Source organism: Propithecus coquereli, unplaced genomic scaffold, assembly GCF_000956105.1.
Source record: "Propithecus coquereli isolate 6110/MARCELLA unplaced genomic scaffold, Pcoq_1.0 Scaffold1, whole genome shotgun sequence".
Classification (NCBI taxonomy): Eukaryota; Metazoa; Chordata; class Mammalia; order Primates; family Indriidae; genus Propithecus; species Propithecus coquereli.
In genome coordinates, this window is record NW_012133857.1 from 14,344,948 (window position 1) to 14,413,941 (window position 68,994).

Sequence of the window (68,994 nt, forward strand, 5' to 3'; positions counted from 1 at the left end):
TACCTTCATTTTCCTTTTTTTCCACCCTGATCACTGTCTCTTACCCTCAAAGTCTGACTAGTTTTAAGAATGATCTCTTAGTGTGTCGTATCCATTATCTCACAGAATTCACCTTGGTAGAGTAGAATCAGCTGGGGTATAGAAGAGTCACATGCCTTGTCATGGATAGATTCGTTTGGGGGATAAAAGAATTTCTTCGTGACTAGGAAAGGTTGACTGGGTGATGTTGTTTAGACATTGAATTATTAGAATTTTGGGGACCTCAGGACAGGGTTTTTTTTAAATGGAATTTTCCCTTTTACCCTTATTCTCTCCCTGGCCATTCTGGTTCTCAGTTACCTACATTTTGTCCCCAGGTTCCCAGGGGCCTTCTCGTGAGTCCACAAGCAACGGCAGACACAGTGCCTCATCACCCAAAGCCCCTGACCCTGAGGGGCTGGCCAGGCCCGTCTCTCCTGACAGCCCAGAGATCATCAGTGAGCTCCAGCAGTATGCAGATGTGGCTGCTGCCCGGGAATCCCGTCAAAGCTCCCCAAGCACCAATGCCGCCCTGCCTGGCCCCCCGGCCCAACTTACGGACAGCAGTGCTGTTCCTGGGACAGCTCTTGGGACTGAGCCTCGACTTGGGGGTCATTGCCTCAATAGTTCCCTCTTGGTGACTGGCCCGCCCTGTGGTGATAGGCACCCAGTGCTGGACTTAAGGGGCCACAAGCGAAAGTTGGCCACACCGCCTGCTGCCCAGGAGTCAGCCCGCCGGCGGTCCAGGAAGGGCCATCTGCCAGTCCCCGTGCAGCCGTATGAACACGGGTATCCAGTCTCTGGCGGGTTTGCCATGCCACCCGTCTCCTTAAATCATAACCTCACCCCCCCCTTCACCTCCCAGGCTGGGGAGAACTCCCTGTTTATGGGCAGTACCCCCTCCTACTACCAGCTGTCCAATTTGCTGGCAGATGCCCGCCTGGTGTTTCCAGTGACTACTGACCCTCTGGTGCCAGCAGGCCCCGTCAGTTCCTCTTCCACGGCTACCTCAGTCACTGCCAGCAATCCCTCCTTCATGCTCAACCCCTCTGTGCCAGGGATACTACCCAGCTATTCACTCCCATTCTCACAGCCACTCCTGTCCGAGCCAAGGATGTTTGCGCCTTTTCCTTCCCCTGTCTTGTCCAGCAATCTTTCTCGGGGCATGTCTATCTACCCAGGCTACATGTCCCCACATGGAGGCTACCAAGCTGGTGGCCTCCTACGGTCCCAGGTGCCTCCGTTTGACTCTCATGAGGTTGCCGAGGTGGGGTTCAGCTCCAATGAGGATGAAGATAAGGACGATGATGTGATAGAGGTCACTGGGAAATAGCTGGGGAGCCCCTCCCCCACCTCACTTGGGGGGCCCAGCAGGTTGCCCGCCAAGCTGGAAGGCAGTGATTTGGGCTTTCTGAGAATAGGGCACTTGGCAGGAGGGAAAAGGAAGAGTACAAAGAAGAGAGGTTGGCCATGGTGGCAGGGCTCTGTTGCTGTTGAACAAGAGGCAAAAAAAAAAAAAAAAATCCAACAGAGCAGCAATAGTGGGAAATCAGGGACCCAAAACAGGGATGGAGGGGCAGGGCAGCCTGTCTCTCTTCCTTCCTGCCTTGCTTATGCTGTCTGCTTGCTTGCTTGCCCATCTGAGTGTAGAAATTCACATCCCATTTCTGTCTTTGGGAACATTCTCTCCCAAGAGAGCTGCCTTACTGGGTGGGTGACTTAGCTTGGCCTGGGGAGGGGAGGGAAGGGAGGTAGGGTGAGTGAGAGATGGAGGGTGGGCAGGGGGAGCAGACTGAGATCCCATGTGAAGTGGGGTCTTTTTAGGGGGTGGGAAGGAAACAGACCAGGTATGTGTGTTTGTGAGTGTGTGTGTGTATGTTCATGTGTGTATGTATATGTATGTAGCAGAGCAGGGGTAAAGGTGGGAGGGAAGGGGCGGGAGGGAGGAACTAAGGGGGAATTGAAAAATGAATTTACCTTTTTAAAAATGGAAATCAAAGTGTAGTGGTTCATGGCAACTATTAGTGTGAACATCAGGGTGAGCCCAGGAGGAGAGCCATGGAAATCACAAGTTTCTTTCTAGTTGGGTGAAGAGAAGGCCCAGCTAACTCAAGTCCCTGGTTTTCAGAGCCACATTTGTTTTTAGAATCTGGGGGAAATCATGAAAGAAAATGGGCATTACCAACCTCTGTCTCTTACCCCAGTGGCTGTCTGTAAGCAGATCTCCCTTTCCAGGGTGGGAGTTGTCTGTGTGCAGAGGCTGGGAGGGAGAAGCACTGCAGTGTGTGAGTGAGAGCTCATGGAGTTGTGGCTGGAAAAGACATTTCACCAGGGTGGAACTGAGCCCCCAGCTGCCCATCCTGGTAGTCTTTCCTGTTCCTTTTCTTCCCTGTTGGAGAGCTCTATGTTAATTTATTTCTATGGGCAATTATTTATTATCTGGACTTTCCATGTGTCTTATTTTGTTTTGTTTTGAGGGGGAGGGGATGTTAGGGGTAAGGAGGGTAGGAGATAGAAAGGGACATTTTAAGATATCCCAGTCCCCATAGTTACTGGTTAAAAAAAAAAAAAAAAATCCTGGGTAGATGGTACATTGACCAGGGAAAGAGAATTAAGCTTGACTGAGGTTTAAACAACTAAGTTTTTGAGAGACGGCCTCTCGGGAAGATCAGGGTAGTTAGTGGGGAGTGAGATTCATTCCACAGAGATTGAAACTTGGGATCATGGAGTTTGCTATTGGGAAGTAAGGGGCCCCAAATTTAGAGCTGTGTCCACCTGGGATGACCTTAGAAATTGGCTCTCTATGCTGATTAGCTATGGATAGGTGGCTGCTGGGTTGAGGGAATGGACTATTGATTTTTTGTTAGGAAATGTCTTGGCTTCCTCAGCCTATCAGGTGATCAGTGTAGGCCTGTGTCTGCTGCCTCCATCTTTTTCAAAGGATCATGGAGGAGCTGTTCCTCTGTAGGAGCCTTAAGTCTGGCTTTTGTCTTAACACTGCAGTCATTCTGGGTCTCCCCTTTCTTGTTGCCAATGCCAGAGAAGGGGCATCTAGTCCTTTTAAGCATAAACATTGGCAGTCTTCCTATTGGCATGTCCTGCCCCCTCCCCCTGAGACTTTGCCAGGCAGTTCTTTATGATGAACAAATTCTGTCTGGCTTTAGAGCTTTACCACTACCCATGGCTCCCTCCTGGCTGGGCAGCTGCTGCACCTGTCTCTTCCCAGCCCAGAAGGCAGCTTAGTCAGGTCATCCCAGTAGTAGCTCCTATAGCTCTTCTGACTAGCCCATTTCCATTGTTGGAGGGCCTTTGTAGACCCTGGGGTATCATCCCCAGAGAAGAGACAAGGAGCTGTCTGATGGGGTGTGTGTGTGTGTACAAATGTGTTTCTGTGTTGTCCAGTAACACCAAAAGTGGAACTTAAGGAGCTTTCTTTCTCTGTTTTCATAAGCACCCTGCCAGACATTTAACTCTTCTACTCATAGAAGCCTTAGATCTACAATTTAGCTATGCAAATTATTTTAGTAATTTAAAAATAGCATTTCCAACCAGTACTTTCTCTTTCAGATGCATCCCAAGAATGGATGGTGGAGGCACTCAGTTGGAGTGGGCTCTTAGGCTGAGGCTGGTGCAGTAGGAGGGAGCTAGTCTGGATCTCCAATCTGCAGAACACACTCAGAACCTGGGTTTTACTGATTCCTCTCAGGCCCTGGAGCTGGGATCCCAGAGACGTGTGTGTGTGTGTGTGTGTGTGTGTGTGTGTGTGGGAGGAAAGAGATATTTCTGTATTCACTTCTAGGAAATCACTGTTGCAGGCTCTGAGAATCCAGAAACCATCCCAGCAGAAAACTGAAATCAGTCACTGGAGAGATGGGCCTTTGAAGTAAATGGGCATTCTGAGAGGCAACACATGCCTACTCTCTACCCTTGGTGGTTCCAGGAGCTGGGTCTTGCTTCAACTCGGCATAGGCCATAATTCTGGGAGGCCGACCTGAGTATAGAAGGCTTTCTCTGATACGTGCAGCTTCTATTGTGTAGAGGGATGGGGGTGGGAACATGGGAAATTGGAATGCTGCCAGTTCCATGGTTTTTTGCCCTTTTTTTTCTTTTTTTTAAGTGAACCTGAAAACACTTTGTGACCTTTCTGCTGTCTCTTTGTGTGCTGGTAGGCAAATGTGCATGCACACCAAATAAGAGCATGTGTGTGAGGGAAGCAGGAAATGTCTCAGAGCATAGGAACCATGTTTTACAGTTTCTTTGATCAGCAACACTTGGTGAACCAGGCCCAAGAGGGGGAGGGCTGATGATAAGAAGCTGGGCAGATCAGGCCTAGGCATTTTCTCTCATTGTCTTCCACAGAATGTTTTCAAGGGCTTCGCAAGCCCCATCCATCTGGTTTAGCCTAAGTTCTCAGCCTGGGAAACACAGTACTGCTTAGTGATTCAGGATTACCATTTGTAGTGATTCTTGATTTCCCTTACTTAATTTCTTTGTAGATAAAAATTGAACAGGGACAAAGTAGCTATTTAAGAAAGGAAATAAGTGAACTATGTTGGGTCCAATTATTTTCTGCAGATTGGATTACCTGCAAAGTCCTCACCTCTTTGAGTTGTGCTTCTTAAGCATGTATCTCTTCATCTCCTGACTTAAAGATAACTCTGATTCTTAGGAACTCTCTTCCATAGGAATTAGTGTGTGGAATCTCTTTATACTTCTGATTCACAACTAAATATGAAATTTCCCACTCCAGGAGCATGAAGCAAAGAGCTGGGATAAAGTTTGCTGATTGGTTGAAACACTTAAGCAAACCAGTCTGGGTGGGACTATCACTCCCAAAGCTGTCAGCAGAGAAAGGCCCTCTGTATCAGTCTATTCAAAACTGGCATTGCTCTGGAATTGAGTCCTCATCCCATGGGGAAGGTCTTCTGGGGGCTTTACATTCCTTGCTACTAGTGTTCCTGGATACCTCTTTTACTTCCCACTTCCTTTTGATTTCTCAGAAGACCAGTCTCTCTTCTGAGCCATTGCCTTCTGTGTACCCAGATAAGAGCTAAGTGGCTCTTCCCCCACCAAAACTCCTGAGGTAAGTTGTCCTTTCCCCCATAGGACCCCCAGGAGGCCTTCTGTCTCTCTGCTGACTGTTCCCAGGAAATCAGCACCTCAAGGCCTGAGAATGCTGCACTCTCCACTGATCACCTTCAAACTCCGTTCCTCTCCTACTGACTCTTTTGCCTTGTGTATTCTGCTCTGACCCCTTAATGTCTGTTCTGTGCTTACTAGCTGGCCTTTCATGAAACCCAAGTCTTATAACGATGAACTTCCTGAGCAGGCATTGTCCACCTTTGCTCTTCAGGGACCTGAGTCTGCACCTTTCCCCTCTTGCAGGTCTATTTGATACTGTAATCTAGTGCATTGGGGAGGGTAAGCCAGGCAGGCTGCAAAGTCTGTACTACAGAGGGCTGGGGGAGGTTTGGGTACTCTCTGCTACCACTACTGGGATGATATGTTCAGAAGAGAGGGGACCTCATACTGTGACCTGACCCAGGACCCTCCCTGGAAGAGAGCTCAGCCCAGCTGTGTGTGTGTGTGTGTGTGTGTGTGTGTGTGTGTGTGTGTGTGTGCACGTGCATATGTGAGAGAGAATGTGAGAGAGAGAGTGTGTACCTGTGTGTAAAATGACTGTTATCTGGTTGTGTTACTCAGGGTGGGCTGGGGACTCACCAGAAGAATCCCCCCCAGCCTGCCCAAGACAGGTTTTTTTCCTTGTACCCTCTTCAGAGAGGTCAGGGGAAGAGGGTCCAGGTGGGTTGAGGGGGTCGCAATGGATAACCACTAAGGCTACACTGCTGCCAGGAAGAGTAGGGGGAGATGAGGTGGGCACTTGGCTTTGGTTTTCCGTCTTCTTTCCTCAGGACGCCCTGAGGCCTGGGGCCTGCGCCTGGCTTTTAGGAGCATCTGTAGCTGGGTGATCCCACTGCTGGTGTGACCATGGGCTTCCCTCCTCTCTCAGCAGGGCAGGCACTCCTGCCCCAGAGACTGGGCAACTGGCTGTTTCTATGACGTATTTATTTTTACTTGTGTTTCATGTCACTTTTTTAAAAAAGCAAACAGAACAATTGTAAGTCAGTATAACTGCCTATCAGTTTTCTTTATTTCTCTTTTTGTAAAATAAAATTTAAACTCAAGAAGGAATGGTCTGGATAGCTGTGTGGCTGGGTAGTGGTGAAAGGACTATAACTTAGAGCATAGTGGGCACTGGGATAGCACTTGTGGGGTGAGACAGGCGGCAATAGAAGGAAGACTGCTGACAGGCTTTTTCTGCTTTTGCTCACCTGAAGAGGGCTGCATTTCCAGGTTCTAGGGGAAGCAGCAAAGCTAACTTAGAGTGGGTTGAGGCTAGTTGGTCCTCAGCCATGGCAAGTCCTGCAGGGGCAGCCCTGGCTAGACTGCGAGTGGCTGGGGATTGGACACAGCACCAGTGCCTTCAGAGGGTGGGATATGGTGTGTCTGTTAGTGGCCGGTGGCAGAGTATTCTTTTTTTGCAGAGTATTCTTACACTATATTTGTGTCCTCTGATTGTCATGTGAGGGGATCTAGCCACTGACTCACAGAGAGCTAACCAGGGCTTTGAAGTGTGAAGGGATGGGGGAAGGAGGGGACAATCCACTTCGGCTCCCCAAATTTAATTTCTTTAATGAGAGGAGGAGCCCTGGGGAAACATTCTCTGGAAATTTATAAAGGGAGAATTAAAAAGCCTCTATGGGATTCCTTGGACAGAGGAAGGTAGGAGGAGACAAAGGCCTAGTCTGGGCTCCTGGTAGGAGAATAGGTGCTATTGAGAGAACTGGGAGTGGAGTGTGGGTGGGGCAGATGTCTGCTGGGTGAGCAGATCTTCTCAGACCTGTTACAATAGGGATGGGGGGATGGGTGAAGAAAGTTCCTTGCAAAGTGGGCTGCTGCCTTCTGGTGGCCAGCTGAGGCCTTGCAGGGATCCTGCCAAGGGTGGTGCTTGCAATGCTGGAAGCAGCCCGAGATGAAGCCTGGCAGGCTGATGGTCTGCAGACCCAGTCCCAGTCTCCAGCAGTCTCTCCTTACACAACAGAGGTGTGGAAGGTCCTAAGGCACACTCTGAACTCTGACGTGGGGTGCTGGAGTTCCCCAATCAGACTAAAGGAAGTGAGCCGAGAGGACAAGATGAGGAATGGGCAACTCTAGACAACGGTTTCCTGGGAGAAGCTCATTAGCTTCTGAGAAGCGGAATTGACTGTTCAAACGCTGCAAGCAGAGATTGTCTGTCTCTGAGCCGGTGCCATAGCCCCTCCTTGTGTCATAGGAAATGCTTCCAACGGTGTAGCCCACCTGCCTGGGGCACCTGAGGGCTTGGTTACGTGCCTGACGTTCATAGGTAAAACAACTGCCACGACCTGCGCTGGCCCATCCCCGAATGCCTGTGGAGCCTGCTCCCCACTCTGCCAATCTGCCCAGAGGGCTGGGACAGGCCTGGCCTTGTGGATGAGGTTCAATCTTCCCTGCCTTTGGAAGGAAGAATGTGAAGCAGAGGGAAAGGAAGCCAGGGTTACGACGGTCTCTGTGTGCCCAGCCTGCCCTTTGCTAGTGCTGTAGTTGGATCTACAAGAAGATGTACCAACCGTGGCTGCTGATTTTTTTCACCACCACCTTCCTGGTGTCCCGGTCAGAATGATCTCCCTCCCAAACACCAATCCTTGTCAGGAGCACCAAGATAGCTCTCTGACCAGCCTGTCTTGTAGCTGAGTTTATGAGCATAGTTGTCACCTTTCTCACCTCCTCCACCAGAGTCTGGGACTCTCAGAAGGGCAGAGTTTTATCTTTGAACCCCTAGCAGGGTGCTTTACAGTTTGCAGGTCCTCAGAAATATGAGCTGAAGATGGCACCGATCATCAAGGATCTTACTCTTGACCTGGGAGTTACCTGATTATTGCTAAACCCAAAGGGTAGGCCAGCCTTCCCCAGCCACAGCTTGGGGCACTGAGGGAGGAGCTGGGAAGGGGACATTCCCGGGGAACTCGAGCTCCAGGAGGGCGGGGCCTTGATTTTTTTGTTCACTCAGTATCCCCACCTCCTAGAACTGTCCCGGCTGGGAGTGATACTTAATAAATGTTGGATGAATGATCACCCCTTTGTGGTGGGTGGAGGCAGGAAGCGCCATCCACAGGTAGAATCCACCATCTCCTTCCCTGAATCTGGATGGGGCTTCAGCTTCCTCAGCTATAAAACGGGAGCAAGTGGCTTTGTCTTGCTTGGTTCCCAGGTTTGCTGCCAAGCCTCAGTGAGAGGAAATGGCAGGACTAAAGGTGGCACAAATGCCAGAGGCTAATACTACTGTGCTGCGCTTCCTTAACCTGTACAAACGCTCCCTTTGGCCCTCTACTCCAGGCCACTGGGCTAACTTCTCCCCAGCGCCTGGGGCTGGGCTGTTACTGGGGTGCTCCCGCCAACCCAGATCCCCTGGGGTGTTGCTAAATCACCGGTAACCGGGCAGTTTGTTGGAGGCGGAAGGTACGCGGTAGGTCCAGTCCCAGCCAGTTCCAGGCGATCCGCGCACGCCCGTTGCCATGGAGATGGGGCGGGGCAGGCCTCCGCCCTCCGAGTCCCGCGCGCACGCGCCCACGGCCACGGCCACGTTCCGCCGCGAGAGGGGGCGGAGCGAGCGTGCGTGTTTGGCGCGCGCAGGCTCCACGACCCCGCCCGAGCCGCCTGCGCGGATCGGCGTCCGCGGCGGGCGGCTGCTGAGGTGAGGGCTGGGCTAGAGGGGAAGCGTCCCCGCCGGGGCGTGGGCCTGGGACCCCCCCCCGACCCCCGGCGTCCGTCCTGGCGCGACCTCAGGGCTCCCTGCGTCCCCTCCTTGAGCCTCTCTTTGCATCTTGTCTCTCCCACAGTTGGCCCGGGCCGAGACGCGACCTTGGGTCAGCCCCTACCATCCTGGGCGGCCCACTGCTTCGGCCGCCGGTGCAGGGCACGCCCCAGGGCAGTGGAGCTAGGGGGGAAAACAGAGGCTGGAGTCGCGTGTAAGTCCGCCTCCATTCCCCAAGGCCGCGCCTCGCAGCCCAGGCTGCAAACTTTAGCGTCCCTAAGTTACAGGCATCCGTGGGGTTCAGTGAGGTTGTGGGCGAAGAGAGAGGGGCTGAGTAAATAGGCGAGGCTCAGTGTGAGGAGGGGCCCCCTCCTCTCCGTGCGGGCCCCTCACAGTCCCCGTCTTCCCGCTCCCCGCTAGCGCCCAAGTTTTGTTCGCGGCGGGGCCCTTTAAGGGCCCGGCCCTCCGCCGCCACGCACGTGAGCGGCGCCAGGAAGCCCCACCCGACCGGAGGCGTCCTTACCGGGCCTCTGATTGGAGGGGAAACCGAGGCCTGAGAGATGGCACAGCCTGCCGGTGGTCGCAGAAGGGACTGTCAGCTTCATGTGTGGTGGCTGGAGCCCTCCAGGAAGAGGGACATGAGCAGAGCCTTAGTGAAGAGCCCTGACATTGTTAGGCAGAGTTTGGCTTCTGATTTCCCCAAGGGGTCAGAGAATGGGGTGGGGGTGCTTGTAGAAACCCCGGAGGGCATTCCCTGAAAAGGGGATAGTCAAGACATGGTACCTGGCTCAGTGATTATTTTGGGCTGGGGTGACTGTTCCTTTCAGCTCTCAGCACTGGAGCGCTTGGCCCCTGCCACACTGGATGCCATGAGTTGCTAAAAGTGAGCCTGGCTTTTCAGGTGAGCCTCCCCTAGCCCTTCTCCTTCCTGTCCTCTGATATATGGGGGAAATTCACATTGCTCCCCCTTCCCCTGCTGACCAAAGCTTTAAGGCCTGCAGGTGCATTTTTTCCACTTTCTGAGCATTTCGGAAGGTGAGAGAAAGAGAAAAGTGGGGACTAAATTCCCTTGAGGAGACTGGAAGTGTGCAGCTGAGAGGGTAGGTCACTCCCAAGGCAAGTGGTGGCCTAGATGATGAGAGTTTTCCAGCCAAGGGTTTAGAGGTGTCCAACGTGGATTAAGTGCTTGGGCCTTTCTGGAAGCCACATACCAGGGAGGAGAGAGAAAGCAGAAGTGGAAGCTTGGAGCCAGACCACCTGGGTTCCCATTGCGTGTGTTTTTGTCCGGGTGGTCTGTTTAATACCTGTGTGACCTTGGATGAGTCCCTTAATCTCCAACCACTTGTATACTGATCCATACCTCCCTTGTTGGATTGTTTTGAGGATTAGTAAAGTAGTCGTGTTTCAGCACTTAGACACTGCCTGGCACATAGTAAGTGCTCCATGGAAGATTTATCATCTTCATTATTATCAAAGAAAACAAGAATGAAACTAATGAGACAAGATGAGTAGGACAGGGAACACATGCAGAAAAGACAGTGATACTGATGCGTAGGAGCACAGATGGGTGAGAGGACCAGTAGGAGGCACCTCAAAAGTTTAGAAATTTACTTCACTTCTTTGTGAGGCAAATGCTATGTGCTCATTGACTCTAGTGACAATTTTTCAGTATAAAAACACCCAAAACCCATAAGGAACAAATAATTCCATAGAGCTAAGTTTTCCACAGGGCTTGCAGCGTTACCTTTTCAGCTTCAAAACCTTTTCAATTTTAAATATTAATTTTAAATAATTGGAGTGGGAATGCTTCCCCAATGGGTCGAATGTTTCCCTTTCTCTTTAAACAGTCTTTTCTAGGCTATGATTGTTTTTTCCCTGAGCAACTCAGATCAAGCCCTCTATGTAAGAGAGCTAGGCCTCTACCCCAGGCTGTCTAGAGGCCTAGGTGGTCTGCCTCGAATGGCTCACATACTGGCCTCTGTGTCATGTTCCTGGGCCTGCTCTTATATAGCTTCTCTGACTCTTATGGTAACTATTCTTCCTGTTGTGTGTTTCCACGTCTAGCAGCCTCCTACTCCTTGCTGTTTCTAGTCTTCTATGGGCTAGAAAAGTAGGATGAAGCTTGTTAACATTGTTGGTTCAAGTCTGGGAAGCTTAGTGCTGGACTTTATTCTGGCTACTCAGGCTGTTTTTCTCAGGTCTCTTCTGGTTCTGGATGGGTGAGCTTGCTGGATAGCAAGGTCCCTGCGGGCCAGATATACTTAGCAAAGGAGAGGCTTCTATGAAATTCTCTTCCTGAGGCATATTTTCCCCTGGGGTTTTGTTCCTCATGGTTTTCCTGTTTATTAGTAAGTGTTTGAACCTTGGTGTTTGCCCATCCTCCCCCTGGCAGTGGTCCATGAGGCTTGGAGAGGCTGGACTGGCAGTGTGGTTCAGCTGTGGGAAGGAAGAGGCAATGTGGAGGAAAAGCAGGCTGGCAGGTATCTGGCCCATCTTAGGGGAGACTGGTCAGGGCCAGGAGTATGTGCTGGTTGATTCACTCCTCTGCCCCTCTATGATTCAGTTTCCCCAGGTATGACCAGGGTTGCCAGCTGACATAGCTGCTCTGAGAGCTTCTACAACTGTGATTAAGAAATAAAGAGGCTTGTGGCTTCAGTCATCCTTTGTAGCTCCCTTCTAGGTCACTCTGTGTATAAACACCTCTGGCCCCTCCCCCTCCTGGTTAGAGTACCCAAGGCAGGGCTGAGGTCGGGCCAGAACTGGTTGGCGGGCAGCTGGGTACATTGGTCAGAGCAGTCTACCAGCCTCCTCTCCCTTCTCTCTCTTTTGCAGCTCCTTGGGGGTGTGGGGGACCCAGAGCCATGTCGGACCTGCTACTACTGGGCCTGATTGGGGGCCTGACTCTGTTACTGCTGCTGACTCTGCTGGCCTTTGCCGGGTACTCAGGGCTGCTGGCTGGGGTGGCAGTGAGTGCCGGCTCACCCCCCATCCTCAATGTCACTGTGGCCTACAAGTTCCACCTGGGGCCCTATGGCGAAACTGGACGGCTTTTCACGGAGAGCTGCAGCATCTCCCCAAAACTCCGCTCCATCGCCGTCTACTATGACAACCCCCACATGGTAAGGAGCCTCCATGGAGTTCCACCCATGGATGGACCTGGGCCAGGGCTTATTGAGGGAAGGGAGATTTGGTTTCTGAGGAAAGGGTAGGAAAATCTTTGGGCTGGCCCTGCAGACCCCTTCTCTGTGAGCTTGAAGACCCTTCCATGTTTAGCCTGGGCTTTTGCTCCAGGCACCTGTTTGCTGGCTTTCTACTTGCCCAGGCCTGTTTCCTCTTGCTCTTGGCTACTCATCGATTTCTGAATGCAGTGGACCACACCACTGAGTCCTTAGCTTCTGCCAGTTCTTTAGTCTCCTGTCTCTTCTTCTTGCCGTCCCTCCCTCTTCCATCTCCATTTGGGGCCAGCACTCTAAGGCCAGACCATTGAGATTCTGCCCACTCTGAGGTTACATCTTGTTGTTTCTGTGCTTTTTTCCCCCCTCAGCTCTCCTGCTGTGGATATAGGCCTTCAAGGGCTAAGAGGGCAGCCCCTGGGAATAGGGTTTGGAATCCCACCTCTTCAGCCATTTTGGTGCCCTCTGACCCAGTCATATGGTGTTTCCTTAGATCTCAAGCTGCCTGGTTGGTAGAGGGCCGGGGGTAGGGGGGCACATAGAGCTGGATGAGCTGCTTAGAGGGTGCCGGTGTCAGAGACTAACCCCGCATTGCTAGCACCCTGTGGGTGTCTGGCTGTAGTTACGGCATCTGATGAGTCAAGGCTTGCCAATGTAGTCTCCTGCCATGCTATGGGGTGGTGCTGCCCACAGCTGGATAGGCTGACAGCTTTGTCAAGGGTTCTTCAGCCTCTGATACTGAGCCATGCCAAACCAAGCATTTGGAATCCCCAGCTCTGATTTCCTTGCCTGGAGAGATCAAGTGTACAAGCCTTACAGCCTACCCACTGTCTGCTGACCAGACCTCACTGGGGAACTTAGTTGAAACAAGGGTGTGCTGATTCCCTCTCTGTGCCAGGTTCTGCTCCACACCTGCACTCTGGAGATGAATCAGACCTGACTTTGCCCTCAGGAAACTCTGTGTGGTTGGCACATCAGCCCCACACAAATGATTTTTCAACAAGACACTGTGCTCAGTGTCCATAGAACTTTGAGCTGTGGGTTCAGGGAGGGTTGTCACAAGTCTGCTGGGAGGCTCAGAAAGGAGATGGATTTTAGCTGGGCCTTCTCATGTGATTAGAATTTTGCTCCATCAGTAAGGCCTGCAAGAGCAGGGCCTGGAGATATGGGGTGACAGAAGTGTGGCCAGTGGACATGTGGTAGGTTGAGAAAGGTGGAAGGGTTTGCTGAGCCAGGTGGTAGGGAGGTACAGTAGGTTGGGAGGGTGGGAGGAATGGTGCAGCACAATTTGCCCTCTTTGGGTGTTTTCTTTTCTTTCTTTTCTTTTCTTTTTTTTTTTTTTTTTGAGACAGAGCCTCTCTTTGTTGCCCAGACTAGGGTGCTGTGGTATCAGCCTAGCTCACAGCAACCTCAAACTCCTGGGCGCAAGCAATCCTCCTGCCTCAGCCTCCTGAGTAGCTGGGACTACAGGTGCACGCCACCACTCCTGGCTAGTCTTTTCTATTTTTAGTTACCCATCTAATTTTTTTCTATTTTTAGTAGAGACGGGGTCTTGCTCTTGCTCAGGCTAGTCTTGAACTCCTGAGCTCAAAGAATCCTCCCGCCTCAGCCTCCCAGAGTGCTAGGATTACAGACGTGAGACACCCACCGTGTGGGCTTCCCCTCTTTGTTTTAGGAAGCTAACTGAAGGTTAGGTGGAGGAGGGAAGGAGAGGAGAAAGGGAGGCCATTGAAGAGACTGGGTTGGGCCCAGCCAGGTGAGTGGTGATATCAGCTGGTTGAGGAATGAGGAGACATTGTCTGAGGTTTTGCAGTCACATGACTGGCAGATGGCACTAACTGAAGTTAGGAGCACTGGGGCCTGAGTGGAATGAGGCAGGCAGTGGGCTTTAGGAAGCCCCTAGACCAGATGCCTGACCCCCACCCCTGCAAGGGTCTGTTGTGTAAGTCCCTCCTCCTCCTGTGCCCTCCCCTGATCCCTGTCCCTCCTTCCACACCTGGCCCAGGTGGATCCCTGTGCAAAACCCCAGTGGGAGGGAGGAGAGTCCTTATGGCTGCTTCTCTTCATCAGCATGTCTGCCTGTTCTGGAGTCAGCACATTGCCTCTTGGGTCGAAGGTGCTAATTCCAGGGTGGGAAGGGGCCAAGGCAGCAGGGTACCCCGGGGTCAGTGCTGGAGGCAGGTCCAGGGAAGAATGAGATAGAAGAACCCTGGCATGGGTTACCCTCCCCGTGGTCTGGCCTAGCCACTGCCTCCAGGCAGCCCACCATATAGCTTTCCAAGAGATGTGGTGGACCCCATGGGGTAGGCCCTCAGTGTCCAGGGTTGGCCGGATCTAGTCTGTATTGGGTGCTGGTCTGGGAGAACCATGGTCAGAGAACACAGCCATGATGCTGGCGGTCCTGGGTTCTGATTCTGTCCCATCATTGTCCTGCTCTGTGATCTTAGGCATGTCACATACCTTTTTAAGTGTCTATTTCTTCATCTGCAGAGTAGTGATAAACTACCTGCTTCATAGATAGGCTGGTAAGAGTTAAGTGATATAGGTGAGGCAATTCACACCAGCACCTAGCCCTCAACAGATACTTAACAACAACAAAGAAAAGGGTGGGAAAAACACTCATACTATACTAGCATGTGCTGAGGGGTCAGGCTGAGCAAGCCTAGGCCCTTGGCCTGGCTGTGGACATCTGGCTGGCACAGAGGATGACTGAAGAGGTCAAGGTGGTGCCTCGGACCCTGCCCCTCCCAGTCCTGGGTCATTCCAAAAGACACCTGTATCCCCATTGAGAGCTAGGTCACACTGGCACCTGGGATGGTTCAGGGACACTTGGGTCCCCACCTACTCTGGGAGTTGGGTAATACATTCTCTGCCTGGCAATGATTATAACAGGTTCAGAGGACCATGGACCCCCCCCAGGCTGTAGGTGCTTATGGTTATCATAGACTCTCTGGTCTGTAAAGCCCTGAGGCCGCCTGGTCCGCACTCCTGATATTATGGAGGGGGAAACTAAGGTTCTCATAGCAGGAGTGAGGTATGGATCTCACACTTTCTGTTTTCATTCAGCAAATGCTTGAGTACCTGATCTGTGCCAGGCTCTGTACTGGGCCTGGGGTACCATGGGGACCAAGGGTCCCAACCCTCAGAACTTCTTAGTGTGGGGATGTCAGATGGGAGCCTAGAGGAGAGGCCTCATCCTGGTCCTGGGGTAGGCTGAGAACCCAAGCTTTCCGCTCCCTAGGCTGCCTTCACCAGCAGTGTGCAGCATGGGGCCCTGCATGTTCTGGTCCTCAGAGAAAGACAGGATATAGGCTGACTTGTTGCGTGTCCCATCCGCACTGCTCCTGGCACAACAGGAGCCAGAATCTGCTTCTCTGTGAGTGTGGGGAGGAAGTGAGGCTATTTCAGGCTGTGTGAGTGGGGCAGTGAATAACCAGGTTAGAAGTGCGACCTGGCTCTGGATGCTGCCCACCTCCATGAGGTGTGTAGACTGACAGCTCCCTAGCATACCCCTTCCTGACCTCAGCTGGGCATAGGAGAGGCCTTAGAAAGGCTTGAGGAAGCCACACCTAGGCTGGGTGTGGGTCCAGAAAGTGGCACAAGAAAGGATACCACCAGTGCAGAATAGTGGCAGTTGCTGTGGACCCTTTCATATTAGATGCTGCTTGAGCTATTAGTCCTATGTGGAAAGAGGCTACAAGATCTGGGAAAGTGCTTCCTGTAAGGCAGGAGGAAGCATTTCATTCCTCATCCCTGAAGGCCTTGGGATGATTGGGAGTAGGGAGGGTAGAAGGAGGGAGCATGTGTTGGGAAGTGGACAGACCCTGGCAGTGGCTTATAGGTGCCCTGTGCCCCAGGGTTCAGCATTCATGCAGTGCAGGCTGTTTTCTCTTCAGAAAGAGGAACCTGAGAGGGGGAGGTGGATATCAGTCACAGATCTGTGCTTGCACCCCTAATTCACACATATACTCTGTCCGCACTGCCCTTGCATAGCTGAGGAAGGGTCCTGGTTAGAAAAATTCTAAACTAAATTCATCCCTGCCTTTGAAGTGGGTGCTAGGGGTTTGGAAAGTGACTTTCGCCTCCCCTCCTGGGCCTGGTCCCTCTGGGAACCTTCAGTGTTAGAGGGGAAGGAAGGAGCTGGGAGGGCCCTGAGTGCCTTGCCTGATTCTAGCCACCTCTAGCCTGATCCTCGCCAGCTTTAACCTGTGAATAGGGAACCTGGTGACTGGGCTGCTGTCACCATGCCAGTGGATCCATCCTGCTTGCCAACCTGGCCCTCTGCCTCCAGCCTGACCCTCTGCTGCCACCCCCACCGCTACTGTTGTGTTTGGGGCTTAAGCAGCCCGCCTGCTTGCCCTTGTGGGGAGCCTGGCTGAAACAAGAGGGACATGGCAGCCAGTTCGGTTTACCTGGCCAAGGTGGACCTGTATTTGCTGCTTACATCTACCACCTAGTAGCGAGCGGGTGCTTGCCCCAGGCATGGAGTGGGAGGGGCAACTGGTGGCACTCTGGGTTCTGCCTTTAGTAAGCTAGACTGCCATTGAAGCCCCCTCTTCTCCTTAGTCCACTGAGAATCAAGGCCTGGGGCCAGCAAGTCTGTAGGGGCTGAGGCTGGTGAGAGTTCTGGGGTAGGCCTCTGCCATTCTCTGCCTTCCCCCTCAGTGTGTGTGGGGATGGGGCCCTTCAGCCCTCCCTGAAGACACTTCCTGGAGGTCCGGGAAAGGGTGAGGGAGTAGAATTTCCCAGGATCCTCCACAAGAACAATGGGAATATGGGCTGGGCTGATGTTTTCTGAGGGCCCAGGCTCTCCCCTATGCCATTACCACATGGTTATTTTTCTGCCAGGTGGAGTCCAGGCTTTGCCCTGCAGCAGGTTAACTGTGTGGGATAGGTCTGGAAGGGCGAGCGCCTCTAGAACCACCTTTGGAAGGGAGGTGAGATGAGGGTAAGGGCTTTGGATTTGCCCTTCTGGGTTTGAATCGCGGCTCCACTGCTTGCCAGCATGTGACTCTGGGTGAGTCACTTGGCCTCTCTGAGTCTGTCTCCTCATCTGTCAAATGGGGATAAAAGAATCCTTACCTCAGGGTTTTTGTCCTTGTAGGGACTAAATGATAAGGATAAGGCCCAGTACCTGCCTCCTAATAGCTGCGTAGCACACTTGACATCCATCCCTGCCTGAGGGCTTTATGCCACTGGGACTTCGTATGGCTAAGAACCCTGCCTGCCCCTGGCCTGGTCCCAGCCTCCTGCAGGTTGCCTGGACCATGTGAGGAGGTGCAGTGCAAGGAAAAGCCATTGTGCACCTAGTCCTAGCTAGGGCCTATTTCTCGGGCTCCCAGGTGGCCTTGGTTGTGCGGTACAACTCTGGAGCTGGTCTGCTTGGGTTCAAATTCTGACTCCAGCACTGCTTTGCTGTGACCTTTGCTGAGTGGCTTGGTTCTCTGAGCCTCAGGAACAGGGTTGATATCAGTACCTACTGCACAAGGCTGTTTAGATTTTATGAGCTTATGCATGGAAGACAGCGATGACGGGGGCAAGTGATGAGTGCCTTGTTAGATGCCAGCTGATAGGATTGTGCTTGGGAGTGGGGGTGGAGAGGAAGATTCCTGAAAGACTTCTAAGTGGGAACTCTCAGTCCCTGAACCCACCTTTGACGGTTAGCATCTTGCTGGCTCTTCAAATGTAGGTCCTGTCCTCTAGCTTGGCTGTCTCCATCAGCCCATGTCCTGACTGGTGCCTGCCCCAATGTGCTTTGGGCACTGGCTGCTCAGGGAATTTGGACACACGGGGTGTGTTGACAACTGCAGGACAGTGAACAAGGCCCAGTGCCCAACCACTAGTAATGGGCAGGTGCAGATGCTCTGTTCTCCTGGGAATACCAGTGCATATAAAGGGCACTGCCTCTACTTTTCCCCTTATTTTGGGCAGCTCTGGGTTGAGTGGGCTGGCATGGGAGGGAAAAGGGCATCCCTCTGGGTCTGGGATTGGCAGATGGTGCAGCTGTCTCTGTCAGGTCGTGCAGCTTGTGGGCTTGGGGTTGGCCCTTTCTACTGAACCCAGTGACCGGGTTCGGTGTGGGCCATCTGACGGCATTTCTTTTTCCTAGATTCTGGAAGATATCAATCTTGTCCAGTTCCCAGACTCAGTGAGGTCTTGGCAGGGTCCCTGAAGTGGCTTTCTTTACTATGACCTCACACAAGACGGTCAACAGCACTGTGAGACCTCTCTGGTAGGGGCAGTGGGGCCAGCCTTGGGACCAACTCATACCTGGAAGCTTTAGGCTCCAAACAGGCTGCCCTCTTCTCATAATGCTGGGACTCAGGAGGCTTCACAGCCCAAAGGAGAGCTTAGGGGTCTAGCATGCCTGTATCTTTTTCCTGGTACTCTTGTTTTGAGAACAGATACTGGGTGGACTTGCCTTTACCCAAACTGGTGATGAGTCTGGCCACTGTCCTGTCTCCTGGTGTAGTTACTTGCTGGGGCTAGTTCTGGTCCAGCTCTTGTTCTGGGCACAGGTATCCAGAGGAAAAGGAACAGGCAGGTAGAGCTGGAAGGGCCAGGCCTACATCCTAGGATTAGTCCCAAGTAAAGATGTTGTTCAATAACCAAGATGGATGGGGTCGGTCTCTTGCCATCAGGGCACCCCCACCTTCTGGGCTCTTGACAACCTTAGTAGGCCACTCCCCGAGAAGTAGGCCAGGATTTCCTGGGAGACCCCCCTTTCCCCCACCCCCCTCCACTACTGGACCAGCCTTACCACTCATTGGATTATCTTAGGGCCTGTCCCATCTCCTTGCTGGCGCTGAATTCAGCTGCTTCCTGGCTCCAGCTTTGCATGGGGTGGCTTAGCAGGTGGTAGGCTTACTGAGGGTCTTCCTAGGCTGCCCCTTAGCCACTGGCCAGGCAGGGGAGGGTTGGGAAAGGAGCCACTGTGCCCCACACACCTCCAGGATCCTGGATGTCCTGTTTCCTGAATAGCTTCCTCCCTCCACTGTGGCAAGAGTTCATCCCTTTCTCTAGGTGGAGGGAGAGGAGGTTTACTCATGATGCAGGGCTTGTGTGTGCAGGTGTGTGCATGCATGTACTATCACTGAGCATTCCCCAAGAACTTTCTGTGTGTGCAAGATCCTGGACCTTTTTGCCTGGAGGCCTAGAGTGGTGAAGAGACAGGGAGACCATCAATTACAGTGCAGCAGAAGACCTGCCTCCTAAGTGGGTACTTGGGATCAGAGAGGAGGGGCTGCTTGGCGGGGAACAACAGAATGTTTTTAGGGGGAGGATTGAGCTGAGTCTTGCAGGATGGACAGGAGTTTCCCAGACAGAAGGGACTGTGGAATAGGGGTGAAGAAGGACATTTCAGGCAGAGGAAGTAGCTTACGCAAAGGCAGGAAGCATGGGAGGACGTGGCATGTTTGGGGAGCTGTAAATAGTTCCATGTGGGTGTGTGGGGGGGTGTGGTGGGTGAGGAGGCTGTCAAGGCGGGCTGGGCCAGAGCCTGGATCTGTCCCTCCCTCTGTCACACAGATACTCAGTGGGTGCCTGCCCATCTGGGCTCTGGCCCCGATGGGGCTTGGAGCTGCTGAAAGGGAGTGCAAAGTGACAAATCCGGGCAGTGTTGTGTGGGCCATTCTAAAAGATAGCCTTGCATGCTGGGCTTGGGAGTTTAGTTTCATCCTAAAGGTGAATTGGAAGCCATTAAGAGGTTCTAAGCAGGATGATCATGTGTGTTCTGGTGTCTTTTGGGACATTAAGATCAAAGCCCCGTCAGGGCTGCTGAAGTGATCCCAGGATAGGCCCTGGGACCCAAACTCTGGCAGGCCAGGGATGGAGAGGAGAGATCAAGTGACCTTCCACCCATTTCTCCATCTGACCTGTACTAGGTGTTTCTTTTGCACAGCATAGGTTGCTAGGGTCGGGGACATGAAGATAGGCTTTGTGGCAGGCACGGTGCTTTGGTCTGTCAGCAGGAGGCCTGCCAGAACCTCCTGCCTGTCTGGCTGGTCTTGTCCTGGCATGAGTAGGGCACTTGCACCATCTAGAGAGAAGAGGTGGTACTACAGCAATTTATGCTTCTGCCTGGGTGGGGTGGGAGGAGCTTCAGGCCAAGAGAAATGACTGTGCTGCAAGGTAGACTTGATATGGGCAAGAGAGTTTATAGCAAAATATTGGGAGGGAGGTGTGGGGGGCGAAGAGAGGGTCACTGAACCAAAGAGTCCCCAAGAGGACATTTGAACTTGACTGGGCAGGGAGGAACTAGATATTCAGAGGTTTGGATGGATGGGCATTCTAGGCCAACGGACAGTTTGGACTGTATTATAGCTACTAATAACCAAGAACAGTTATGGAGCACTTGCTGAATGCTAGACCTGGGCTACGTCCTTGTGAAGTGTCTCATTAATATGACAGTCTTATAAGTAAATATCAAGGAACTGGGGCTCCAAGAAGCTAAGGGACTTGTCCAGGATCACATGACTTGGGATATACACCTTGGCCTGCCTCCAGCTGTGGTTCTGACAACTGCATCATATTGCTTGCCACTAAAGCTCTGAGCGAAGCTTGATGTCGCAGGATTCAAGGGGGAAGCAAGGGGACCAGAGCCATAGAGAGCTGGAGGTGACCCCTGGGGTCTGCTTAGAGGTGAGAGCCCGGAATGTGTGCCCAAATCCCAGGCAGCAAAGTATGACTCCAAGGCAGGGCTGGGATGGCCAGAGTGGAAGAGGCAGAGCAGGGCTGAGAAACCCCTAGAGGATTGCTGACAGATCTTGGAAAGGGCTGGAGTGGAAGGACAGAGGTGAGAATTGGTAATAATGACTTTATAGTGCTGGGAAGGTAGGCTGGGGAGAACAGTAGTGGAAGTAGAGAGAGTGGCCTGTTTAAACTTAGGGGTCAGCAGGCCCTTGGTAGGGGGAGAAAGGAGCCTTCAAATCATGTAAAACCCAGCATTGAGAGCACAAGATCTGTGCTAAGTCTTCTGGATCCAGGAACACATGCTGCTGGGGGCCTAGCCTAACAGCTGGTACAGACTTACGCACCTTGAAAGCTGACATGGGAAACAGGTAGCAGAAGGTGGACAAAGTAGGGCCCCCTGATGCCAGGAGGAGAAATGAGTGCTGGGCCTTGTAGGCCTTGGGGATCAGTCCTTTAGAAGTGTTAGAGGCTCACACAAGAGCCCCACGTGGCTGACTGGGTTTTCTGGGAGCCAAGGAAGAGAGGGTAGAGGGAGTTTAGGGAGGGTGGGGAACAGAGTGGGATGTGCAGGCAGTGGGGCCCCGGAGAGACTTGGAGGAGAACCAGTAGTTGTGGGCTTAGTCGGGAAGAGACTTGGGAAGTGGGCCAGGTCCTAGAATGGGGCATGGGTCGAATAAGTAATCTAGGGTGCTGGTGGCTAGCCCTACTTGAGAGACTAGGAGGATCCCCTCACAGAATTTCATTAGCACCCCAGAGGTCAGTGATCCCATGTCCTGACCAGTGCTACCTCCAGCCCCTCAACAGCCAGATGCCAGGTCCCCAACCTGGCCTCTTTACCCTGTGAGCATGTAAACACACACACTCTTGCTTTCCCAGGGCATGACCCTTGAGGGCTCTGGGCTCTTTTCCTTGTTCCCACTGTTCAGTTTTGCTTCCTTGCCTGCCATAAGTTCTCTGCTAGGGAAGCCTGCTCTTCTTTAGGAGATAGGAGGGAAATGAGCTGATAGGGCTATGCTGGATCCAGGCTCCATAATCAGCCAGCCTGCAGTCCTGCTTGTGGCCTTGGGGAAGTGAGGGCTGAACAGAGGGCCCCATCAGGAGGTGGAAAGGCCCCCTAAGTGGTGCTGTTGATGGGCTATGTAGATGGCGATGGTTTAGAGGTCCTCTCTGTTCTTCCCTCTCCAGGTCTTTTGGGGGCAGAGACTAAGTCTGATCCCTCACCACGACCCCAGGGTCTCTAGCACAGGGCATAGAATGTTGATGGAAGAAATAAATGAAGGAATGGATGAGAGTCCTGCAGCAGGATGCCATAGTCAGGGGCCACAGATGGGTTCCAGCAGGAAAATAGCCAGTTCTATCCTAGTATGTTGGGGCTACACAGCCTGTTGTAGTGGATAGTTCTGCCAGGCCTGACCTGAGCAGGCATAGATCCAAAGGCAGAGGATCTGAGGGCCTCCTCTTTTTTTTTTTTTTTTTTTTTTGAGACAGAGTCTTACTCTGTCACCCAGGCTAGAGTGCAGTGGTGTCAGCTTAGCTCACAGCAACCTCAAACTCCTGGGCTCAAGTGATCCTCCTTCCTCAGCCTTCCCAGTAGCTGGGACTACAGGTGTACACCACAATGCTTGGCTAATTTTTTTCTATTTTTAGTAGAGATGGGGTCTTGCTCTTGCTCAGTCTGGTCTCAAACTCCTGACCTCAGGCGAGCCTCCCACCTCAGTCTCCTAGAGTGCTAGGATTACAGGGATGAGCCACTGTGCCTGGCCTGAGGGCTTCCTTCCTTTGCCCAACTCTGACACCTCTTTGCTTCCCCAGGTGCCCCCTGAGAAGTGCCGTTGTGCAGTGGGCAGCATCCTGAGTGAAGGTGAGGAATCAGCCTCTCCTGAGCTCATCCATCTGTATGAGAAATTTGGCTTCAAAGTATTCTCATTCCCGGCACCCAGCCATGTGGTGACAGCTACCTTCCCGTATACCACCACACTGTCCATCTGGCTGGCTACCCGCCGTGTGCATCCTGCCTTGGACACCTATATCAAGGTGAGGCACAGGCTTGGGATGTGCGTGTGTGTGTGCACATGTGTGTGCCAGGTCCCTTGGGTGGGAGCTGGGGAGGATTGCCAAGGTTGGGAGGAAGAGGTGGTTTTGGGAGAGAAGCATCCTGGGGCCCTCATGGAGAGGGTGTCTGTGGAGCTAGGAAGATGGGCAGAGACTGTTGACATCTCTTTCAGATGCTCGAGACCTTGTGGGGGCCAGAGCATCTCCCAAGAGCATGGGGAGCTTATTCAGAAGCGTGGCCTGCTCAGTTTGGCTCTAGCTTTGACCAAAGACATCCTTAGTGCTCATCCTGTGCTCCTGGCTCAGATGGATGGACAGACCCACCCTCTTCCTATCCTGGTGGAGGCCTGCAAAGCAAGGCCCTGAGGCTCCAAGTGGCTGGGCAGGCCCCAGGTACCCGTATGTTGCCCCTCGCCCTGCCTCTGCATGGGTTTATGCACCTGCTCTCTGAGCCCAGGACTGCGGTAGCAACAACAGGCCCTGTCTTCTTACTAGTGTGATCATTAGCAATCCTGGCCCAGCCTTCCAGGAGGATGGGAGAGAGCTCCACCAGGAGGTCTGACAGGGGTCTGTGTCTATAGAGATTTTTAAAATTTGCTCTATTGCACATCCCTTCTCCTCTAAACATTTTGTAAACTTGGATATGAGGGAAATGACCTCAGTTTCAGCTTGGAAGTGATTGTTTATTCATTCATCTAACTTATATTTATTAAGAATCTGTGCACCGGTTGCTGTGATGGGCATGAAGTGAAATCTTGGTACATGAAACAGGCATTTACAGTGAGGTGATGAAGATAGGTAATGAATGTCAGACAGAAATGGGGCACAGGAAAGAATAGGGTGAGAAAAGTCAGGGGACCAACTTGGCCAGAGTGGTTAGGGACAGCCTGTTGGAGGAGGTAACCTCAAGACAGAGTTCTAGAAGAGCCTTTGGAGAGGAGTAAGAATGTTCTAGGCAGAGCAGGGTGAGGAACACAGATTTGATCTAAATGCAGTGGGAAGTCACTGCATTGTTCCAACCACAGAAGTTACATGGTTGGAGCCACATATATAGAAGATGGGCTGTCCTATCCCTGGGTAGGGTAGAACTGGATCTCAGATCAGGGGCTGGGTGGAGGTGCTTAGGAGGCTGTCATGAATCCCAGTGTGAGTGGTGGCAGCTTGGGCTGGGACAGTGTCTATAGGGATGCAGACAAACACAGATTTACAAATATTTGGGGGTAAAACCAATGTACTTTTTAGGTGGATTTGCTGTTGGGGGAGGGGAGGATGTAGGGGGAGTCACAGAGGGCTCCGTTTCCCTGTGGCCTGGGCAGGTGGATGAACGTGTAGTGATGCTTTCACTGAGATGTGGGGGAACTGAGGGAGGCCCTGATTTTGGAGGGGAAACCAGCTCTGTAGGCTATGTCAATGGAGCTGCCTGAGAGACATCCCAGTGAGGGGGTGTGGAATTAGCATTGGCGAATGTAGAATCTGGAGTTCAGAGAGGGCCGGGCTGGTGGATGTGTTTGGGAACATTGGCCTGTTGGCAGTATTTGACCTGGCAGTCTCCCCTGGGCCTCCTACCCTCTGTGGGGCCAGGCAGTCAATGGACAGCTTGTGGCAGCAAGAGCTGTTCAGAGGGTGTGGCCAGTGTGGCTGGGATCAGTGAACAGGACAAGAGAGTCAGTGAGAGTGGGACCTTGGTGGACTTGGAAGAACCTTGCCACTTTGTTCTCCAGGACAGCTTGGGGAAAGGGACAGGGCGTTGGTGATGGAAATGGGAGCTCAGACAAGTCCTGAATAAGGGGGTGCAAGAGTGCGGTGTCAGGGCTGAGGGATGAATAAATAAGGCCCTGGGTCACCAGCTGTGGCCTTGGTGGTCAAGGACAGGATTGAAGAAACAGGTGAGAAGACCTGGAAACAGGAGGACTGTCACAGGGTTAGGGCCAGGGCACAGGGAGGATAGAGGCAAGTTTCCTTTGTCATCTGGAAGGTGGAGGCCAGAAGGGATGCTGGGAAGGATGTGCTTGCCAGGGCTGGGGTTGGGCTGGAGATGGGGGAGCTGGCTGGTGGTGAAGGCAGGAAGGGAGACACCAGTGCCCTACTCTTGCTCAGTGTGCCACCGCAGGGGTATCTTCCCCCATTTCATTCGAGGAAGGGCTGGTGTGTGGTGTCTCCAGTCCTGTCTGTCACTCTCAACCTCAAGAGCTAGTGTGGAGAAGCACTCCCTGGGAAGAGACTTCTTGGGTTCCAAACCTCAGAACAGAGAGCATGGCATGTGGTGTGGTGGCGAGCAACTCAGCCACCAAAGCCTTTTCCTGGCTTCAGGGGTTTATTTTTAGACACCTTTGTCCAAATTTCCCGGCCCCTGACAGCTTCACAAGTTGCCTGGTTTTGACGTCACCTCTTTGATGAAAGCCCTTCCTCCTTCCTCCCCCTCTCGTGGGAGCCCGTCAGCTGTGTGCTGGGCTCAATTCTGCTGGGGTGGGGGATGGGATAAAGAAGCCAGAGGTACGGGGGAGAGGAAGGGGCTTCTCTCAGAGATGTCTGCGAGGTATATTTGCGTGCGCTTGGCCACCAGCTGAGAGAGTGAGAGAGAAGCTAGGCTGCCCACAGAGGAGGCACAGCCCCAGGTCTTTGGCTTGTTTTGGCAGCAGGGAGTGGGATCGCCTCTGCCCCTGTTGAGCCTGACCTTGCATCCTGGGGAACAAAGCTGGGGGAGAGATGAGGAAGGGGCTGGCTCTGTTTGCTGGTCACAGCCTGCAACGGACAGAGGGTGGCCCTGTGCCTCTTTCAGCCCAGCAAACAGCAAGAAGAGAGTATAAGGCTCCCTCCTACCCTTGCTTTCTTCCTTACTGCCCTGAGGGTCAGAGAAAGGAGGCTACTAATGAGACTCTGGGTGCTTCTGACTCTCCCAGCCCCGACAGCTGGCTGCCTTTAACTGTGTGTGTGTGTGTGTGTGTGTGTACACCCTTCCTTTTCTCTCTGGATCTAGGACTGCTGTGAAGGTTCTTCAAACGGAATGACAGCAGCCATCAGCTTTCTGTTTCAGGAGGGACGAGGGAGGCCAGGAGTCCTACTGTCAGGAGGGAGGGAGGGAGGAAGTCTTGGCAGGCTCATCTGCCTCCGTAGAGGCAGGGGTAAGGGGTGGGGTGAATGGGTCTCAGCTTTGGGTAGGGGAGGTGGATAGCAGCTGCTGTCCCGGCAGTCACAGATGAGCCTGAGCCTGGGGCAGAATTGGTCTTATGGGACTGAGGGACCTGGGGGTTACTGTGAGGGGTCCAAAGAGAACCACTTGTCAGGCCTCTCTGGGGATTTTGGAAGGGATGGCTGGATCTCAGCTTTGTGGTCTGCATGGCAGCCTCTGGCTCTCTGGCCAGTCTTCCCTAGCTTGGCGGCCTGTCAAACTGAGCTATAGGGGCTGGAATTCTACCGTTCTCCACATAAACTATTGGGGGGCCCCAGGCTGAGCCCTCCAACACAGTGTGTATGTGTCCCTTGATACTGTGTGACCATTACTCTATATGGAAGATGCCCCAGCTTTGTCAGGCTGCTCGACTGGAGTCCAGGGAGGTGGCCTCCAGGGCAGGAGGAGACCATTCCCTGAATCCCAGGAAGGGGATGTCTTCTGGCAGGTGCAGGAGGGAACTGAGCTTCTTTGAAATTACAAGCCTGCAGAGGAGATATGAACCCAGAGATATGAACCCAGAGCAATGAGCCCCAAATTTCACAACAGTCTTAATGACTGTCTAGGGAAGGCTTTGGGCTCACAGAACAGACCAAGACTGAATGATGGGGCCTGGGGATCCCACTTGTTGGGTTGCATGTGAAAAGGTCCCAGGTGTAGTATTTGGCTCGTGTCTCTCTGTAGCAGTTGGTGGGAGAGGTCATTGAGTGTTAGACTAGCCTAGCTTCCCTCTCTGCACAGTCCAGAATTTCCATAAACCCCCCTTCCCTAGGGTCTCTGATTTCCAGGAATTTTTAGGGGAGAGTCCTTGTAAAATGGTTTGAGCATCTTCTCCCAAGTTTAGGGAGATACAGGGCATTGTCCACATGATAGCTGATTGGCTAGGGAGTGCAAGCAGGCCCTGCAGGTCAGATATTGGCCCTTCCTCCATTGAATTGGAGAAAAGGGTTGGAGGGAGGATTGCCGAGGGGATGTAGTGAGGGGAACCTTGGTGGTAGAGTTCTAGGACAGCTGGGTTGACTGGGGTTGTTCTACCAGGGGTTTAAAGGAGGCAGGGACCCCAGATCTTAGTTCTCAGACTGCCCTGGGGTGGGAGCCTAGGGCTGTGCTAAGGTGCCCTTGGCTGGCAGCCTGAGGTAGGGGCCGCGCTCAGACCCTTACCTGCTTCAACTAGAGTAGTTTTGCTTATGAATTTTACAAACCAGGTGACGTCTTGAGCTTTTGGAGGAGGGCTTCTGAGGTTCAATTAGTTGGAAGATCTCTGTCTTAAGAGAGATACACCACTGGACAGATGCCCCCTCCAGCCCTGGCCAACTCCGTGTCTGTTCTAGATCCTGAAGATGCTGTGGCAGCTGCAGTGTGAGTGGAACTAGGAGATACCGGGGCTCAACCCTGGGCAGATGGGGTGGGGGCACCCAGAAAAGGCAGTTGCGTCTGAGGAAACATGACTCTGATTGGAAGCTGGACCTGGAAGGGAGCCCTGGAGAGCTGCATGTTGGAGATCTCTTGGGGTAGTGGTGGCTGAACTGAGTGGTGGGTGATAGCATGGCAGTGCCATGGGGCAACCAGGTTGGAACTAAGGTCTAGGAGCTCCAGTAGGGTGCCTGTAGAAGTGGATTAGCCTGTTGAGCTGTTGGCTGGGAGAAAGCTCACAACAGCTTGGTCAGAGCCTGGGTTCTGTCCAATGGGCTTAGAACCCTGTGTGTGTGTTTCTTCTTACCCTGCTTCAGCGACCTGAGGGGGAGTGAGTGGGTAGGTCTGAGTCCACACTGGGGCCAGAACATCAGTGGGGAGCAACAGGGCCATGGGTGGGGGAATCCAGGTGAGAAGGCCCCAAAAGGAATGTGAAGTCTGTGGTCATTTCCTTCTCCCTGCCTGTCACCTTTGTCAAGCTAATGTGGGAGGGTTCCAAGTTAAAAACTTTATTTTTAACAAGGGAGGCACTCTTGGCACCTCAGACCAGTCATTTATTCAGCAATTATTTACTGAACTCTTTTATGTGGCATTGTTCTGTGCACAGGAGAAGCAGCTAGAAGGCAGTCACGGCGTTCTAATCAAAGCCAGCAACCTCATTGTTTTACAGACAGGGAGACTGAGGCCTAGGGAAGAGAGGTTACCCCAAGGTCAAGGAATGAAGCAGTGGCTGAGTCCATACTGGGTCCCCTAGGCTGAGGATCATTCTGATGGCTACATGCTTTTTGCCTTATGTCTGGTGCATGAGTGGGGATGGGACCAAGAGGCTGGGGACTTGTCATGAATTTGGGATACACTTGGGATGGTGCCCCAGAGTGGGCCTGGGGTCGCAGCATTGTAGTCCAACACCCTCCCTCTCCAGCCCTACTGGTCAGAGTTGGGGGCCAAGACTGCTGGGGGAGCCAGAGGCAAAGGACAGCAAGAGCCCATCTGCCCACTTTCCCAGCAGGCACTCATTAAGGGAGGCCTTGGCAACTGCTCCTGGCACAGGAAGCAGCTGCTGCAGGTACCTTATTGAGCCTCATGTCCTTACCCTTAATGAGGTAGAGGGGGCTCCATTCCTAGGCTTCCCTCACTGGGTCTCCAGGGCTGGCCCACCTGCCAGTGCTGCCACCTGCTCTGGCATGGGGAGGAGAGGGTATTGTCAGCAGCACTGGGACCTGGGGCTGAATGACAGGCCCCCAGAACTCTTACCTTCCCCCATCTACCCCAGCCACGGTTTAGCCATGCTTAAGGGGGCAGATGGGGAAGGACAGGAGTGGATTCACTGGGAAAGGCAAAACAACCCTTGTGGAGTGGTGGAATTTGGGCTGAGCCCGCAGAGTGGGCAGTGTTCTCCAGTGGGAATGCAGATCAGGCAGAGGTACAGGCTTGGCGGGAGGCATGGCTTGTGTATCCAGTGAGGCTAGAGTACAGGGGAGGAGCAAGAGTTTGGGCCCAAGAGATTTGACTGGTCCTGCAGGCACTAGGGAGGCGCTGATGGTGTCTGAATAGATGAGTGACAGTATCCAGGCTGGGCTTCAGAATAAGACTCTTGAGTACCTGGGAGTGGGGAGGAAGAACCAACTCTGCATAAGGGCAACAGAAGTTAGCTGTGAGAGTTGCAGTGACTTTTCACTCCCAGATACCCCCAAGCCAAGAGGAGATCCTCCTACCATGCCAGGGCCTGCCTTCCCTGGTTTTCCTCAGGGAGCTGTCCCTGGAGGTTGAGGTATAGGGGGACCCACAGGAGGCCAGGCCTCTCCCCTCTGCTGGCCTAAGCACTAGAACCTGTTCCTTAGCCTCTCTGGCTTCACCCCTTCTTCCCCTCCCCCATAAAGCGTAAAGCCAGCCTTTGCTGGGGTGGCGTAGGAGCCACCACTCTCAAAATACCAGCTTGGATATGGTAGCTTGGCAGCCCTGCAGGACCCTGGGGGCTGAGGTTTGTCTGGATGGTGCTGTGGGGTTGGGATATCACCAATCCAGCAAGAGCCTTTTTCTCCAGGCAGATGGGATTTACTTACTAGGGAAGAATTCTGTTGCTCTTCTCCAGAAAGCTTGGGATTCAGGACTATAGGCAGGGGGAAGAGATTCGGAGGAGGGAACTTGCTCCTCCGAGCAGAACTACTGTGCCCTTTACCAGAGCCCTCAGATAAGGAGAGGCTAGCTGTCTAGTTAAGCAGGAAGGAAGCCTAAGGCTCCAAGAGGGGAAGTGCTTCTCTGAGGGGTGGAGAGGTCAGAGGTGCCAGTTGGAGATGAGAAATTCAGGGTCTTCTCCAGCTTCCCTCCCTCTGTCCTCTGTTTCCTCTCTATCCCCATTTGCTCACTTGTCCTTCCCCTCTGGCAATTCCTGACTCCTGGCTCCATCTGCACTGAGTAGCCTTCCTGCTGCTGGATGATCAGTCAGCAGCGGTTTCGTCAGCATGTGAGCAGGACAGGACTCAAGGTCCTTGACTGCACAGACAAGCTGCAGAAGAGCGGCTGGATCTTGGAGAGGGGGTGGGCTGTGACAGAGCCTGTGATGGTAGGGGCCCTGGCTCCCCTCCCAGATTTGTACGGGAGAGTGGTGGGATCCTGGGGCTGACCCACCAGTGCTCTAGCTGAGCTTCCCTTGGGGTACTCGCTCCCATACTGCCCAGCCCTCTGGTCTTGACCACAAGGGCCCAAGAAGGCCAGCGCAGGGCTGAGCTGGGGTTGTATGTTGGCCATCTGGGCCCTGGGGAAAGGAAAGGCTGGGCATGGCTATAGGATTAGGGGCTTCCCAATCCATCTGGGCACTAGGGTGCTTGAGGGCCTGTGTCCCATGTGCCTGTTTAAGGGGAAACATTATTTCCCTGCTCTTCAATGCCCCAGGCCATTCTTACGCTTGACTGCTACCTAGGCCCCCCTCCATGGGCTTCCCAGGAACCAGGGCCTGGGTAGCGCCAGGGAGATGAGCAGAGGTGTAAATTGTGTTGCGAGCTGCCGGCTCTGAGGTGAAAATGAAAAGTCTTCAGGCAGCAGCGGCAGCAGGCACAGCAGGCTGGGGTGCCAGGCACAACGCCCTGCCTCCCCGCCCTCCTCTCCCTCACACCTTCCCCCTTCTGTAGTCTTCCCCAGGCTCCTGGCCAGGCCTGGCCCTGCCTGCCTGGCTCCTCTGCCATTCCCTGCCTTTCAAGGGGGCTCCCAGACTGTCCCTGGGCTAGACCTGATCCCAAGAGGGCCTTTATGTTTTGTCTCCATTATATTTTCTAATTGGCTGACTGGCACACAGAAAAATGGGCTGTACTTTAGTTACCTTTGTGACTTAATGTCTGTGGTAGTCCCTCTATTGATTTTGGTGTATGTGGGGGTGGTTTCTAAGTATACAGTTGTCTTATTTTCATATAATGGTGTTCTTATCCTTTCCAGGTCTTCACTTTTTGAGATGAACTATTCTAATCCCTTTATTTCATAGTTGGGGAAATTGAGGCCCAGAGGGAAGCCACCCATTTGTCAATAGCCAGGCCAAGGCTCTGGGCTCCTGCCTGGGCTTTCTCTGCCGCTTCCTGCTTCCTCTGTGTTCTCCCTGGCAGTCCTATCTCACTCTCTGTCATTTTCAGAGCTTTGGGCCCTCCTGCTATTGGGGGGGAGTACAGAGGGAGAGGGTGCTCACCAGCCCTTGTACAGGCTCTCCCTGCTGGCATTGCAAGGCCCCCAGAGTGCCCTACGGACAGGTTTGGGTTCTGGGCCACAGGCTTTGGGGAGGCTTGGTGGGGATGAGAGAGAGCCAGGGAGAAGGAAGTTGATGGAAGTTCCTGGGCAAAATAGTAGCAATGTGCTACCTTCTAGCTGCAGCCTCCTGCTGTGCCTCCCCCAAGCACTTTGCACATGCGATGAAGACTGGCTGGGTGAGTGTCCTCCACGGTCTGAGCCCCCACTTGCAGGGACTGCTGTGTGCAGGCGGGTGCATGTTGCTGTCTGTGTAATTAAAAATGAGCATGCATCACTTCACCCAGCAAGAAGAAGCCACCACCTCGGTGGGATGCAACAGCTGCTTGCTGGCTGTGCAGCTGCATGGGTGTCCAGCCTAGCATAGAGGGATGAGTTTGTGGACTGGGCAGGTCAGGGTGAATCAGGGGGGACAAGGCCCAGGGTCTCTCATCCCAGTGAGGCAGGAGGTAAGGGGCTATGATGGAGTGGGGATGCTTGGGCAGACCTCTTCCCTTTCTGGGCCTAGAGTTTGTGTAAGAGGTGTGACCTAGCCCTTGGCCTGCACCCATTGCTTCCTTCTTTTGGGAATTTGCAACCACCTCATTCTGAGCAAACCTAGCCTCTGGGCAGCCTGGGTGTTGGATCCAGCCTCAGCTTCCAGCCTGGGACTGACTTCTTCTGTGTTCCATCCCCTCCGCCCCTAGCTGAAGCCAGGGCACAGGCTGATATTTGGAGCGCAAAACACTAAATGAGGATAGTTCAGGTCCTCTGACTTACCTCCCTCCTTCCTCTCCCCTAATTCAGAAAGACCTGCCAGGGGAGGCACTGTAGGTCCTGTGGAGAAGCCTCAGCCCAGCATATTAGTCTGGCCCTGTTGTGGGAGCCCTAAGCTCAGTGGGATGAATTCTTGCCCCCCTACCCAGGAGAGGAGCTCAGCCTGAGGTAAGGAGTGAGTGTGTGGTGTGTTCTCAAGGTAGCTGAGACAGTGGAACTGTAGAAGCCTTATATGAGGTGGGTGATCTGCTCTTTCCCTTGTCTGCCAGCATTCCTGGGTGGGTGAGCTAGTGTTGGTGCAGGGTGGGGTGGTGGGGAAGTGCTAGTGACTGAGGTCTCCTAGAAATTCCTGCATCATGGGTGGTGTCCCCCTCTTGCTTTTGCATGTGGAAGGTCCAGGTGGGAGGGGAGGCCTGGAGGTGTGTCTGAGTGACTGGTACTCTGAATCCAGTTTCTGGGAGTTCCTGGTGGCACCTTGGCATGACTTGCTGACTTTTTCCTATTAGGTGAAGAGGACTGTGGACATCTGCATTTCCCCCACCTTAGAGAAGGGCCTTATGGTCCCCTGAGTCTGTGTGAGGGAGTGAGCTGCTCTGGGTTGTGGACTTGTCTCATGGCCAGTGGCTTCAGCGGACAGATCAGGTTGCCCTATCCTGGCAATGCTTCCACATGCCTCTGGCTGTTTGGGCCATGGAAGGGGCTGTGCCCAGGGCTAGGATAACTCCAGGCCCATTGAGGCACCGATATCCAGCAGTACCAGCCCAGTGTGGCATTGAATGTTGTCCTTGGCCATTGGCAGTCTGCTCTCCAAGGGCTCCCTGAGGCTAGCCGGGGGAGAGACAGCTGTCCTCACCTTCCTCTAATGATTTTCCAATATTAACTGGCTCACTGACATACTGCCCAGGCCATAGCTCCTGCCGTGCAGTGAGGACCTGAAAGCCACTCCATGGTCACCTTCACCTTTCTCAGAGGCTGCACCTGGCTGGGAGGGAAAGGGCTTGTCCTCTCTTCTTGATCTCTGAGGGACAGGGTATATGGCTAGTACTGTTCCTTCACTACTTATCCCCAGCCCCCACTGGGCTCATTCCTGCTCAGTGTGCAGAGCATGGAAAGGACAGGAGTCTTCCAGGAAGGGTCACAGGGGCAACTGTAAGCCCCTTCCCTGCCTGTGGACCTGGGTTGGAATTTCACCACTTTGCCTTCTTCCTGCCACTTCTCCTCTGCCCCTGAGTCTGAATTTTGACAGGACCCAGCATATGATATAATGATTTGGGGCTGAGCAGTCAATGGAATTCTAATTAGTTCCATATTTCCCTCCAGTAGGGAGGACCAGGAGTCCCCAGGTGGCAGGGGGTTGAGACTAGGCTGGGTTTGGGCCTGAGGATGCCCCTCAAGGGGTCTGGGAGCAGGCTTAGACAGCTGGTGCTCCCTGTGTGGGATGCTGTGGAGAGGGAGGGCTGGGCAGGGAAGGAAGCGCCGTGTAGCCAGGCCACAGTTTTCTCTCCATCCTCTGTCTCCCCTGTCCCTCTGTTCTCCCCGATGGCTTTGAGATGAAGGCGACGGCAAGGATGGAGGATGCAGTTTCCATGGCAACGGGGCTGTCCACAGCCAGGCAACTTCAGAGCCGGGCTCTCTGGAGGAGGCAGATGCGCAGAGCAGCCGCAGAGCTGCCTCCCGCCTGCCAACAAAGGGGCTGGCAGAGCAGGTGGCACAGGGTGGCTGCCTGGTGCTGCCCAGCCTAGAAGAGAGGCTGGAAAGAGTACTACTCCCTCTCATCATCCCTATTACTGCCAAAACTCCTCCAGAAGGGTAGCTAGGGAGGTGGCCTGAGTGTCTGCAGGCATTGGGGTAGGGTCCCCGTTGTCCCTGGAATCTCTGGGTGGACACAAGCACTAGTCTTTGGGAGCATCCCCAAAAGCCAACTCTCTGCTGCTCTTGAGATGACCAGTGGACACTCAGATGCTGCCCGTTGGACCCTTTAAATGCCCAGAGCATGAGGATGCTGATTCAGGGATCCCTTTCTTTCCTCTAGCTGCTACCAGGGAACGACCTGGACTTTCTTCAGGGAGCCTCACTGATCCTGGCCTCAGTCACCTGGCCTGGTTTGCCGAGTGTGGCTCAGGTTTGGCAGATGCCTGCCTCCAAGTACTGGCATTGGAGCGGCCCCAGAGCCTGATAGCTCCTGCTTCCTGACATTGTGGTCTTGTCCAGCGTTTTCCTGAGGACCAGGGCTGGGGTGGCATGTGGGTGGGTAGAGAAGCAAAGGCAGCCATCTGTGTGTTTAGAGATGGAAGAAGTTGGGGGTATGGAGAGCACTCAGGTTGGCAAAAAGACTGGACTCCAACTATTAAAAATAATGACTTTACTGACCTTGGAAGCATCAGGGCTATGGGGTTCCACTCTGGGGCGAGCACATGGAAACTTAGGATGCAAGGCTTTGGATCACTCACGGAGTTAGAGGCTGAGCTGCAGCCAGACCTGGCCCAGGCCTCCAACCCCCATGTGGTCTCCTAGATGCACCTTCCTTCCAGCTAGCTGCTGAGGGGTCCTAGCTGGATAAACCTTTCAGGCTTACTTCTCCTTCCCTTTGTCCTCCGTGGGCTTGTTTTTACCCCTCTTTGCTTGCTTTAGTTGGAGGAGTTTTCTGAATCCTGCCTGGGTTGGCCAGGCAGGTGGACAAGTGGAGTCCTGGAGTGGCTTCTCCCCACCAGGCGATAAGTCTCTCATTACTGTTAAGTGGAAGGTTCATTTCAGAGATCGTGGTGAGAGCCAGGCGGGTGCTATAAATAGCTGTGTTGTGAAGGTTGGCGGGTGAGCAGTGACAGGGCAGGGGCCTCACAGTCATCTTAGTGGGTAATTGTGCTCCATCTCAGGAAAGGAGAGGCGGGCTCTGGAGTGAGAGGCACTTGACCCCTGTTCTGATTATTCCTGCCTGCCTCAGGGCAGCTCTGGCATGTGTCTGTGCCCCCTTGCATACATACTGGGGGATGGGGAACATTAGGTTCATTGTCCAGGCAGAGGGAAGTGGACTGCCTGTCAGAACTTGGAGCCCTAGAAGCCGGTACTTCAGCCCATTGGGTAATGTTCAGTGCTAGACCCACTTGTCCTGCCTGCCCCTCCAGCGCAGGATCTGCCTCCTCCCCATTGGCTGAAACCCTGGGCCCAGGATTGAGGAGATGTGGGAACCACATCTGATGGGCTCAGAGGTTGACATAGACTTGAACTAGCAGGAGAATGAATGGGATTTAAAGTGGGGTTTAGCTGGCCTGGAGCCCCTGTCTAGAGTCTGTGGTAACATGTCTGCAAGGGCAAGGGCTGGAGGCCTAAGGGTCAGGGGTACTGGCCTCCTGATGTCTGTGGGTCAGTGTTTTCCAGGGTGGAGAAGAGGTCAGGGCTGGTGAGTCCTGGGATGAAAAGTCTGACAGGTTAGACCTTGGCTTGGGCACATGGGGTCCCTGTCCTAGGGTGGTCCAGGGGTGCTAAGCTTCATGGCTCTGTGAGACTCGTGCTTCTGGAGTAGCCTGTTGATCTCAGACATACACATAGGATTAACAGGACTAGGTTCCTGGGTTCTTGTAGCACCTGCCCTAGGATATTGTCCTAAGGACTTCTGGGTCCTCAGACCACTGCACCCTGGAGCATGAGGCCCTTCTGATATAGGCCTGCCTCCCTCAACAGGGATTTGGAACTTGGAAGAGATTGGGGTGGGAGGCAGAGCCAGCCCCTGGGAGGGAATAGACAATAGATAGTTCCTGGGGCCACCTAGGGACAAGTGAGTCAGGAGACCTGTAGAGCTCATTCCACCTTTTACCACTCTCTGGCCAGGAGCGGAAGCTGTGTGCCCACCCTCGGCTGGAGATCTACCAGCAAGACCATATCCATTTCATGTGCCCACTGGCACGGCAGGGAGACTTCTATGTGCCTGAGGCAAAGGAGATGGAGCGGAAATGCCGGGGGCTCCTGGAGGCCAATGATGCCCACACGGATGGCACAGGTACAGAAGGTGGGGGTATGAGGGTGGGGCCTTGCCTGGAGCCCTTCCCTTCTGGACATCCAGGGATATGGTTGAGGCGGCTCCTCCCTGTCTGGGCTGGCACTGTGCATGTCAGGCAATGTTTGGGAGAGGGAGGAAGGAGACCCTCTTACACCAGGCCCCACATGCAGAGTTGCCTGTTTCCAGAAACATGGATCTACATAGACGTGGATTCACACGTTACCTCCTAGCAACACAGATACAAAGACCCTGCCTGGATTCCCTTCAGATGCAACAGGAGTGCCCTTGGAAATACAGATCACAGACAGCTGGATGCTCATGGGAGGGGGCTGAGGCTGCTCAGGAAAGGAGTCACTTGGGTGGGGCTCATGAGGAAGTATGGTTGGCACTGGATCTGGAAGGTAAGAAGAGGAATAAGATGTTCTCCTATCCCCCAGTATTGCCCCCCACCCCCAAGCCAGCTGCTTTCTCCCTGCCAGAGAACAACCAGGGAGCATGCAGAGGAGAGCCAGGAGATCAGTCCCTGGCACCTTCCACCAGAGCCAGCCCATGCACCTGCTGGCAGCCTTAATGCCCCAGGTCCAGGCCACTGGGCTGTTTGCTGCTCTCAGCCCGTCCCTCTGCCATTACTACTTGTGAGCTCTGGCTGTCGAGAGGCAAGGGGGCCGCTGGTAATATCCCATGTGGTCTCGGTGCCTAATTCTTGTCTGTCCCGATAGAGCCTTGTATGACTCTGGAAGTCTATGACTTCTAGGGGTGGTACAGAGCAATGGGGAGAGGGAGTGTTCCTCTTCCCCTTCTTCTTTAGCAGACTCTGTGCCCATCCAGTCTTTAATAGCCAAGGTCACCCTAGAGAGACATGTGTCAGCAGGGGCTGGGCAGGAGGGTACTGGGAAGCAGTCTCTATTCCCTAGGGGCCTGTGTCTAACACAGTTAACTTCATCTGCCACTTAATTACCTCCATGGGGTACTGCTCCCTTCTGTCTGGTAATGCCCGGCAGACAATCTTCAGTGTCCCTACTGTGGGCACAGGACATGGCACAAGGTCAGCAGGCCCAAGCAGCCCCCAGGGCAGGAAGGGAGAGTGCCTTGACCTTTCTGTGACCTCCCTCTGCTGCCTGCCTCCCTGCTCTTTGGCCCTCCCACCCAGCTTCCTTTCCTCCCATACACTGCTTTCCAGGGGTGTTGAAGGACCACCCGGCACCCACTACAGCTGGCTGCAGCTGTAGCTCCCATACCCGCTAGCTTCTCGGCCTGTACTCCTGCCCACCAGCCTGCCTGCCTACTCCCTGGTGTGGGAACTGAGGAGTCTGCCTACCTCGAATGGGGCCTGTCCTGACAGCCGGGGTGGACTCTGGGTGTCGGCTGCCAGGTGCATGCCACTTATACAGAAGTATATGGTGCATGGCTGCCCAAGGCTTGGCCTGTCCCTGCCTGCCTCCCTGCTGTGGCCCCAGCTTGGGCTGGGAGGTGAAAGGGGTAATTAGCTGCCTTGCTCCTGTTATTACATTGATGTATTATTTAGCTCCGGAGAGGCGATGCATATTTGATCTCTTTGCACTGGCTATGGACAGAGAGGGAGGGTGGGACTGGAGTGAATATCCCCTTCCCCAGCAGCTCTGGGGATTTAGGTGTTGCCCTGCCTTTCCTGGCATCTTCTCCCCAGGGACACAGGCATAGGACTTTGGGACCTCCTACTACGAGGACTTTGGTAGGGCTGTAGGGATGCCACTTCTCTGCCTCAGGCTTCTTTGCTTGAAGTATCCATATGTCCCCAGGGGCTGTCTTCATCTCATCATGCTGAGCCCTGGCCTGAAGCAGGCACCCTTAGGCTCCTTCCTCTGGTCACTCCTAGCCTAGGATCTGGGAGGGAGGAGGAGGCTGGCTGGGAAGCAGGCACTTTCCTATATCTGGGGTCTCAAGAGAGCCATTGGGTGGCTGGGCAGGTAGGATATGACAGTTTAATGGGACTGGGGAGAAACTATCCCCCTCCTTTGCTTCTTTCAGGCCTGTAGCCCCTGGGGCACTGATCATCATTTAGGGAGTGAGTGGGGGCCTGGAGTCCTGACCTCAGGTCAGAAAGGACCACCCATAATTCAAAGCTTAGCCTAGCTTGGGCTCCCCCCACCCTCCTCACATGCCTCCACCCAGGGAGCCAAGCCTGGGGCTCCAGCAAGAACTATGGGCCAGCAGCTTGGCATTTCCAGGGCTTACCTCACCTCTGCCAGTAGGAGGGCCCAAAAGGCATTTTCTAGGGGCCAAATGGACTGGGAGAGCAGATCCCAAATCCCCCCACCCCCAACCTAGGCATCGGCCGAGGCTCAAGGAAAGCTTTAGGCTGAGTCTAGATGCCAAGTAGTCCCCAGCTGTGACTGGCTTGGACTCCATCACCGTGGAAACAGCAGCTGGGGAAGCTGGTCCACCCTTCACCTTATGTGATGTTCAACAGCTGCTCCTCTTCCCCTCACACAGGAAGGGTGGCATATAGGCCTTCTCCCAGTCTGCATAGTGGACCTGAGCTCTTTGTTTCTCCTTGCCACCCCCAGCTTGCATTCAGTGCCTCTGATCTGGGGAGATGAACCAAGGGGTTGTCCCTGGACAGGGCAGGTAAAGAGGCTGCTTGCTTGGAGGATGTATTGGGAATGGAGGAGCAGGTTAGGAGGGCCATCAGCCCAGCTGAGCACTGTTTTGGGGCTCCCCAGCCACCAGCAGAATGCTCTCATAGTCCCCTTTTGCTGCCTTGTGGCTCAGGAAGCACCAGTGGTCGGGGGTGGGGTGGGGTGGGTAAGGGTTCCTCTGGGTCAACCTAGGTATAGGGGGAGAAAGCTCTTAAAATGCTTCATCCCAGCACCCTCCTTCCTTGTAACTGGTTGAGTGTTTCTCAGGACTTCTCCATCCATGTGGGCCAGAGGCCTGGATGCTGCTTCTTGGGGAGCCTTGCGTGGGGGAGGGGGCTGGTGAATAGGCCTCCTGATCCATTCTTCAGTCTGCATGCCCTATGGGCAATGTTTTATAGCTGGCCCTGGACAAACCTCTCTCCAAGCTCGAGATGGGGCTTGGAGAGGACACTATTTGGGTTTCTTTGTTCTACCTCAGCTCCTCACCTCCGGGCTAAGTGGCCCTTAATGGATGTTGCGAGGAGGGCAGCAGTCTTTGTGGGAGTGCGGGGAGCTGAGGCTAATTCAGGGTAGGGAGACGAGTGCACAGCTGCCTGTGCCCCCTCTTTCCCTCTTCCCTGTCAGTGCAGCCCCCATCAGGACAGCTCCAGCCAGGGCAGAGGGCAGCTGGAATGAGCCTCCTGAGCCAGGGGTGGCTGTATTATTCATGAGTGGACTGTGTGTGCTGAGTTGCTGAGCTGGTGGTAGAGAGCCTCTGCCCTCTCCCTGTGGGGGTGGTCCTGGCTAACCTGTGCTCCCTTTGTCCTGGCCATAGGAGCTGACACGATGAGTGACACGAGTTCTGTAAGCCTGGAGGTGAGCCCTGGCAGCCGGGAGACTTCAGCCACCACGTTGTCCCCTGGGGCGAGCAGCCGCCGCTGGGATGATGGTGACACTCGCAGTGAGCACAGCTACAGCGAGTCGGGCGCCAGTGGCTCATCCTTTGAGGAGCTGGACCTGGAGAGCGAGGGGCCTTTGGGGGAGCCACGGCTGGATCCTGAGACTGAGCCATTGGGGGCCACCAAGTGGCCCTGGGAGCCCAGTACTCCTGAAAAGGGCAAGGAGTAACCTGTGGCCTGCAACTTCCTGTGGTGCAGTTGCTAAGGAACTGAGCAGACTCTCCAGCCCTTTTCTTCCTCCACCACCCGGGCCCAGGCTGAGACTGGAGGTGCATGGGGAACCTGACTTCCCCCATCCCAGGCTTCTTGCTAAGCCTTCTCACTGCCCTTTCGGCTCCCAGAGCCGAAAGAGCCAGGGACTGTTTTCTGTACCAGCCCGTGGGGATGCCACCTCTGTTGTGTTTTTTTTCAGACTCATGTTGGAACTTCCAGGACTCAGAATAAAGCAAATGATTTTCTTGTTTCACCTGGATTTGGGCTGTATATTTGTTTGTTAGTTCCACCTCGTGGGGAGCCCTGTGCTGATAGGCTGAGAGTGGGCAGGAGTGCCCCCCAGCACAAGGAGAGGAAGGAATATGGCCAGGTACCCTGGGTTGGGAGGAGGAGAGTTGTTGATCTTCCACTCCCTGCTCTGTGACCCCAATGAGCAACTTCCCCTCCATTGCAGCTGCTGGAGTACAGGCAGAGCAGGGCAAGGGGTGTGGGAGCTGAGCGTGTGGTGCCCTCCAGGGCTCAGGAATAGGGAGCTTGCAGCCTGCCTTTGTCTGCCTCCAAGGGATGCCTTTGTGTCTGTGGCTTGAGCGTGCCTGTGCTCACGCTGGGACCTCCTCAGCAGGTGAGGACGTCCCTGCTGTGCCTGCCAGTGCCCATGTACATGTGCGTGCGTGTGTGCTCATCCATGTGTACACATGTACTCACGTTTGACTCTAACCATGGATGGGGCTGCTGGTGTTGTTCCTGGGTGAGGCTGTACCCAGGTGAACATCAGGTTGTGGTTGTGGCTAGGCATAGTTGTATTTGAGTGGATGGCTGTGTGCCTATGTGCACGTGTCTAACTGTATATGGTTGTATTATAGAAACAGGTGAAGCCAGCTAGCTGGGAGCATCTCTACAGGGGCTTTGTCCATAGACTGCCGTGTGTGGCTGTGTGTAGAACTGTGCATGTATAGTCATGTGTTCATGTGTAAAGCTGTGTTTTGCTGTATGTTTATATGTACACTTATAAAGCTATGGGTCTGTGCAGCTGTGTCTGTGATTACAGGTGTGTATGTGGATGTGTTCATGTATACAGCTATTTGTGGCCATGTTCATATATACAGCTGTGTGCATGTGGCTGTGTCCACGTGTACAGCTGCATGTGTGGGCATGTTCACATGTACTTGGAGGAGGTGTCCACATGTACAACTGTCCATATGGCTATCCATATGTACAGCTGTCTGTGGTATGTTCATGTGTACTGCTGTGTGTGTGGTCATGTCCACATGCAACTGTGCAACTGTGTATGTAAGGTTGGGTTTGTGTCCTTGTGTGCATAGAAGGGATTGGTCGCTGCGTGGCTGTGTGTGACTGCATGTCCATGTGCCGCAGTCGGGTTGTGCAGCTTGCTAGCTGCAGGCAATGTAATGGGCTTCTCAGGCTGGTGCTGTGTGTAGCCATATCTTTATATATAAAGCCCTGTGTCTTTTGTGAAGCTAACTTGGTGAGTGGGCTGGGATAGCTGTGTGACTCTTCTCACCTCAGCACCCTCCTGCTGTCAACCCCTCTGCTCCAGAGGCGGGGCCCATCGCTCACCTACCCCAGGGAGCAGTTGCTCTGAGCCAGCCAGAGAGGGTGTGAGCAGCCGATGGCAGAGCTAGAGCTGGAAGACAGCACGTCTGTCTCCCCAGCCTTGTCTGACAGCTCTGAACCCTCGTCCTGCTGCCACCTTGTCTCCCATTCGTGATTGGGTTTGTGTTTGTTTGGGTTTGATGTGGCTGTTTTGTTTCAAAGCTGCATTGTTTCCAAAGCAGTGGGGCACTGGGTTTCTGTGTTCAGGGAAAAGCTTGTCCTTGGTGATGCCCCCTCCCCAACTGCCACACACACATGTGGGTGTGTGTGCCTGAGGGGCTTGGACCTGGCATGTTCTTCAGCACGTGTCAGAGCTGGCCTTGCTTCCACTGACACCTGTGGAAGAAAGGGCAGTGCCAGGGGAACGTGTGTAGGGATGCTGTGCCCCTTAGCACTTGTCAGTATGTGTACATGTTTGGGGCAGATAGCCCAGGCCCTCACATCTTCCCCAAACCCTTGAGCATAGTCTGGCACTACAGCTTATTCACCACCCCCTACCCAGGGGTGTCCTTCTCTATCCTGTTGTGGGAGGGAAGAGTCAAGAGCCGTCTTCGAAGAGCTGTCCTCCCTCTGCTTGGGCTCCAGCTCTCGCTTCCTCCTACGCAGCAGCCAATTCCAGGAGCCTTTCCCTAGCCCTCTCCCCTTCCAGATCCCCCTGCCAGCCCCAGTGTGTCCCTTGGGGTTGACCCCAGTCCCTGGTTCTGCAACCCCTGCCTCCCATAGGTTGACATCTCTTTGCCATAAATACCCTTTGCACATGGGAGTGGGGATTAGTGGGTGGGGGGAGCAGCTTTAAAGGTCATCTAAGAAAGGGAGGCTCCATCCTCCTCTGACCTCCCCCTTCCCCCGGTCTTTTACTGCTGGTGACTCAGGCCCAAGCTATTATGTGGGGCTGAAGACACATTCCCCCACCTCAGGCCTGGCATGTGAACCGAGCTGAAGTTGCTGGGTGGGGAGAATGAACTCCGCCTGTCTCTCACTTGCCCCTTTATCTATCCTCTGAGATTCTAGGAGCCAGCTCTGCCGCTCTCTCAGACGGGAACCCATAGCACCAAGCGTACCTCTCTGGCTCAGTGACCTTACCCCCCGCCCCCCTTCCTGCTCTCTGGGATCATAGTCTGGTTATGGGGGAAGAGGGCCACGGGGCAGCTGCCCCAACGCAGAGGGAGAGCGCCCGGGGATTCAGCACCACGAAGCGGACAGCTCTGGGCCCTGTGGTCCAGAGAAAAGCAGGAGCAGCTGGGAGGCTCCGGGCAAGGAGCGGTGTGGTGCCTGGAGGGAGGCGGAGGCCGGGTTGGGAGCAGGAGACCCGGAGTGGGGAGGCACGGAGGAGGGGCTGGGGGCGGGCCGGGGCCGGGGCCGGGGGCGGGGCGGGCAGCGATTGAAAGCGGCTGGGCTAGCTGGCGGGCGGAGAGCGCAGAGCCAGCGAGCGAGCGAGCGAGCGAGCGAGCGGGAGCCCGAGCCCGGCGCCGCGCTCCACTCCGATTCTCTCCGCGCCAGAGCCGGGCGCGCCAGGTAGGGTGAGCCGGTGGTGCCGCGGCCACTGCTAACCTTTTCCGCCCTGACCCCACGTCCCGGTGCTCCGCGGGCCCTCGAGTTATGGGGAGCCCGGGCCCGGCCGTCCAGATGGCGCTCTCTGGGAGCTCCGGGAAGCGGGAAGACAGCCCCCAGGCGTCCCACCTTTCTTCCCCAGAGAACGCACGCCTTGCATCACGATCCCCCGTTCCTCCTGCTCCAGCGTCCTCTGGTCCTTCTTTCTGTCTGTGCCTCCGTCTTTGTCTCAGCCTTTCGGGCTTGCTTGCTCCCTGCCCAGATTTTGTGGCCCAGGCCCCCGGCTGACCTACTCCTGGGTTCTGTCCCCTTCCCTGCCTCTTCCCTGCCCCCCCTTCCCTGAGCTTCTGTTTGGGCCTCCCCTGTGGGAGGCTTTCAGTCTTGACTAGTTTTGGCCTCAGCCCCCATCTGGGCTCTTGTCCCCATCTGTGTTGGTCTTTATCCCTGTTTTTCTCCTGTTTGCCTGGTTGAGCTGCTTCTTTTTGGGTCCCCACAGGAGCTTAGTCCCCCTGCCTGGCACCAGTGGGGGATAAGCTCTGGGGAGCTGAGGAGGCAAAGTGAGGAGCTCCAGCCTCAGTGGCCAGGACATGGGGTCCTTGAACTAGTTGCTGCCCTTCTTCAGCTTCAGTTTCCTTTCCTGTTATGAGGAGAGATGTGTGTCCCTCTCTTGGCCTTTCCAAGCCTGCGTGATTTAAGAGCCTGTGTGGGGTGTTTGAGAAGGCAGCTGGGGCACGGACGACAGGATGCAGAGTGGAGGAGGGAGGGAGGGGTCTCTGAGGGTCGGGGCCAGGGTGGACAGGGCCCCGAAGCTGATGATGCAGAGATTGGAAATGGTGACCTTCTCTGCTGGGTTTGGAGTGAAGAGGAAGCGGAAGCACAAAGTCTCAAACAGCATCCTACATAGAGCTAGGAGTCCAAAACTCTCACCCACAGCACTGTTTGGAGATTGTCTCCATCCCTGACACACATATATGCTCACATCTACACGCCTGGTTGACTTAGGACCTGTGGCCACTTGAGTACCCTCCCTGGGGCCAGCCATTCCACCTTGCTGTCACTCCCAGGGCTTAAGGTCTCCATTCCCTCCTCAGTCAGGACACTCTGGGAATGGCTTTTTAAGAACCAGAGGCTAGGACCCTTGGGTGTTCACCTGGGCTCCAGTGTCTCCAGGAGTTGGAGGCTGTTCCTAGAGATTCTTCCCTCTTCCCTGGTAGGTCCTCAGACAGCAGTGCCCCCTCTCTGGAAATTCAAGGTTCAGGATGGGGACTGGGCCTCTATGTTTGTACCTCTGATATGGCCTCTGTTGCAAAGGTATTGACCTCAGGGTCCTGTGAGGTTTGTGCAGGTCTTGGACACCTTTTGTTTCATAGAAGGCTAGATGTTGGCTGGGGTCTCCTGTCTTCTGCCTGTGCCCTCACTCCTTGCCTCCCTCGCCCACTGCTGAGTTTGGTAGGGTTACAGGGCCCATCTCTAGCCCAGATCAGGGAAGGGCTGAGAGATAGGCCCAGGGTTGTCCCAGAAGCTTCTCAGCCTTGTTAGTGACACTACCTCCTCCCTGGCTCCTGAATACCTGGGAAACAGGTGTGGGAGGAGGGGGAGGCAAAGTCAAAAGGGGCAGCTGCTCCCAGGTTCCACTTCTCCCCGTGTGTTTGTCTGTCTCTCTATCTCTCTGCAGGAGCTGGGTCCCTTCTCATCTCTCTTCCTGTCTGTCCTTTCCTGGTCCCCGTTTCCTCCTCTCTTTGCCTTTGCTGCTTCTACCCTCATCCCCTGGAGACCCAGGTCTGCTGGACCCATCCATCCCCTTTGGGGCCATGGGATCGCTGCTTGGGCTCCTGGCACTGCTGCTGCTGTGGGGTGCTGTGGCTGAGGGCCCGGCCAAGAAGGTGCTGACCGTGGAGGGGGACCTGGTGCTGGGTGGGCTGTTCCCAGTGCACCAGAAGGGTGGCCCAGCAGAGGACTGCGGTCCTGTCAACGAGCACCGTGGCATCCAGCGCCTGGAGGCCATGCTTTTTGCACTGGACCGCATCAACCGCGACCCGCACCTGCTGCCTGGTGTGCGCTTGGGCGCGCACATCCTCGATAGCTGCTCCAAGGACACACACGCCCTGGAGCAGGCACTGGACTTCGTGCGTGCCTCGCTCAGCCGTGGTGCTGATGGCTCACGCCACATCTGCCCTGATGGTTCTTATGCCACCCACGGTGATGCTCCCACTGCTATCACTGGTGTCATCGGTGGCTCCTACAGTGACGTCTCCATCCAGGTATGTGGAGGCTGCCGAAATGGGGAGTAGGGAAGGAGGCCAGAGGTGGTGACCCAGAATTCCCACTGAGCAGGGGCTCCTGGACTAACATGCATTGGAAGAACTAGAAGCTTCCTTTCAGTAGTTTTTTTACAGAAGACTAAGAAAGTGCCCTTGTCACATAATGGGGCTGCTTTTTAGAGATTGCAAAAGAAACACCCCACTCCTACCACACATACCCCTGATTTTAAACAATGCTGAGAGACTTAAATAGTCGGGAGTCAGCCCTCTGGATTTGAATCCTGGTTCCCCTGCTTACTAACTGCATGACGCTGGGCAGGTTATTTCTCTTTCTGTGTCACAGTTCCCTCTCTACTTTTAGGTTTGTAGTGGAAATTACTGAGGTGATACATACAAAAAATATATGAAAGGGTCTGGCAAGTCATAAAGGCATGGTCAATATTAGCTGCTCTTATTATTAACCCAGTTTACAGATGAGGAAACCAAGGCTCAGAGAGAGGCATGTCACAAGTCAAGGCAGTGGTGGAGGAGAGGTATGAAATCAGGGCTGTCAGCCAACGGCCCCCTGATCTGTCAGATCATCTCTCCCTGGATTGGAGAGGGGAGGACAGAGAGAAGCTAGGAGTGCCAGGAAGAGAAACAGGAGGAAGAGAAAGGGGCAGGGGAGTGGATGCCCTAGGGTCTTCAGGGGGTGCAGGATTTGAGGAGGTGGGAAGGTGGGGAATCAGTATCCCCTTCACCTCTTGCTGTCCCACAAGGGACCAGCAGAGGGTGCCCTGTTGCTCAGCTTCCGCAGAGGGTGCTGGCCCCGCTCACGTCCCTCTTCTGTTCCTTGGGTTGTGCCCAGCCATGATCTTCCCCCTCTCTGACTGGGTCCCCCTTTTCACCCAGATCCGAGGCTTGACAAGTGCCCAGCATATGCTGCTGGAAGATGAGGCCAGAACTAGGATTGGGGCAGGGGGACATAAGGGAGCCTTGGCTGGGGCCCCAGCTTCCTTTAGAAGGCTGGCTAAGGGCATTGCCATCAGGGATAGGGCCAGGACCCCAACCTGGAACGCTAGTTCAGAAGAAATGAAGCAGACGCGGGAATCTGAACCGTGGAATCAGCTTCTGGCCTGGGGTAGGGGAGGCCTGGCCACTCCTCCACCGCTGGGAGTGGATTATCTGTCCTGCTATTCCCTGCTACTAGAGGTAGCTAGGTAGCAGCTTGGACAGGTGTGGCTGTGCCAGCACCTACATCTGCAGCCCTGGCTGGGGGCAGAGATGGGTGGGCAGCCTCCTACCTGCTGATGTCCTCAGGAGCCTCTGGGATACTTTCCCAGCGTGCCTTTCTACTCTTCCCTTCAGGGCCCCATGCATTTATGTCTAGGAGCCCAGTTACCTCCTTGCCATCCTAAGCTGCCTGCCTCCTGGAGCAGGGCCCAAACCTCAGCATCGGTCTGCTTTTCCCTTGTCCTGGTCAACACAAGGCCCAGTCCTGCATCCTGAGGCCGTGCCTGCCTGTCAGTGACTCCTCCCCATTCCTTGCCCTCTCTCTTGCCCATATCCCTACCATCTTCCATATGCCAGGCACTGTGGCATTACCATTTTTATCTGCTCAGCATCCTTGTAAGGCAGAGATGTGAGAGTGAGGCTCAGGGAGGTTTGCCAACTCCAGGGACACAAAGGTAGAAAGGGTAGGAGTGAGCATCGCACCCTAGATGGTCAGAGTCACAGCTTGTGTCCAGTTGCAATACAGGACTTAGCCCTCTCCTGTGGAATGTGGGCCATGCTCTGCTTTCCTCTACTCACCCTCTACCAGGTCCTTGCCTAGGCTACACTCCCATGGGCAGGCCCCGGGACTTGAAGGTGGGAGATGGGGTGCTGAGGCAGCCAGTGGTAGAGCAGGGAACCTTGTTTATTTCAGGCTCAGGCATCCCTTGAAGACCAAGCCTTGGGCTACCAGGACCATGGGAGCCTCAGATCTGGGTCTTCCTTCCTGGGGAAGCTTTTTACTTTTTTCTCCATCATCCCATCAGGATTGACTCTGGGGAAGGGTTACCTGCCCCCAAACAAGTAGAGAGCTGGAAAGCATCCAGATGCCATCTCATGCCTCCCTCTGCCCCTGGTGTAGCAAAGTGCCAACCTCTCTCTACCCCAGGCCTTCCCGTGGCTCCCCTGCCATGTGTCTGAAGAGGGACAGCAGAGATCAGGTGTGACTCAGGACCATGGTGCCTGGGCCCAGCATCTTCTCTCTCCCAGCATTTGGGAAGGAGTAGAAAACTCCCTACCCCAGGGGGAAAACTCATCAAGTCAGGATGCAGGCCTTTTGCTGACCTTGTGGATAATTGACATAAAAGTCTGTTAGCTATGGGGGATGCATTTGTCTCTGTGTTTGACCTGGCCTCTGATCTTTCCCTCTCACCCCTCCCCCAGGTGGCCAACCTCCTGCGGCTATTTCAGATCCCGCAGATCAGCTATGCTTCCACCAGTGCCAAACTGAGTGACAAGTCCCGCTATGACTACTTTGCCCGCACAGTGCCCCCTGACTTCTTCCAAGCCAAGGCCATGGCTGAGATTCTCCGCTTCTTCAACTGGACCTATGTGTCCACGGTGGCATCTGAGGGTGACTATGGTGAGACAGGCATTGAGGCCTTTGAACTGGAGGCCCGTGCCCGCAACATCTGCGTGGCCACCTCAGAAAAAGTGGGCCGCGCCATGAGCCGTGCGGCCTTTGAGGGTGTCGTGCGAGCCCTGCTGCAGAAGCCCAGTGCCCGCGTGGCTGTCCTGTTCACCCGTTCTGAGGATGCCCGTGAGCTGCTTGCTGCCACCCAGCGCCTCAACGCCAGCTTCACCTGGGTGGCCAGTGACGGCTGGGGGGCCTTGGAGAGTGTGGTGGCAGGCAGCGAGGGGGCCGCTGAGGGCGCCATCACCATCGAGCTGGCCTCCTACCCTATTGGAGACTTTGCCTCTTACTTCCAGGGCCTGGACCCCTGGAACAACACCCGGAACCCCTGGTTCCGTGAGTTCTGGGAGCAGAGGTTCCGCTGCAGCTTCCGGCAGCGAGACTGTGCAGCCCACTCTCTGCGGGCTGTGCCCTTTGAGCAGGAGTCCAAGATCATGTTTGTGGTAAATGCAGTGTATGCCATGGCCCATGCGCTGCACAACATGCACCGCGCCCTCTGCCCCAACACCACTCGCCTCTGTGACGCAATGCGGCCAGTCAATGGGCGCCGCCTCTACAAGGACTTTGTGCTCAATGTCAAATTTGATGGTAATGGTTCTGGCTAGTGTTTCGGCCTGTTGGCTCTCAGAGGATGAGGGGAGCAGGCCTTCAGCTTCCACTACTCAGCTAAGAAAACATAGCATAATGAAAGTAAAGGACTCCCTGGGGTCTGGTGTCAGAGCCAGGACAAGGACAGGTAGGCAGAGAGGACTCCAACTGGAGCCAGGACTGAGGTTCCACTTTCAGAGACCCTTCTAGAGAGTAGACCTCTGGCCTGGTCCTGCCACTTCGAGGGTCTCTGGCTCCTGCTTGGGCCTTGCCCTCTATCTCCTCTTTCCTTATCTTGCCAGAGGTGGAGACCAGAGGACCTCAAGCCTATTCTCAGGCAACAGTGACAGTCAGAATCAGGGTGGGTGGAGGGTGGCCATCAGGATGACACTCTATATACAGGGAAAATGCCTTTTCTTGTTTTTTTTTTTTCTTTTTTAATTTATTGAGAGGATCTCGCTATGTTGCCCAGGCTGGAGTGCAGTGGCTATTTACAGGTGCGATCATAGCACACTACAGCCTCAAAGTCCTGGGCTCAAGCAATCCTCCTGCCTCAGCTTCCTGAGTAGCTGGGACTGCAGGCGCATCATTGTGCCCGGCTTCAGGAAAATTTCTATTCCCAATCTTAAATTTTCTATTCAAAGTGGCCAGAGTCTCCTGAAATCAAAAGTTATTTTAATAAAAGTACCAGTTTTAAGAAACATGAGTGCTTCAAAATCATCACCATGCTTCAGGAAGAATCCCTGTGGGAACAGTGGGAGAGGATGCCAGAGCTGACAAGCTTAGAAGCACTGGCCCAGGGTTAAGATGACCAGTAACTCCAACAGGATTGGCTTTCAGAATTATGCTGAGTCAGGGTTGGGTCTGGGGTCCAATTGGGTTGATGTTAAAAAACAAGGCTAAATTCAGCGTGCTGGGCTTGAGTGGAATGTATGGTAGGGCCAGAGTTGGATTTTGAGAACTGTGAGGCTGAGTAGAAAGAGCAGAGGCTTGGGGGGACACGGGTTTGAATCTAGGCTGCACCATTCACTCATGGGCCCTTACCCATGTCATCTGCATGCTCAAACCCCGATTTCTCCCTGGGACCAAGGATGGCTGTAGTCCAGGCTCCTAGCCGGGCTGGGAAATGCTAGGTTCACAGGTCAGGGAGAATGAGGATGGAGAGTGGAAGTGATTTTTTGAGCTGCTGAGCATATTCTGGTGAATAGCAGTGGTTGCAGGCGACCACTGAGGTTGGGGTTCAGTTTGCCCTGGGATGAGTGTTAGGACTGGTGGGGACTGGAACTGGGGTATTGTTGATAGGATTAGTGGGACTAGGATTGGACCTGAAACTGGATGTAGCCTTGGGGTCTCTGTGTTAAGTTTAGGGGGAGGGCTGTGGTGAGCATTGTGATAAAGTTGGGATTTGGGGCCTGGGCTGGAAAGTGTTAGATACTGGGTCTAAGGTTGAGTTTGGGGAGTCATGGTTGGGGGATTGGTGTGGGCATTAGGTTTGTGGAGATGCCTGGGCTTCAAGGCTGCGATTACATTTGGGATTTAGGGTTGGGGGTTGATGTTGGAGTTTAGGGTAAGAATGTGTTGTAATCTCCTATTTAGAAAAATGGCTGGGGTCAAGACAGGCTCTAGTGTTAGGGTAAGGTTAGGTTTAGAAGGGCTAATGATGGCCTTCGCTCTGGAGTTTGGGTTCCATTTTAGGGTGGGGGGCTGAGGTCACGTGAGGATAACCCACCAGTTCAACCTTCTCTTCTTTGCCTCCTCCATCCCAGCCCCCTTCCGCCCAGCAGACACCCACAATGAGGTCCGCTTCGACCGCTTTGGTGACGGTATTGGACGCTACAACATCTTCACCTATCTGCGGGCAGGCAGTGGGCGCTATCGCTACCAGAAGGTGGGCTACTGGGCAGAAGGCCTGACCCTGGACACCAGCCTCATCCCATGGGCCTCACCCTCGGCCGGCCCCCTGCCCGCCTCTCGCTGCAGTGAGCCCTGCCTCCAGAACGAGGTGAAGAGCGTGCAGCCAGGCGAGGTCTGCTGCTGGCTCTGCATCCCATGCCAGCCCTATGAGTACCGGCTGGACGAGTTCACCTGTGCCGACTGCGGCCTGGGCTACTGGCCCAATGCCAGCCTGACTGGCTGCTATGAGCTGCCCCAGGAGTACATTCGCTGGGGCGATGCCTGGGCCATAGGACCTGTCACCATCGCCTGCCTGGGTGCCCTGGCCACCCTCTTTGTGCTGGGTGTCTTTGTGCGGCATAATGCCACGCCAGTTGTCAAGGCCTCGGGTCGGGAGCTCTGCTACATCCTGCTGGGTGGTGTCTTCCTCTGCTACTGCATGACCTTCATCTTCATTGCCAAGCCATCCACAGCAGTGTGCACCTTGCGGCGCCTTGGTTTGGGCACTGCCTTCTCTGTCTGCTACTCAGCCCTGCTCACCAAGACCAACCGCATTGCACGCATTTTCGGCGGGGCCCGGGAGGGTGCCCAGCGGCCACGCTTCATCAGCCCCGCCTCGCAGGTGGCCATCTGCCTGGCACTTATCTCAGGCCAGCTGCTCATCGTGGCTGCCTGGCTGGTGGTGGAGGCACCGGGCACGGGCAAGGAGACAGCCCCTGAGCGGCGGGAGGTGGTGACATTGCGGTGCAACCACCGTGATGCAAGCATGCTGGGCTCGCTGGCCTACAACGTGCTCCTCATTGCGCTCTGCACGCTCTATGCCTTCAAGACCCGCAAGTGCCCCGAGAACTTCAATGAGGCCAAGTTCATTGGCTTCACCATGTACACCACCTGCATCATCTGGCTCGCATTCCTGCCCATCTTCTACGTCACCTCCAGTGACTACCGGGTGAGCCACCTGCCACAGAGGGGGGAAGGGATAGGACACCAAACTCTCTGTTTCCTGGTGTCTTATTTAATCTACCGATAGCTCAGAGGCTGCAAAAGGTTAAATGCACACTCAGAGGCCACAGCTTGTGTGGACCCTAGGGGAAGGTGGGAGGGCAGAGTGGGGCCTAGGGAAATGGCCAAGGAGGTAGGGAACTTGAGTAGGAGAACTGAGAAGAGATTTCAGAACTCGGATGTCACCTGCCCTGCCCCGCCCCACTGAGAGGCTGGCTGCAGAAGGGGTTGCGAGATGAAGCCTGGGAAGGCAGGAAAAGTGAAGCAAAGGGGCTAGGGGAAGGAGGTCCAGGGTGTAGGGTTGAGAAAGGTTAAACCAGGTGAAAATGTACCCAAGTTGGTGGCTTCCAAACACACTTGGTTCCAGCTGGCACTGAGTGTCTGAGTGGATCTCCTCAGCTCCAAGGGGCAATGGGGTGGTCAGGGAAGGACTCTTTGGGGAGGTGACAGACGAGCTGAGCTCTGAATGATCAGAGGATTATCTTGGTTAATCCTCATGACTCTGGAGTAAGCTCCATGGCTCTCCCATTTTACAGATGAAGAAACAAAGACTGAGGGAGGTTCAATCTCTTGCCCAAGGTCTCAGCCTAAGAGCACAAAGCAGGGTCTGAACTGCAGGAAAATTGAGGTGAAAGCCCTGGAAAAGGCTCTTTCCCAAGGACAGAGGTGTGGTGGCACAGTGCCGGGGGCCAGGGACTGCTGGGCTTGGCTGCTCTGCTTGCACCTGTTGGGCCACCTGCTTGAGTGGTGGAGACCAGGGCTGGGGAGGGAATCTGCTCTGACTCAGCCTGCATTTGCGTATGATTTGCATTCGCATGCCAATCATAGGCAGCTACAGACTCACCCAGGACACAGTATCCACACATGCATGCTCATGCATACACTTGTGCACACACACACACATACCTGCACACATGCAGATACACACATACACCATATCTCCACATGCACACACACATGCATGCACACACACTCCTGGCACACCTGGTACACACACATTTCCCTGCTTACACATGCACCCATACTCATGCATCACATACACACACGTACGCACTTAACCTCAGACATACACCCGCACAGATATACACACATCTACATGCACACCCTCCATACCTGCACCCCCCGACACATGCACACCCCCCATGTGTACATTCACCCCTGCATGTCCAACCCCTCAGCTGGACCTCTCATCTCCCTGGGAAAATGGTCCACTGGGGCTGCCCCTAGGGCTGTGCCCAACCTTCCTAGAAATCCTTTGGGACTTGGCACATGGATCGCGGCCCAGTGCTGGATGCTGTGGTCTCCCTCACCCTTTCCCCACAGCCCAGGCAGGGAGTCTGCGGTCAGGCCCAGGCCTTTGGGACAGACTCATCCTGACCTGCGCCTGCTCTCCCACTCACCCACTGCAGGTGCAGACCACCACCATGTGCGTGTCGGTCAGCCTCAGCGGTTCTGTGGTGCTTGGCTGCCTCTTCGCGCCCAAGCTGCACATCATCCTCTTCCAGCCTCAGAAGAACGTGGTTAGCCACCGGGCACCCACCAGCCGCTTTGGCAGTGCCGCTGCCAGGGCCAGCTCCAGCCTCGGCCAAGGTTAGCATCCTGAGCTCCCCTTTCCACCTGTACCCTCTCTCCCCACCCCAGCTCCTCAGGCATGGGGGCCATTCCTCGGGCTGCTGAGATTTCTTGTCTAGGGGTGGGGTACACCCTAGATGACATGACAGGAGAGGTAGGTGATGCTTCCCTCCCTAGCTCTGCTTCCCCTGCTGCCTGCCCTCCATAGAGGGCCTCAGGGTCAGCCCCAACCTCCAGCTTCCTTTTCCTAGGGTCTGGCTCCCAGTTTGTCCCCACCGTTTGCAACGGCCGTGAGGTGGTGGACTCGACAACATCATCGCTTTGAAGACCCGACACTCCTGCCCTGACATGGCTGCTCCCTGGAACGCAGCGCAGACCCGCGTGCAGGGCCAGGAGGAAGTTGGCTGGAGCACTGCAATAATGCCCATCCTATGTTCGCCCCAAAGTCACTTACCCACCTACTTGCCCCAACCCTTCAGAGTCAGAAGTCAGGGGCCTTGGCCAGGGAGCCTCTGCAATGACCAACAACTGCCCTTGCAGCTGTATCCCCTCCTTGCCAGCCCCAGGGCTCAGAGGGAAGCGAGCCAAGGTCCACTCTGCCCTGGAGCGGGGTGGCTGAGGACTGCAGGCCCCAATCCTGATCAGCAAAGGTGCTTCCAGCCCAGCTCCTCCCCCATTCTAGGGCCTTTTTTATTTTTTATATGTTACTCTGGGATAGGGAGGGTGGTTATTGTGGGGGCCGTTCCTCCTTCTGCACAGTAGTTTGTCCTGTGGTTTATTTTGTATTACCTGTAAATAAAGTGTCTTTATTTTAAAAAAAAAACACTCTTTGCTGTGGACCCAGGGAGGCCCCTCACACCCTCCCCAGCCTCCCAGTGTTCATCCTGCTAGTGTTTGTTGACTCTGCTTTGTGCCCGATCCTAGGACCTGCCAGCCACCAAGACAGACCCAGCCCTGCCTAGAGGAGAGATGGAAAAGGAATAAGTCATGTTCCCTTAAAAGGAGCCACTGCAGACTGGCCTAGGCACTCCGGTGGTGAGGGCAGGAGGTTCAAATGGACAGGCTCATCTGGCCCCCCCGGGGGAGAGGTTTCCCTGGGGATCTGGCCTCCAGGACAGTGTGGGTGATGGGGCAGGAGGGGCAGCTGGCTGTGACCCCGGGAATGACAGGCTTTTCCATGGCTGGCCTGCCTGGCATTTGGAGGAGCCGTTGGTCCGTGTGGAGCCAGGCTGAGCATTTGGTGCAGAGCATGTTCATGGGATATGGCACACATGAATCTGGAAAGACCTGTGGCAAGGGAGGGTGAAGCAGGGAGGGCAGAGGAGGGCAGTTGGAGAGGCCGTCTGCTGTCAGGCCCCTGGTAAGAAGTCAGGGAAGGGGGCCTTTCTCCGGTCCCCGGTGGAGCTCTGGCCTGGTGGATGGGTCGTGGAGGCCAGTGCCCTTGGGCACCTCCCGCATTCGCTATTGGGGCTCACCAGCAGAGGGCGCCAAGGTACACGGCTCAGGCCTGGCAACAGCTGCTCTCGCGTGGCTGAGGGCACCCGGCACCCACCCAGAACATGGCAGCCTGGGGGGAGCCCTGAGACTGCGGGAGCTCCGGGGGACAAGGTCCTGTATTAGGAGACGTGCAGGCCAGGGATGCTTGTTATCTTTGAGTGAGCTCATTTGCATCCGCAGGCTGGCAAGGCTGTGAAAATCTGGGTTTACAGTTTGAAAAATAGAAACAGAAAAATGAAAAAAGAAAATTGTAGGCATGGCTTCTCCTTTCCAGCCAACATCTGGGATGGAGGGATGACAAATACAATACAGAATGCCCTGTTAAATTTGAATATCATAAGCAATGAATGCCTTTTTAGTATAAATATGTCCCACACAATATTTGGGTCATACTTATACTAAAATTTTTTGTTGTTTATCTGACATTCATGTTTAATTGGACAGCCTGTATTTTTATCTGCTAATTTTGGCAACTCTATTGGGGTGATCTCTATTCTAGCTCCCTGGCCCTGAATAACACAGGCCCTGGTGCAGCCCCCAGTGACGGGGCACCAGGGCACTACACCCATGGGACCTGCAGCACCGGCCCGGCTTCCCGTTATAGCCTTTTCCGGGTCTCCCTGCCAAACTGGACCCAGGGAACATCTGCTCATCCTCCCCAGTGCCTGGACAAGCCAGAATGGGGCTCTCGTCCCCTTGTACCCAAAAAGCAGTGCTTCTTCACACCGCGCAGGGGTATTTTCCTTAAAATGTGAAATAACAGCAACAAAAACAAGTAGTAATGAACATGGCGCACAGCTAAAAAGGTACGAAGGGTATTCGGTGAAGAATCTCCTTCTATTCCGGCCATCCATCTAGAGGGAAGAACCAGCGGCCTGGGGGTCAGGCGAGGAGCGCAGGGAGTGGGCGAGGAATTCCTAAGGACCGTCCCGCATGCTGCCTCCCACGCCCCTTTCCTCCGCCCGCCCCCTCAGTTCTCTCCCCCGCACTTGTGAGAGCGGCTCCTTGTTTTTTGTCCTGTTCTCTTAGCAGCTCCAAGTCTCAATCCACGGCCCCCTCCCCCATATTCCATGACCCGTCCCACTCACCCTTACAGTGCTGTGGGCAGCGAGTCTTGGCCTTCACTCCTCAACTCTCAGTCTTACCACATGTCACTGAGACCAGGCCCTACCAGCAGCCCCTACCTCGAGTCCTCCTCCCAGTCCTGAGTGCCTGCGCTTATGTCTCTGGATCTCCTCTGCCCTAGTACCGTGATCCATGTCCCACCTTGGGTCTGCTTATGTTAGACTTGGAGTCCTCGAAGGAGAGCCCTGCCCCTTCTGGGCACTGAGGACCAGAGACGCCCAGCATTTGGGGCTCTCTCCCGCCCTAGGGAGCTACCCATCATGGTGCATTGACTGTCCACCATTGTTACTAACCGGTTGCTTTGCTTGGGTAGCCAGAGTTTACACGGGCGGGGGGCGTGGTGTTTCTCCTATGGCTTTGTTCAAAGACCCCCTGAGGCCCACTTCCATCCTGTCACCTGTGCCTTGCATTGGCCCTGCAAAACTGCAGGGCAGCCATCGGCCTGTCTGGGTGGGCCTGGCTCTGTCTCACTCAACCACGAGTCCTGGCAGCTTGGGTGAGGGTGGTTCAGGCCACTCTGCTCTCAGCTCTCCCCATCTTGGCAAGGCCTGGGGGGAGGAGAGGAACAGTCATGTCACAAGGGCAGCTTGGAAGAGGGATGGCTTCCCACATTTGGGCCCTGTCCAGGAGCAGAGCCTTGAGATAGAATATTGAAATCCAACAGGGAAGTCGATGATGTATTGGGCAGAGGTGCTGAGAACAAAAGGTGGAGCTGACGGATGGCATGGAGCTGGGAATAAGGCTCAAGCTCTGCCGTACCCAGATCCTGAGGTCGCCCACGGCTGCATTCAGGCCAGCGCTATCCTGTCATTGCCCCAGCCCAGCCTGGCAGCTCGCCCTCCTCTCCTGATGTGGGGGGTTGTGGGAGGGATAGGAGGAAGGAAGGATCACCAAGAAGAAAGGACCCCACCCCTCCTACCCCCAGGGGCTGGGGAGGGGTGCGTTAAGCACTGAGAGATGAGACATTCTCAGCCTGGAGGAGGGAGGCCCGCTGTGGGGAAAGCAGGGGGAGGAGAAAGTGGGGTAAGCGTGCGAGGTGGGGGGTGAACAGGGAGAGAAGTGGGATATAGGGGAGACAGTGGGGGGAGGGTACGGGGGCAGGAGGAGGAAAGTAAAACACGGAAGCTTTAAACCCCGAGGGCTATTGCCAGGATGTCAGTTTTTTAAAAAGAAAAATTACTTTTTTCGTTCTGTGAAAACAGTATATGCTCCCTCCAAACAGTTTCAGCATTGCAGAAAAGTACAAAAAGAAAATAAAAGTATTACCTCAAGTTTCATCATTCAAATATAACCGTCATTAACATTTCTGGTACAGCATCCTCAACATATTTCTATGCATTTTTACAGATAGAACGAGAGATAGAAATACTTTCATAAAAATGGGATCATACCATATGTCTATTTTTTTAGAGATTTAATTATACTTGACTCTAATTGAAGAAAATGAATCAGAAGTAAAACTGAAGACATTCTTGAACTTTAGATACATTTATTCACCACAATATATTTTCCCCCTGAAAGATCCCTCCAAGTTTAAGAAACGGGGTGCTGGTGTCAACGCACACTGTGCCTGGCCTTGGACTGTGGAGTGTGTGACCTGTCATTTACACATGGCAGCCACACTCAACCATGGCAGTGAGGCAGGCGCGGTGTTTAAGCACACTTGCGGAGGGATGGGCCCTTAAGCCACCTACTCTGCTATTTTCATGGACATGACTCCTCTCCTGATTTTTTTCTAGAAACTATATAGTTTTACATTTAGGTCTTTGGTCCTTCTAAATTTTTTTTTTTTTTTTTAGCAATGGGGTCTTGCTGTGTTGCCCAGGCTGGGCTCCAACTGCTGGCTCAAGTGATGTTCCCACCTCAGCCTCTCAAGTAGTTGGGATTACAGGGGCACATCACATTAATTTTTGTGTGTGAGATAGGGGTCAATATTATTTTTACCCATATGGATATTCAGTTGTTCTAGCTCTGTTTGTTGAAAAGACTCTCTTTCCTCCCACCGATTTATATTGATACCCTTGCCTTAAATCAGTTGACCATAAATGGGTGGGTCTATTTATGGATTCTATTGTGTCTCATTGATTTGTTTGTTTATCCTAATAAACACCACATTGTCTTAATTACTGTAGCTTTATAGTGAATCGTGAGATCAGGAAGGGCAAGCCCTCCAACTTAATGGTGTTTTTTTGTTTTTTTTTCAAGATTGTCTTGTTTGTTCTAGATCCTTTGCATTTTAATATAAATTTTAGATTTAGCTTTTCAAGTTTTAAAAAATATATCTGCTGGAATTTTGGGGGGATTGTATTAAATATATAAATCAATTTGTGGAAAATTGTAATCTTAACAGTATTGTCATTTGATTCATGAATTTGGCATATCTTTTCATTTATTTTAGTCTTTCTAATTTCTAAGTTTTATAGTTTTCAGTGTCTTATGCATTTGATTTTTTTGATACTATTGGAAATAATATTATTGAAGTATCATTGCATTTTCCGGTTGTTTGTTCCTAGTATATAAAAACACAATTGATTTTTAAAATTGTAGTAAATTATACATAACACAAAATTTACCATTTTAGCCAGTTTTCATCACCTCACACAGTTTTTTTTTTCTTGGTAGTGAGAACATTTATGATCTTTCTTAGTAATATTCAAGTATGCATGATTGTTAACTATAGTCATCATGATGTACAGTAGATCTCCAGAACTTATTTATTCTGTCTAACTGAAACTTTGTACCCTTGAGCAATATCTTCCCATTCCCTGCCCACCTTTCCAGGCCCTGGCAACCACCTTTCTACTCTCTGCTTCTATGAGTTTTGACTTTTTTAGATCTCTCATATAAATGAGATCATACAATATTTGTCTTTCTGTGCCTGGCTTATTTCACTTAGCATAATGTCCTCCAGGTTCATTCATATTGTTGCAAATGGCAGAAATTATTTCTTTTTATAAGGCTGAATAATATTCCATTATATATATGAATAGGACACAGAAAATATCATATATATTTTATATATATGAATAGGATATATTCATAGGATATATAGGAGATACATATACACACATATATATAGTGAATGATGCTGCAATAAACATGGGAGTGCAGGTATTTTTTCAAGATACTGATTTAATTTCTCCTTGGATATATGCCAAGAAGTGGATTGCTACCAAGAATGTATAAGGGATCTCTTTTCTCCATATCTTTGCCAACACTTGTTGTCTTTTGTGTTTTTGATAATAACGATTCTAGGCCGGGTGTGGTGGCTCACGCCTGTAATCCTAGTACTCTGGGAGGCTGAAGCTGGAGGATCATTTGAGCTCAGGAGTTCGAGACCAGCCTGAGCAAGAGTGAGACCCCGTTTCTACTAAAAAAGAAAAAAAGAAAAAAAAGAAAGAAAGAAGGAAATTAGCTGGACAACTAAAAATATATAGAAAAAAGTTAGCCAGGCACTGTGGCACATGCCTGTCATCCCAGCTACTCGGGAGGCTGAGGCAGTAGGATTGCTTGAACCCAGAAGTTTGAGGTTGCTGTGAGCTGGGCTGATGCCACAGCACTCTAGTCTGGGCAACAGAGTGAAACTCTGTCTCAAAAAAAAAAAAAAAAATAGCTATTCTAACAGGTGTGATGTTTTCATTCGCATTCCCCTGATGATTAGTGATGTTGAGCACTTTCTCATATAAATTTTGGCTATTTGTATGTCTCCATTTGAGAAATGTCTATTCATGTCTTTTGCTCATTTTTTAATGAGTTTGTTTTTTTGTTATTGAGTTCTTTGAGTTCATTACATATTTTGTATATTAATTCCATATCAAATATGGTTTGCAAATATTTTCTCCCATTCTGTAGATTGTCTCTTCAGTCTGTTGATTGCTTGCTGTGCAGAAGCTTTTTAGTTTGCAATCCATTTGTTTATTTTTGCTCTTGTGCCTGTACTTTTGGTGTCATATTCAAAAAAATCTTTGCTCAGACCAATGTCAAGATTTTTCCTAAGTTTTCTTCTAGTAGTTTTACAGTTTCATAAAACTTATGTTTAAGTTTTTAATACACTTTGTGTATGATATGACATAATGGTATTTTCCCAATACCATTTATTAAAAAGACTATGGTTTCCCATTGTGTGTTCTTAGCGCCTTTGTCAAAAATCAATTGACCATAAACACGTACATTTATTTCTGGGCTCTCTATTCTGTTCCATTGGGCTGTTTGTTTGTATCATGCTGTTTTGATACTATAGCTTTGTAGTATATTTTGAAATCAGGTAGATGCCTCTAACTTTGTTCTTCTTGCTCAAGATTGCTTTGGCTATTTGAGGTTTTGTGGCTCCATGTGAATTTTGTGATTTTTTTTTCTATTTCTATAAAGAATGCCATTGGGATTACATTTAATCTGTAGATTTTTTGTGTTAGTATGGACATTTTAACAATATTAATTCTTCCAATTCATGAACACAGATGTCTTTCTACTTACCTGTTTCTTATTTAATATCATTCAGCAATGTTTTATAATTTTCAGCATACAAGTCTTTTACTTCTTTAGTTAAGTTTATTTCTAAGTGTTTTTTAAAATGCTATTGTAAATGGGATTGTTTTCTTGATTTCTTTTTCTTGGATAGTTTGTTGTTGCTATTACAGTATATAGCAATGCTACTGATTTTTGTATGTTGACTTTGTATCATACAATTTTGCTGAATTTGTATATTAGTTTTATGGGGTTTTTTTTTGGTTGTGGGGTCTTTAGGGTTTTCTACACATTTAATAATGCCATCTGCAAAAGGAGATAATTTTACTTCTTCTGTTCCAATTTAGATGACTTATATTATTTTTTTCTCATCTAATTGCTCTGGCTAGTACTTACAATACTATGTTAAATAGAAATTACTGGAGTGGGCATCTTAGAGAGAGAGCTTTCAGTTTTCCCCCATTGATTATGTTAGTTGTGTGCTCTTCATACATGGTCTTTGTATTGGGCTAAGTTTCTTCTATACTTGTATCGTTGAGATTTTTTATCATGAATGGATGTTGAATTTTGTCAAATGCTTTTTCTGCATTTATTGAGGTGATCATGTGTTTTAATCTTTTACTCTATTATCATGGCATATCACGTTTATTGATTTGTATATATTGAACTGCTCCTGCACCCCAGGGATAAATCCCACTTGGTCATAGTGTATGATTCCTTTAATTTGCTGTTGACATCAGTTTGCTAGTATTTTATTGAGAATTTTTGCATCTATGTTTTTCACAGATATTGGCCTATAGTTTTCTTTTCTTGTGATGTCTTTGTCTGACTGTATATCAGGGTGATGCTAGTCTCATAAAATAAATTTGGAAAAAGTTTAATAAGGTTTAGTATTAATTCTCCTTTGAATGTTTGGTAGAATTGACCCATGAAGACGTCTGGTCCTATGCTTTCCTTTATTGGGAGGTTTTTGCTTACTGATTCAATTTTTTTACATGTTCAGGCTTTCTATTTTTTTCTTGATTCAGTTTTGGTATGTTGTATGTTTCTAGGACTTCATCCATTTCTGTTAGGTTATATAATTTTTTGGAGTATACTTGTTCATATACTCCCTTATGAGCCTTTTATTCTGAGGCTTCTATTGTAATATCTCTGCTTTTATGTCTCATTTTTATTTACTTGAGTCTTCTCACCATTTTTCTTAGTCTATTAATAGCTAAGGCTTTGTCAATTTTGCTTATCTTTTCAAAAAATCAAGTCTTAGTTATGTTGATATTTTTCTATTTTTTTTATTCTCTTTTCATTGAATTCTGCTCTAAGGTTTATTATTTCCTTTCTTCTGCTAACTTTGGGCTTACTGTGTTCTTTTTCTAGTTGCTTGGGGTGTAAATTTAGATTATTTGAGATCTTTCTTTTTATTTTTTTTTAAAGTTCAAAATATTAAGGGGACTTTTTTCTAAATTATGGTGTTTATCCCTCTTAGTACTGCTTTTGCTGATTCCCATAAATTTTCGTATGTTGCATTTATGTTTGTCTCAAGATATTTTAAAAAATCTCTTTGATTTCCTCCTTGATCCAATGATTGTTCAAGATTGTGTTTTTGAGTTTTCATGCATTTGTAAGTTTTTCTTTTCTTTCTTTACTATTGTTGATTTATAGTTTCATTCCATTGGGGTAAAAAAAAAAGACACATGAAATTATTTCAATCTTCTTAAATTTGTTAAGACTTATTTTATGACCTAACGTGATCTATCCTGGAGAATGTTCTGTGTACACTTGAGTAGAATGTGTTGAGTCTTTAGGGTTTTCTACATATTTGATATGTATTAAAGTCCCCTGATATTGTTGTATTGCTGTTAATATCTACCTCCAGATATGTCAGTATTTGCTCCATATGTTTGGGTGCTCTGATTTTGGGTGCATGTATTTTTATAATTGTTATATCTTTTTGTTGTGTTGACCCTTTTATCATTATCTGATGAGTTTGTCTGTTGTGATAGTTTTTGAGTTAAATTTATTTTGGCTGATATAGCTATTGCTACCCCGTGCTCTCTTTTGGTTACCATTTGCATAGAATATCTTTTTCCATTCCATCAATATAAGCCTATCTGTGTCCTAATATCTAAAGCGAGTCTTTTGTAGACAGCATATTGCTGGATGTTTTAAAAAAATCCCATCAGCTATTCTATGCCTTTTGATTGAGTTTAATCCATTTACATTTAAAGTGATTATTGATAGGTGAAGAATTACTATTGCCAGTTTGTTATTTTCTGTCTATTTTGCAGTTGCTTTGTTCTTCTCTTCCTATCTTGCTGGTTTCCTTTGTTATTTGATGATTTTTTGGTAATGTTTTTCTTTGATTCTCTTTTCTTTAACTTCTATATTTGTATTATGGGTTTTTCTTTGTGGTTACCTCTATTTTGCATAAAATATGTTGTAGTTATAATCATTTAAGTTGATAAAAACTTAGCTTCAATTCCATACAAACACTCCACATGTTTACTCTCCTTACACATTTGGTATTCTTGTGATCAGCATTTACTTCTTATTATATGTGTACCCATTAACAGATTTTTGTCTTTTGACTTTTATATCAGGGTTAAAAGTATTTTATGCCTCATAATGTTACATTATTCTGTCTATACAAGTGAAATTTATGTTTTCATATGCATACACACTACTGTTTAGCGTGATTTCATTTCCATTTGAAGGACACCCTTAAGCATTTCCTGTAAGCTAGGTCTAGTGATGATGAACTCCCTCAGTTTTTTGATTTTCTGGGAAAAATTTATTGCTCCTTCATTTTTTTTTTTTTGAGACAGTGTCTCACTGTGTTGCCCAGGCTAGAGTGCTGTGGTGTCATCCTAGCTCACAGCAACCTCAAACTCCTGGGCTCAAGTGATCCTCCTGCCTCAGCCTCCCAAGTAGCTGGGACTACAGGCATGTACCACCATGCCTGGCTAATTTTTTCTATTTTTAGTTGTTTGGCCAGTTTCTTTCTATTTTTAGTAGAGACAGAGTCTCGCTTTTGCTCAGGCTGGTCTTGAACTCCTGAGCTCAAACAATCCGCCTCCCTCGGCCTCCCAGAGTGCTAGGATTACAGGTGTGAGCCACCGCGCCTGGCCTCTCTCTTTGTCTTTGACTTGACAATTTAATTATAATGTGTCTTGATGTAGACTTTTTTTATTTTCAACCTATTGGGGTATGTTGGACTTCTTGAATCTGGATAACTATTTTCTTTCCTAGATTTAGGATGTTTTCAGTCATTAGTTCTTTAAATAATCTTTCTGTCCCTTTCTCTCCTTTCTCCTTTGGGACTTGCATAATGTGTGCTTTTGTTTTTTGTTTTTTGTTTTTTTTTTGGTTATCTTGATGGTGTTCCATAAATCCTATAGTGTTTCTTCACTTTTTTTCATTTTTTTCTCTTTTTGTTCCTCTGACTGGGTAATTTCAAATGACGTATCTTTGAGTCTGTTGATTCTTTCTTCTGCTTGATATAGTCTGCTGTTGAAGCTTTCTACTGTGTTTTTCATTTCACTCATTGTATTATTCAGCTCCAGAATTTCTTTTTGGTTTTTATGATTTTTATTTCTTTGTTGAACTTATTGTTTTGTTCTTGTATTATTTTCTTGATTTTGTTGAGTTGCCTGTGTTCAGTGTAGCTCACTGAACATCTTTAATCAATTATTTGAATTTTTTGTCAGGCAATTCATAGAGTTCCATTTCTTTGGATTTGATTACTGGAAATATATGTGTTTCTTTGGTGGTGAAATGTTCCCTCATTTTTCGTGTTTATTGTAGCATTGCATTGGTGTCTGCACATTTAAAGAAGCAATCATCTCTTTCAGAATTAATGGATTGGCTTCAGTTGGGAAAGCCCTTCACCTGTGGGTTAGTGTGAGGGCATCATCTGGGTGGGGAGCATGGCTGAGCCATGTCCAAGGACATGTGAGGATGCCAGGTCTGGGGACATGTGGAGCGCTGGTTCTGGGGGCCTGTTGGGTGCCAGTTCTTGGGGTGCACAGTGGCACCATCACTCTGGTGAGGGTGAATAAGAGTTTGCAGGGAACTCTAGGAAGTAGACATGTTCAGTTACTGGATGGGGACTCTGGTTATACTTTCATTCATAGGTTAAATCCTACTTTGATTTGATGAATTATGCTTTTTACATACTGAATTATAATGAATGAATGTTAATGATGTTTTATACTTTTATATGCTGAATTATATTATTTATATATTGAATTATGCTTTTATGCTTTTATAAATTTTACTTTAATGAATTATATTTTTAATATATTGCTAGATTTGATTTGCCAATATTTTGTTGAGGATTTTTTTTTCATGAGAGATATTTATCTAAAATACTATTGTATGGTTTTAATATCAGGGATATGTTATAAAACATAAACCTGACCCTGGATGACAGCAAACACCCATGTGGTTGCCAAAAGTTCTGGCACTGGCAGGAAGTGAGGGAGAGGTGATTTATAAGATCATAACCATGACTGTGATATAGGGGTTATTACACCTACCACACAGTTCTGTCTTCTAGAATAAGAGCCATGGAGCAGGATGTAGCATCTGTCCATTTCCTTTCCATCAGAGATACATCAGATCCCAGGATGGAAATATAGGGCCTCCAAGACCCATCCCATCCTAGTGTCCTCTTCCCATGTGGCCCATCTATAGTCCCTTCCTGTTATCAGCCACATAGGAGAGCAAAGATACCTGTGCAAGATAACCTCTCTCATATCAGACCCAGGCCCTTCCTGTCTTCTCTTATTCTGGGTTTCATGACTCTCATCTGTGTCCTCCTTCTTCTGTAGCTACCAGAACCTTCTAAGTCTTGTGTTCTTATATTTGTATGATAAATGAATGAACAACCATTTTATTTTTCTGGATTTTGTAAATTAGTATGTTGGGGGTTTCCAAGGTCAACCCCAGGTTTGATAATTCTCTAGGACTCACAGCACTGAGCATATAGATGTATTCATGGCTAAGATTTATTTCAGTGAAATGATACAAAGCAAAATCAGCAAAGGGAAAAAGCAAATTAGGTGAAGTCTGGAGGAAACCAGGTACAGACTTCTAAGAGTCCTCTCTCAATAGTGTCACACACAATGTGCTCAATTCCTTCAACAACTGTGACAACACGTGTAAAGAGTTGTATACAAGGAAAACTCACTTGAGTCTAGGGGTATAGGGTTTTTACTGGAGTCAGTCCTGTAGGCACTCTCTGGATAATCAGGTACCACAATTCCACACTCCCAGAGGAAAGAAGGAATTCAGCATAAACACATTGCTTGTACAAACAGTTTAGGCAAAATAAACTACCTTATCGGTAAGGGAGAGTGGAAACACTTTCAAAATCCAAGTTTCCCGACACCAGGTAATGGCTGACCTTGCAAGCATGGCTTCCTAAGGATAGCATTCTCAGGCCTGCTATATTAACTCTTTTCTACACAACTGGGAATAAAAAGATAGCAACATAGGGGAAGTGCCAAACTTAGAGTGTTCATATAGTATTCATCCCAAGACTAATAATAGCCCCCTTGATATGGTAGCAGGATGCCGGGTCTCTACCTGCTTTTTTATCACCTCATGGATGGTGTCTTCACTGCCTTCCAGAGGAGGTGGACCCACCCCTAAAACATCTGCAACTCAGTCAGCTTTAGGTGAAGGAACATGTTCTCCTAGTACTTACCTGATAACTAGGTTCTTCTGGACTTTCATGTGCCCACCTATGACACCACCATGGTTTGTGTCATGTTTGCGATGATAAGTCATGAGGGGGTTTTACCATTTCCCTTAGCTTCAAGGAGTGTCACACAGGCTAGCATGCATGATGGGGGACCATTGCAGGGATCAATTAGTGTGGAAGTGTCCTGGGGATAAAATTAATGAAATCATAGAAAGACCAGTATCCCAGAGATCTGAACTAGATGGGATGCTTCTCTGGAATTCAGGATTTTGTGGACCTGCTTCTTGTGCTCCTCTGAGTTTCTCTGCTTCTGTTATTTTCTCCTGCTGCCAACTAACTAGCAGTTTCATCTTTGATGGGATTTCTCTACTACATAGGTTTGAAGGAAATAACATATAAAGGAACTCCAATGTGTCTGGCAGCAGATTTCTCAGTGGAAACCTTACAAGCCAGGAGAGAGTGGCATGACATATTCAAAGTGCTGAAGGAAAAAAACCTTAACACTAGAATATGTCCTGCAAAAATATCTTTCAAACATGAAGGAGACATAGAGACTTTCCCAGACACACAAAACCTGGAGGATTTCATCAATACCAGACCAGTCCTATAAGAAATGCTAAAAGGAGTTCTTCAATATGAAAGAAAAGGACAAGTAACAATAAGAAAAAATCTGAACGTATAAAACTCACTGGTAACAGTAAGGACACAAATACAGAATACTCTATTGCTGTAATTGTGGTATATAAACTTATATCTTGAGTAGGAAGACTAAAAGACAAACAAAAACCTATCACAAATAACAACTATTAATACAACTTCTTAAGAGACAGGTAGTAAAAAAGATATAAATGGAAATAACAAAAAGTCAAAAAGCAAGGAGGGGATAGAGTTAAAGTGTACAATTTCTTTTAGATTTCTCTTTGCTTATTTGGTTTTTGTAAGCAGAGTTCAATTTTCATATGCTTAAAATGGTCATAAAATGTTTTTAGCAAGCCACATGATAACCTCAAATCAAAAAACCTACAACAGATACACAAAAAATGAAAAACAAGAAATTAAAACACACTACCATGGAAAGATATTCCATGCCTAGGGATTAGAAGAATCAATACTGTTAAAATGTCCATACTACCCAAAGCAATCTACAGATTCAGTGCACTCGTCATCAAAATACCAATGACATTCTTTACAGAAATAGAAAAAAATCCTAAAATTTATATGGAACCACGAAAAACCCAGAATAGCCAAAGCCATCCTGACCAAAAAGAACAAAACTGGAGGAATCACATTACCTGACTTCAAATTATACTACAGAGCTGTAGTAATCAAAACAGCATGGTACTGACATAAAAATAGACCAATGGAACAGAATAGAGAACCCAGAAATAAATATATATTGAACTTTTCTTTGACAAAGGTGCCAAGAACATACAGTGGGGAAAGAACAGTATCTTCAATAAATAGTGCTGAAAAAATTGGATATCCATATGCCGAAGAATGAAACTTGACCCTTATCTCTTGCCATATATGAAAATCAAGTCAAAATGGATTAAAGACTTAAGTATAAGACCTGAAACTATGAAACTACTAAAAGAAAACATTGGCGAAATGCTGCAGGACATTAGTCTGGGCAAGGATTTCTTGAGAAATACCCCCAAAGCACAGGCAACCAAAGCTAAATTGGACAAATGGGGTCACATCAAGCTAAAAAGCTACTGCACAGCAAAAGAAACAATCAACAAAGTGAAGAGATAACACACAGAATGGAAGAAAATATTTGCAAACTACCCATGTGACAAAGGACTAATAACTAGAATATATAAGGAGCTCTAACAACTCAATAGGAAAAAATTAAAAAATCAATTATTAGGTCATTAAATATGAAATGTCCAATTTCTAATCAAAAGTTTAGTTTATTATATCTCAAACAAGAAGCAGTAGAATTAATCAAAGTATGCACCTAAACTATCAACAGACTTTTGCCATCTTAACAGTAACTTGTTTATGCTAGCAGTCTTTGCAACAAATGGTGCTGGAACAATTGGACATCAACATGCAAAAATGAATCTAGACATAGATCTGACACCCTTCCAAAAAATTAACTCAAAATGGATCATAGACCTAAATCTAAATGCAAAACTATAAAACCTCCTAGAAGATAATGGGAAAAAACCTGTATGACCTTGTGTATGGTGGTAAGTTTTTAGGTATAACACCAAAGACATAAAACGAAAGAAATAATTGATAAGCTAGACTTCATTAAAATAAAAAACTGCTCTATGTAGTCACAGACTGAAAGAAAATATTTGCAGAAGACATATCTGATAAGAAGCTATTATCAAAATATACAAAGAACATTTAAAACTCAACAATAATAAAAGGAACAACCTGATTAAAAAATGGGCAAAAGACCTGAACAGACACCTCATCAAAGGAGATATACAGATGGCAAGTGAGCATGTGAAAAGACATTCAACATCATATGTCATTAGTAAATTGCAAGTCAAAACAATAATAACATACTACTACACATCTATTAGAATGGCTAAAATCTAAAACACTAACACCAAATCCTGGCAAAGATGTGGAGCAACAGGAACTCTCACTGACTGCTTGTGGGAATGCAAAATAGTACTCCTTGGTATTTACCCAAACGAATTGAAAACTTACGTGCACATGAAAACTGGCACACAAGTATTTATAACCATTTTATTTATAATTGTCAAAACTTGGAAGCAACCAAGATGTCCTTCAGTGGGTGAGTGGATAAATAAACTATGAGGCCAGGTGTGGTTACAATCAGTGCCTTCCAGTAACATGGGTATATATGTGTGCATGTGTGGTCGGTGGAATGCTGGTCAGCCCACTCAAGCTGCCTGGCATGGCATGGCAGTAGCTGTGCCCATCTAATTTGGGATTTGGTGTGTAGGACAGAGAGAGACAGAAGATAAGGAAGGGTGGAGGCCCTGGGGCTGTGTGATCAGAGTGGAGGTTGGTGATGCACCTGGTGGGGGGTATTGAGAGTACAGGGTGGGTACTCTGGGGGCAAGGGGACTAGATGCCATCTGGTGATCCTTTCCCAGGGGTGGAAGGGAACTAACTGCAGGGATGTGTCCTCACTTACTGAACTACCTTCTTAGGGGCCCAGTGGGCTGGGCTAGTCTGAGGGTCAATACATTTCTTTATTGATAGGAGGGCCTGGGGCACATATCTCTTAGGGATACCATCATCTGAGGGAGGAGCAAGAGTAGGGATATCCAGTTCCCCCAGAGTGCTCTAAGGCCCACTCCTGTCCCAAAGCTGTAAGGACACCCTCCCTTTCTCCACTTCTAGTGTTGCAGTACACATGTTCTCAGGAAGTGTTCCTTATGTGGCTCAGTTCTCAATGGCGGGGAGCAGCGGAGAGAGCCTGTGAGGTCTGCCTCTGAGAGTCCCACCTGCATCCTCGCCCCTGCCAAGGG

At 51.1% G+C, this 68,994-nt stretch overlaps 3 protein-coding genes across 5 annotated transcripts in view; all 3 read left to right on the forward strand.

Annotated features, from left to right (window-relative positions):
• RAD54L2 (RAD54-like 2 (S. cerevisiae)) overlaps positions 1-1,541 on the forward strand; it is a 99,604-nt gene extending 98,063 nt beyond the window's left edge. The window contains exon 23 of the mRNA XM_012637920.1: positions 357-1,541. Coding sequence (XP_012493374.1) covers positions 357-1,351 — 995 coding nt within the window. The 3' untranslated portion in view covers positions 1,352-1,541. The remainder of the gene's footprint in view (positions 1-356) is intronic.
• A 7,139-nt stretch (positions 1,542-8,680) lies between these two features.
• Positions 8,681-39,856, forward strand: TEX264 (testis expressed 264). 3 transcript variants are annotated; one of them, XM_012637939.1, is made up of 6 exons: positions 8,744-8,791; positions 9,679-9,752; positions 11,684-11,970; positions 22,528-22,749; positions 35,660-35,828; positions 39,261-39,856. In XM_012637939.1, exons 3-6 carry the CDS (start codon positions 11,713-11,715, stop codon positions 39,551-39,553), a joined length of 942 nt encoding a protein of 313 aa, XP_012493393.1. In that variant the 5' UTR covers positions 8,744-8,791; positions 9,679-9,752; positions 11,684-11,712; the 3' UTR covers positions 39,554-39,856. The 3 variants fall into 3 exon arrangements, with proteins under 3 accessions (XP_012493387.1, XP_012493393.1, XP_012493401.1); XM_012637933.1 differs by lacking the exon at positions 9,679-9,752 and having other exon boundaries at positions 8,681-8,791; XM_012637947.1 differs by lacking the exons at positions 8,744-8,791; positions 9,679-9,752 and having other exon boundaries at positions 11,663-11,970.
• Positions 39,857-42,594: 2,738 nt separating this feature from the next.
• On the forward strand, positions 42,595-53,566 carry GRM2 (glutamate receptor, metabotropic 2). Its single transcript, XM_012648004.1, has 6 exons — positions 42,595-42,726; positions 44,438-45,023; positions 47,439-48,276; positions 50,043-51,118; positions 52,581-52,761; positions 52,995-53,566. Exons 2-6 carry the CDS (start codon positions 44,574-44,576, stop codon positions 53,066-53,068), a joined length of 2,619 nt encoding a protein of 872 aa, XP_012503458.1. The 5' UTR covers positions 42,595-42,726; positions 44,438-44,573; the 3' UTR covers positions 53,069-53,566.
• The last annotated feature ends 15,428 nt before the right edge of the window (positions 53,567-68,994 follow it).

Coding starts and splice junctions, on each gene's coding strand:
- TEX264 (XM_012637933.1), top strand. CDS start 11,713: ATGTCGGACCTGCTACTACTGGGCCTGATTGGGGGCCTGACTCTGTTA. Junction 22,750..35,659: donor CCTTGGACACCTATATCAAG/GTGAGGCACAGG, acceptor CTCTCTGGCCAG/GAGCGGAAGCTGTGTGCCCA. Junction 35,829..39,260: donor TGCCCACACGGATGGCACAG/GTACAGAAGGTG, acceptor TCCTGGCCATAG/GAGCTGACACGATGAGTGAC.
- GRM2 (XM_012648004.1), top strand. CDS start 44,574: ATGGGATCGCTGCTTGGGCTCCTGGCACTGCTGCTGCTGTGGGGTGCT. Junction 45,024..47,438: donor ACAGTGACGTCTCCATCCAG/GTATGTGGAGGC, acceptor CCCCTCCCCCAG/GTGGCCAACCTCCTGCGGCT. Junction 48,277..50,042: donor GCTCAATGTCAAATTTGATG/GTAATGGTTCTG, acceptor CCTCCATCCCAG/CCCCCTTCCGCCCAGCAGAC.